General features: G+C 42.0%; 3 pseudogenes; 1 reads left to right on the top strand and 2 right to left on the bottom strand.

Moving 5' to 3' along the window:
* Positions 1–25,255: 25,255 nt before the first annotated feature.
* Positions 25,256–26,183, bottom strand: LOC119924348 (annotated as a pseudogene).
* Positions 26,184–43,156: 16,973 nt separating this feature from the next.
* On the top strand, positions 43,157–43,974 carry LOC119924347 (annotated as a pseudogene).
* A 326-nt stretch (positions 43,975–44,300) lies between these two features.
* Positions 44,301–55,194, bottom strand: LOC119924346 (annotated as a pseudogene).
* Between the last annotated feature and the right edge of the window lie 16,895 nt (positions 55,195–72,089).

Genomic DNA, 72,089 nt, shown 5'->3' with positions numbered 1-72,089 from the left:
TCTCTTAGCTGTAAAATGGGGATAGAATTCCCACTCTCCCTACTTAGATTGTGAGCTGCATTTGGGAGAAGAACTGTTTCCTAACTAATTAACCAGAATTCTGGTATTTAACACATTGTCTGGAACATGGTAAGTCCTTCATAAATAAAAATTATTGTTATCATCTCACTAGAAGTGAAAGAGATGTATATTTAGCAAAGATATAAAATTTACCTTGCAGTGTTCTCATGTACATTAACACATTATTACAATATTCATATACAATACATATACAATATTCATGTACAACAGTCATATTCAATTATATGTATAATGAAATGGCCACTGAAATTTTCTAAATGTTATATACAGTGTTTCCTTTTGCAAATATTTCAGATAAATATTCCTCATTCCCAGGATTGAAAAGGGGAACAATGCCACTGAATTTGTTCTTTTAGGACTGTCCAGTGACAGAAATTTGCAGATATTCTCCTTTGGGATATTCCTCTCCTGTTACTTTTCAATCCTCTTGGGGAATTTCCTCATCCTCATCACTGTCAGATGCAGTTCCCTCATCAAGCAGCCCAGGTACTTCTTCCTCTGCCACTTGTCCCTCATGGACCTCTGCTACACTTCCACGGTGACTCCCAAACTGTACAGAAGATTTGTTGTCTGAGAAGAAAACCATCTCTTTTGGCCACGGCATGATGTAACTCTTCACCATGCACTTATTTGGTGGGGTTGATATCTTCATTCTTGTAGGGATGGCCTACAATCGCTATGTTGCCATCTGCAAACCTTTACCCTATATGGTCATCATGAACAAGCAGCGGTGTGCCACAGTGGTTGCAGTGTGCTGGGGAGGAGAATTTCTCCATTCCATGGTCCAGTGGCTCCTTGTCATTTTTTTGCCCTTCCGAGTCCCTAATCACTATTTTTGCGATGCTCACCCTCTCCAGGAACTGGCTGGTTCAGATACTGACTTGACTGGATTTTTAGTCCTTGCCAATTCAGGGACAATTGTGTTGGTTTCTTTTGCAGTCTTGGTCTTCTCTTACATCACCATTTTAGCCTTTGGAAGGACGTCACAAAACCCTCTTCACCTGTGCTTCCCATATCACCGTGGTGGCATTGCATTTCTTGCCCTCCATCTTCATTTACCTCCAGCCAGCCCAGACCTTCCCCGAGGATAAGGTGTTTGCTCTGTTTTACACCATCATCACCCCCGTGTTCAACCCCCTCATCTACACTCTGAGGAACAGAGAGATAAAAACGGCCATGAGAAAAGCTTGGTGTTGGAAGCTACATTTGGAGTGAAAACCAGGCAGGTGAAATAGATGTCCACATCTCCTGTCTTCCCCTCCTGCATTTGGCTTATTCTATCCACCCAACTATTCTCTGTACAATCAACCCAGGTTTTCTCCTGGCTCAGGAGAAATGAGAATTCTTACTGCTTACCGGACTGTAAACATCCCTTCCACCACCTCAGTGCCTGTATTTAATACAGCCATGCATTATCCTATGATATTTCAAATAAAATATGTTCAAGAAAAGGAATAACTACAGCTTAAGGGATGGAAAAGTATTTACGGTCTTCAGTTGATGTTATAATTGATTGTAAACTTCTAGGGAGAGAGAGTTACATCTTTGATGTGTGCTGTGCAGCGATGACAGATGTGAGTTCTAGCAGATACAGTTTCTATTAAATGCTTATGTGCAAAAGAGTGTTCTCAGTGGGTACTACTCATACAGTTGTCTCAGTCCCTCCTTGCCGGTAGATGAGGCACAGAACGGGGGTTGAAAACTCTTTGCTGAAATGGAGGGGGAAGCATTTATACTTTTAAGTGGGAAGTACTGTGTTTAGTGGAAAGAGCACAAGTCAAATAGTCAAAGGATTTGGGTTGTAATCCCATTTCTGCCACTTGCCTATGTCTGACCTTGGGCAAGTCACTTAACATCCATCCGTGTGCCTTAGTTACCTCATATGTAATATGGAGATTGAGACTCAGAGCCCCATGTGGAATCGAGACTGTGTCCAAAATGATTATCTAAAATCTACCCCAGCACTTAGTTCAGCACCTGGCACACAGTAAGCACTTAACAAAGATGATTAAAATCATCTTTTTCATCACTTAATTCATAATATTGGTGCATAGCACTGATAAGAAACTAATTCATTAGGCTGAGGTCTTTTAAACAAGTTGGGGAGTCCTGGAATATCTCAATGGAAGGGATTTATTTGAGATCATTTTTTTCATTTAAGAAAACAGGACAGTGTTCTCAGTGGTATGTTCTTCTGCTATTGAAACTATGATGTGAGGATTTAGGGCTTGAAAGAAAAAGAAACTCAGAATAGGGAGATGGCTGCCATTAAATAAGATAATATGGAAAACCTACCAGAGTGTTAGATAAATGCTGTGAAAAGTAGCTTTCAGAATGCTGGAGACAATAATAACAATAACCATGAAGTTTGAAAGCATGATGTAGAAGTAAGAGCAGCATTAAGGAGATATCCCCATGAAAATGTTCAGATACCTGTGTTGCAGTTTTATGTTATAATGTGAAGCTACTTTGCCCCTCACTTGGCAGGTGGACAATCAGAAGTGTACTGCCTACCAGCTGATTTTTGCAAGCATGATGGGTGGTACAAGAGTCAGAGTTTTTCTTATTTTTTTCCTTTTTCTAATGGTATTCTTTAAGTGCTTACTGTGTGTCAGGCACTGTACTTAAGCACGGGAACAGATGCAAGCTAAATCAAGTTGGACACAGTCCGTGTTCCACATGGGACTAACAGGCTAAATCCCCATTTTACAGATGATGTAATTAAGGCACAGAGAAGTTGAGTGACCTGCTCAGGGTCACACGCATCCTGTGGCAGAGCCAGGATAAGAATCCAGTTCCTTCTGATTCGAGAAGGAACTAGGCAATGCTGCAAGAGTTAGGGCTATGAATCGAACTAGGGCTCTGGTTGGAATTTGTCCTAGATTTCATGTTGGATTTATATCCCAAGAGAGAATTGGAATATAATGTCAACCCTGGCTTCCCTTAAGGAGCATGAGGTGGCTTATATCCATATAGTAAGCACATAACAAATACCATAATAATAATAAAGATCACTTGCTTGCCGTGTGACCTTGGGCACCTCCCATAACTTCTCTGTGTTTCAGTTTCCTCGTCTGTAAAATGGAGATTCTATACCTGTTCTGCTTCCTTCTTAGACTGTGTGTCCTATGAGGGAAAGGGACTGTTTGAGCTGATTATTTTCTATCTACCCAGGTGCTCAATACAATTTTTGGCACATAGTGAGCACTTAACAAATATCACATTTCTAACTATTACTTCTCTTACACCTCCAGTCACTATAGAGAACCTTTACAAAAGGGACAGGAATGTAGGAGGGTATGAGAGAAGTATTTGATTCCCTCTGAGAACAGGAGGGCTGGAGCAGGGCTTAGTGGATAGAACATGGGCCTGGGAGTCAGAAGGACCTGGGTTCTAATTCCAGCAGTGCTACTTGTCTGCTGTGTGACCCTGGACAAACTGGACAAATCATTTCACTTCTCTGTGCCTGAGTGACCTCATCTATCGAGCCCAATGTTGGGTAGGGACTGTCTCTATATGTTGCCAATTTGTACTTCCCAAGCGCTTAGTACAGTGCTCTGCACATAGTAAGCACTCAATAAATATGATTGATTGATTATGTAGGACAGGGACTGTGTCCAACCAGGTTAAATTCTTTATACCCCAGCTCTTAGACCAGTGTTTGAAACATAGTCAGTGTTTAACAAGTACCATAATGATTATTAGTTTTCCCTTGGGAAAACAGTGCTGGGCGATAGTACCAGAACACTTGAACTCAGGAGGGGATGCTGTTAATCAATCAATAAATTGTGTTTATTGAGCACTTATCATGTGCGGAGCATTCCAAGCACACTGGTACACTACAACAATAAAGAGAGACAATCCCTGCCGACAAGGGCTTCCTTCAATTGTATTTATTGAGTGCTTACTGTATGCAAACCACTATATTAAGCGGTTGGAGCGCTTTTACTTAGCACTTGGGAAAGTGCAATACAACAGAATTGGTAGACACTACCCCTGTCCACAGTGAGCTGACAGTTTACAGGGGGAGATAGACATTAAAATAAATTACAGCTGGGGAAACATTACAGCATAAGGAGATGTAATATAAATGATGGGGGCTGGGGCAAAAACCAAAGTTCTTAAGAGGTACACAGTCAAGTGCAGAGTCATTGCAGAGAGGAGGGTGGGGAAGCTAAATGAAGAGAGAGCTTATACAGGGAAGGCCTCTTGGAGACCTTCTTCACAAATGGCTGGTCCTTCTGTTTTTGACCTGCTCGTCACTCCACGTGCTGGGGTGGGTTGTGCTCTGGAGGGAGACACAAACTCCATGAGTAAATTTCCAGTTGATTCTTTGATTCTAAAAAAAATTTAAAGACCACTTGGAAAGAGTTCTTCCATGATTTAGAACTAGGTAAACCTGAGTTTCAATGCACGTGGATGATGTATAATTTAGTATTTCCAAAGGGTACTTTTTTTACCAGCTTCTCTTTAAACAAGACACCTTAGCTATGTGATTTGTTAGTTTCTTCAACGTTTTCATAACTGCATAATTCTGTAGCTAACTAGTAGAATGAAATAGTTTGAAATTTAAAGGTGAATGAGGATTTATCCTTTATGTTGACCATTAGAATTATTGTATGGTTTCTGTAGCTGGCTCATGAAACAATCTATAGTATTTATTGAGTATTGACTCTATGCAGAGCACAAACGTAAGCCCTTGAGGGAATATAATAAAAATAACGACATGATCCCTGGCCTCAAGGAACTAACAATCTATTGGCAGTGAGAGGTACAGAATAACTTCCAATTGGATAAAAAAGAAATTTGAAAGATGGTTAAATGAATCATTAAGTTATTTAATAATGTCTATGTTGTATGGCTGGCTGTGAGTGCAAATGAACAGACTGGGTAGTTGGGAGGGTATAATCTGGGGAGAAGAAAATAATCAGCAAATGGTTAAATTATAATCAAAAATATAGCTAAAATGATATAATTGATAGCAGTGCCTACGAAGCTGTTCTCAAACTTGTTTTCAACATGATGAAGAAATGTTCCTGGATTTGTTACACCCGCTCCTCTGATAAGGAAGATCTTTAGGGACTTTGGGAACTGGCAGAGTCCCTGGACCTTTAAAATGTATTGCTTTAACATCTGGGTCTTCTAGACAAATGTTTTTCCAAAGATAGCTCTGCCCCAAAAATCTTCTGGGTCGAGGGGGAAAGTTTTGAAGTTGTCTTTGTTGTTTTTTCCCTCTGAGCTCACACATGGGTGCTTGAAGTTGAAAGTCTCAGACAACCCCAAGGAAATAAATTTGACTCTTGGGAAACAAGAGATGCCTCGAGTTTCAGAAACTCCAGAGTTTTGGAAACTGCCTCCATCCAATGTGAAGGTTGGACTTCCACTGAGACTTGAGTTCTGTCCTGATGCAGTTGTGTAAAGCCTTTTGTTTCCCATGACTGGACATAAAGATCCAAGCACACAGAAATGCATCATTGTGGGAAGACTAACACAGGGAAAAAGTTTTTTTCCCCTTTTTTATAAATACAGAGTTTTCTCTTAATTTCTCAGTTCTCATTCTTTGCTTCAAGGACTTTTCCTTTGCAGGTCCCTAGTCATTTTAATATAAAAAGGAAGCCAGATTGCAAGGACCTCGGTTCGATGCTGCTCCCGGAAGAATCCTCTCCTCAGAGCGCCGCCACAGACGCCCGGGACTCCGTTCCCGAGAGGCCCGCCATCACACCGCGTGGCTCTCGCTGCTCCCGGAAGGCTCCCCTCCTCCAGGCACCCTCATAGACTCCCCCTGCTTCCACCCCCCCCCCCCCACTTAGGCGACCTTCCTTAAAGTGCCCCCCATCCCCCCTCTTCCCGGTCCGGTTCTGACTGACTCTTCCCCCCGCACCCCAGGTAAAAGGCCCTTGTTAGCACCATGTTACATTAACGACAACCTCATTCGCACCTCCTCAGCCCTCACATGCTAGTTGGCTGTTCGCTCCTCTCCCCAGGTATCTCTGCTCCCTGACCCCCCTTAACAGGCCCACCCTACTCCAGCACATAATAGTTTCTATGTGCTCTTATCTCTCCGGTGGTTCATTCTCAGTCTCTTTTGCAGGCTCCTCCTCCACCTCCCATCCTCTTACTTTGGGGGTTCTCCAAGGTTCAGTGCTTGGTCCCCTTCTGTTCTCGATCTACATGCACTCCCTTGGTGACCTCATTCTCTCCCACGGCTTCAACTATCATCTCTACGCTGATGACACCCAGATCTATATCTCTGCCCCTACTCTCTCCCCCTCTCTCCAGGCTCGCATCTCCTCCTGCCTTCAGGACATCTCCATCTGGATGTCTGCCCACCACCTAAAACTCAACATGTCCAAGACTGAACTCCTTGTCTTCCCTCCCAAACCCTGCCCTCTCCCTGACTTTCCCATCTCTGTTGACGGCACTACCATCCTTCCCGTCTCACAAGCCCGCAACCTTGGTGTCATCCTCGACTCCGCTCTCTCCTTCACCCCTTACATCCAAGCCGTCACCAAAACCTGCCGGTCTCAGCTCCGCAACATTGCCAAGATCCGCCCTTTCCTCTCCATCCACACCACTACCCTTCTCATTCAAGCTCCCATCCTATCCCGTCTGGACTACTGCATCAGCCTTCTCTCTGATCTCCCAACCTCGGGTCTCTCCCCACTTCAATCCATACTTCATGCTGTTGCCCGGATTGTCTTTGTCCAGAAACGCTCTGGGCATGTTACTCCCCTCCTCAAAAATCTCCAGTGGCTACCAAGCAATCTGCGCATCAGGCAGAAACTCCTCACCCTGGGCTTCAAGGCTGTCCATCACCTCGCCCCCTCCTACCTCACCTCCCTTCTCTCCTTCTCCAGCCCAGCCCGCACCCTCTGCTCCTCTGCCGCTAATCTCCTCACCGTGCCTCGTTCTCGCCTGTCCCACCATCGACCCCCGGCCCACGTCATCCCCCGGGCCTGGAATGCCCTCCCTCTGCCCATCCGCCAAGCTAGCTCTCTTCCTCCCTTCAAGGCCCTACTGAGAGCTCACCTCCTCCAGGAGGCCTTCCCAGACTGAGCCCCTTCCTTCCTCTCCCCATCGTCCCCCTCTCCATCCTCCCATTTTACCTCCTTCCCTTCCCCACAGCACCTGTACATATGTATATATGTGTGTACATATTTATTACTCTATTTAATTATTTATTTATTTTATTTGTGCATATTTATTCTGTTTATTTTATTTTGTTAGTATGTTTGGTTTTGTTCTCTGTCTCCCCCTTTTAGACTGTGAGCCCACTGTTGGGTAGGGACTGTCTCTATATGTTGCCAATTTGTACTTCCCAAGCGCTTAGTACAGTGCTCTGCACATAGTAAGCGCTCAATAAATACGATTGATTGATTAATTGATTGATTTGAGTTGTTTCTCACCCATGGTGACTCCTTGGACATGTCTTCTCCGGAACAACCCATTTTCTTCTGTATTTGTTCTGGTTCATAGTCCATAGCATTTTCTTGGTCAAAAATATGGAATTCCTTATCTATTGCCTTCTTTCCCGTGTTGCTGCTGCCCAGCACAGGTGAATCAACTTTGTCTGATGCTTTTGCTTAGACCTTTCCATTATGGGTAACCCCAATGAGAGAATAGCTCTCTTGCTCTAAACTCTGAGCTTCATCAGCATACACGAACTATACCACCAAGATAAGGTGTAGATTCAAAGGAGAGTGGGATTTATTAGAAAAAGGAAATTAGATTGTTTGAATTGTGAAACATCCTCATGCGACAGATATGCTCTCTGGAGGAATATATTTACTGCTGGACACTATCTCCCAGTGGAAAGATGATAGGACTGGGAGAGAGACTCCTCACTCTCGGCTTCAAGGCTCTCCATCACCTCACCCCCTCCTACCTCACCTCGCATCTTCCCTTCTACAGCCCAGCCCGCACCCTCTGCTCCTCTGCCGTTAACCTCCTCACTGTACCTCGTTCTCACTTTCCCCACCAACGACGCCGGCCCACGTCCTCCCCCTGGCCTGGAATGCCCTCCCCCAGCACATCCGCCAAGCTACCTCTCTTCCCCCCTTCAAAGCCCTACTGAAAGCTCACCTCCTCTAGGAGGCCTTCCCATACTGAGCCCCCTTTTTCCTCTCCTCCTCCCCATCCCCCTGCCCTACCTCCTTCCCCTCCCCACAGCACCTGTATATATGTTTGTACAGATTCATTACTCTATTTGTTTTACTTGTACATATTTACTATTCTATTTATTTTGTTGATGACATGCATCTAGCTTTATTTCTATTTATTCTGATGCCTTGACACCTGTCTGTATTTTTGTTTTGTTGTCTGTCTCCCTCTTCTATACTGTAACTTGTACTTCCCAAGCGCTTAGTACAATGCTCTGCACACAGTAAGCGCTCAATAAATACGATTGAATGAATGAATGAGAGACCTGGATATGGGAAGCAGCATGGCCTAGGGCATAGAGCACAGCTTTGGGAGGCAGAAGGACCTGGGTTCTAATCCCGCCTCCACCACATAGCTGCTGCGTGACCTTGAGCAAGTCACTTCACTTCTCTGTAACTCAGATTTGTACCTCAGATTTGTACCTCTGTACCTCAGATTTGCAAAATGGGGATTAAGAATGAGAACCCCATGTGGGACAGAGTCTATGTTCAACCTCATTAACTTGTATTTACCCCAGAGCTTAGAACAGTGCTTGGCACATGGTAAGTGCTTAAAGAGTACCATAACCATTATTCTTCTTATTCTTATTATTATTAGTTCCTGCTCTGCTCCTGGACTGCTGGGTGATCGTGGACAAGCCACTAAATCTCTTAATAATGATATTAATGCTAATTGGGCAGGAAATGTGTGCATCAACTCTGTTATATTGTACTCTCCAATGTGCTTCGTACAGTGCTCTGCATATAGTAAGTGCTCAATAAGTAGGATTGATTGCTTGTTTCAGAATAGTTATGGTATTTGTTAAGGATTTACTCTGTATTATACACAGGAATAAATTCAGGATTAATTATTTTTGTTATTATTTTATTAAGGTATTTGTTACGTCCTATGCGCTAAGCACTATACTAAATATTAGGATAGATAAAAGATAATCATTGCAGACAAGCGGTGTGACCTAGTCAATAAATCATGGCCCTGGGAGTCAGAACAATGAGGGTTCTAATCCTGGCTCTGCTACTTGTCTGCTGCTGGCCCTTGGGCAAATCACTTTAACATAATACTAATAATATTGTTAGGTGCTTATTATGTGCCAAGCACTGTTATAAACACTAGGGTAGATACAAATAATCAGGTTGTATCATTTCTGGATCACAGTCTTAATCCCCATTTTACAGATGAGGTAACTGAGGCACAGAGAAGTTAAGTGACTCACTCAATGTCACACAGCTGACAAGTGGCAGAGTCGGGATTAGAACCCACCACCTGTGACTCCCAACCCCGGCTTCTTTCCACTAAGCCAGGCTGCTTTAACATGTCAACATGTGGGACACAGACCCTATGTAACCTTATTAGGTTGTACCTATCCCAGTGCTTGGAAAAGTGCCTGGCACATAGTTAGCACTTAACAGATAGTTTTTCAAAATGGGGGAACTGAGTCCAAGTAGGAGGGGGTAGAATTTAATTCCCATTTTACATTTGGGAAACTGAGGCACAAAGACATTAAATGAATTGGTCAAGATCACAGAGCAGGCAGGTGGGAAAGCTGGAATTAGAACTCAAATGCTGTGACTTCCAGGTCTGTGCTCTTTCCATTAGGCCAGGCTGTTTCTCTTGTGCCTCAGTTTTCTCCATTGCAAAATGGAGATAAAACTTTCCCCCACCCTACTTTTTAGATTGTGAGCCCTATATGGAAGGAGGACTGTTTCCTATCCAATTAGCCTGTATTCTGGTACTTAACACAGTGCCTGGCACATGGTGAGCACTTAATGAATAAAAAAAATTATCACCTCACTAGAAATGAAAGGCATGCATATCCAGAAAAGATATAGAGTTTCTTTTGCAGTGTTCTCAAATCCATCGACACAGTATTGTAAGTGGTATTCAATTATAAGTAGAATGAACTGGTCACTGCAATTTTCTAAATGCTATTTATGGTGTTGGATTTTGCAATCATTTCAGGTAAATATTCCTCATTCCCAGGGTGGAAAATAGGAACATCTTCACAGAATTTGTTCTTTTATGTCTGTCAAGTGATAGAAGCAGCAGTGAAGCAGCGTGGCTAGTGAAGCAGCGTAGCTCAGTGGAAAGAGCCCGGGCTTTGGAGTCGGAGGTCATGGGTTCGAATCCCGGCTCTGCCACATGTCTGCTGTGTGACCCTGGGCAAGTCACTACACTTCTCTGAGCCTCAGTTCCCTCATCTGTAAATGGGGATTGACTGTGAGCCCCACGTGGGACAACTTGATCATGTTATATCCCCCAGCGCTTAGAACAGTGCTTTGCACATAGTAAGCGCTTAACAAATGTCATTATTATTATTATAGAAACTTGCAGATATTCTGCTTTGGGCTCTTCCTCTCCTGGTATTTTGCAAACCTCTTAGGGAATCTCGTCATCCTTATCACTGTCAGAAGTAGTTCTCTCATCAAACAGCCCTGGTACTTCTTCCCCTGCCACTTGTCCCTCATGGACTTCTGCTACAGTGACTCCCAAACTGGTCAGAGATTTGCTGAGCAGAAAACCATTTCCTTCCGTGATTGCATGATTCAGCTCTTTACCATTCATTTATTTGGTGGAGTTGAGGTCTTCATCCTTGTGGGGATGGCCTACGATCATTATATTGCCATCTGCAAACCCTTGCTCTATGTGGTTGTCACGAACAAGCAGCAGTGTGCTACAGTGCCTGCTGTGTGCTGGGGAGGAAGATATCTCCATTCCATCGTTCATGGCTCCGTGTCATTTTTTTGCCCTTCTGTGGCCCCTATAAGATCGATCAATATTTCTGCGATGTTTACCCTCTCTTGGAACTGGCCTGCTCAGACACTGACTTGACTAGATTTTTAGTCCTCGCCGATTCAGGGAAAATTGTACTGATCTCATTTGTAGTCTTGGTCTTCTCTTACGTCACCATTTTAGCCAGTCTGAGGACCCACTCTTCAGAAGGACATCACAAAGCCCTCTCCACTTGTGCGTCCCTCATCACCATGGTGATATTGTTTTTCTTGCCCTCCATCTTCATTTACTACCAGCCGGCCCAGTCCTTCCCCGAGGATAAGGTGCTTGCTCTGTTTACACCATCATTGCCCCCATGTTCAACCCTCTCATCTACATGCTGAGGAACAGAGAGATGAAAATGGCCATGAAAAAGGTGTGGTGTTGGAAGCCTCATTTGGAAGGAAAATCAGCCAGGTGAAACAGATGTCTACATCTCCTCTCCATCTATGTATATATGTCAAAAATGATGAAATAAAATAAAATTAAAACCCAAGAGTCCATTTGAGGCATCCTCAACTTTCAATAGGAAAGATATTATAAGGCATATTAAAAAGTGTAATACAATACACCCCCTCCAGATTCTTGTAGCCGTCATCTACCACCCTCCCGGCCCCACCTCTAACTTCTTTAACGATTTTGACCCCTTCCTCACCTTCCTTCGCTCCTTCTCCATGCCCATTCTGATCCTTGGAGACTTCAACATCCACATGGATATCCCTGATGGCTCCTCTGCCGCCTGCCTTCTATCTCTCCTCGCCGCTGCCAACCTCTTGCTCCACCCCACCTCACCCACTCACCAACTTGGTCATACTCTCGACCTCATCATCTCCTATCTCTACACTGTGTCCCCCCTCACCAACTCTGAAATCCCTCTCTCTGATCATAATCTTCTCACCTGCCTTCTCACTCACACTCCTTTCCCCTGTAAATCCATATTACTCCCTCACAGAGATCTCCACTCTCTTGACCCCATCCATCTCTCTGAGAGCCTCACACCCCACTTCGCCTCCTTCTCCTCTCTACCCAGTCTTGATGATAAGATTACTGCTCTCAACTATACCCTTTCTACTCAGCTAGACTCACTCGCTCCCCTTTCCCTTCACTGCTCTCGTACCACTAACCCACAGCCCTGGATCACTGCCACTGTCTGCCTCCTTCGCTCTTATGCTCGAGCTGCCGAACACTGCTGGCGAAAGTCTAAACACCATGCCAACCTCGTTCACCTCAAGTTTATCCTTTCCTGCCTTAACTCAGCCCTCTCCTCTGCCAGACAAAACTATTACTCCTCCCTTATTGACACCCATGTCTATCACCCCTGCCAGCTCTTCCGTACATTCAACTCCCTTCTCAGGCCCCCGGTTCCTCCCCCTCCTCCTTCCCTCACCCCCAACGATCTGGCCTCCTACTTCATTAACAAGATCAAATCCATCAGGTCCGACCTCCCGAAAGTCACTCCCCCCCCCCCCCTTCCCCAAGCCCCCGGCTCTCAACACTCTCGGCTACTCTCCCATCCTTCCCAGCAGTATCCTCAGAGGAACTCTCCTCACTCCTCTCAAGTGCTACTCCAGCCACCTGTGCTTCCGACCCCATTCCATCTCATCTCATGAAATCTCTCGCTCCATCCCTTCTCCCCTCCTTAACTTCCATCTTCAACTGCTCACTCTCCACTGGTTCTTTCCCCTCTGCCTTCAAACATGCCCATGTCTCTCTCATCCTAAAAAAACCCTCTCTTGACCCCACCTCACCTTCTAGTTATCGCCCCATATCCCTCTTACCATTCCTTTCCAAACTCCTTGAACGAGTTGGCTACACACGCTGCCTAGAATTCCTCAACACCAACTCTCTCCTCGACCCCCTCCAGTCTTGCTTCCGTCCCTTACATTCCACGGAAACTGCCCTCTCAAAGGTCACCAATGACCTCCTGCTTGCCAAATCCAACGGCTCCTATTCTATCCTAATCCTCCTCGACCTCTCAGCTGCCTTCGACACTGTGGACCACCCCCTTCTCCTCAACATGCTATCTGACCTTGGCTTCACAGACTCCGTCCTCTCCTGGTTCTCCTCTTATCTCTCCGGTCGTTATTTCTCAGTCTCTTTTGCAGGCTCCTCCTCCCCCTCCCATCCTCTTACTGTGGGGGTTCCCCAAGGTTCAGTGCTTGGTCCCCTTCTGTTCTCGATCTACACTCACTCCCTTGGTGACCGAATTCGCTCCCACGGCTTCAACTATCATCTCTAGGCTGATGACACAAAGATCTACATCTCTGCCCCTGCTCTCTCCCCCTCTCTCCAGGCTCGCATCTCCTCCTGCCTTCAGGACATCTCCATCTGGATGTCTGCCCGCCACCGAAAACTCAACATGTCCAAGACTGAACTCCTTGTCTTCCCTCCCAAACCCTGCCCTCTCCCTGACTTTCCCATCTCTGTTGACGGCACTACCATCCTTCCCGTCTCACAAGCCTACAACCTTGGTGTCATCCTCGACTCTGCTCTCTCATTCACCCCTCACATCCAAGCCGTCACCAAAACCTGCCGGTCTCAGCTCGCAACATTGCCAAGATCCACCCATTGCTCTCCATCCAAACCTCTACCCTGCTCGTTCAAGCTCTCATCCTATCCCGTCTGGACTACTGCATCAGCCTTCTCTCTGATCTTCCATCCTCGTGTCTTTCCCCACTTCAATCCATACTTCATGCTGCTGCCCGGATTGTCTTTGTCCAGAAACGCTCTGGGCATGTTACTCCGCTCCTCAAAAATCTCCCGTGGCTACCAAGCAATCTGCGCATCAGGCAGAAACTCCTCACCCTCGGCTTCAAGGCTCTCCATCACCTCGCCCCCTCCGACCTCACCTCCCTTCTCTCCTTCTACAGCCCAGCCCGAACCCTCCACTCCTCTGCCACTAATCTCCTCACCGTACCTCATTCTCACCTGTCTCGCCATCGACCCCCGGCTCACGTCATCCCCCGGGCCTGGAAGGCCCTCCCTCTGCCCACCCACCAAGCCAGCTCTCTTCCTCCCTTCAAGGCCCTACTGAGAGCTCACCTCCTCCAGGAGGCCTTCCCAGACTGAGCCCCTTCCTTCCTCTCCCCATCGTCCCCCTCTCCATCCTCCCTATCTTACCTCCTTCCCTTCCCCACAGCACCTGTATATATGTATATATGTTTGTACATATTTATTACTCTATTTATTTATTTTGTTTGTGCATATCTATTCTATTTATTTTATTTTTTTAGTATATTTGGTTTTGTTCTCTGTCTCCCCCTTTTAGACTGTGAGACCACTGTTGGGTAGGGACTGTCTCTATATGGTGCCAACTTGTACTTCCCAAGCGCTTAGTATAGTTCTCTGCACACAGTAAGTGCTCAATAAATACGATTGATTGATTGATTGATTGATTGTAATACAGAACCCTGGAATTGTTCGGAAAGTTCTTTTTAGCAGTTCATTCAAATCCTATTTGCTCTTTAGCTCTGCATTTAAAAGATCCATATCTAAATCCTAAAGACTTGACCTCTTCTGAGTTTCCCTATCTCTCCCAACTCATGATTTCAGTGAGTGTCTCATCTTTAAAATCATGAATAAATACCTGTTCTCCTTCCTACATAGACTGCTAAATTCCACTCCATGTGAGCTTGTTGTGGGCAGGGAACCTACCCAATCTGTTGTATTGTACTCTCCTAAGTGCTTACTATAGTGCTTGGCACACATTAAGCACTCAATAAATACCACTGAGGATGATAAGGAACAGATCACCCAGCTCCCCCCATATCCAGCCCAGACTCAGTGTTAGCCAATATTTCCACATATTGGGCAGAGATCTGCAGACATGCCTGAGAACCAGTATGGCCTAGGGGAAACAGCACACACCTAGAAGCCGGTAGAGCTGAATTCTAATCCCACCTCATCTGTTGTGTGACCTTCAGAAAATATTTCCCTGTGCCTAAATTTCCTCATCTGTACAATGGGGTTCAATACCTGTTTTCACTCCATCTTAGACTATGAGCCCGAAGTGGGACAGGGTCTGTGCCTGAAACGATTATCTTATATTTACCACAGTGATGCATGACACAGAGTAAGTGTTGAACAAATACCCCAATTATTATTTGGGTTACTGAATACAAAATCACTTTAATTATGCTTTAATAGTAGTGTTCTATTTTCATAAAGCTACAAAATATTTCCCAACATTCCTATCCTCTCCCATCTCCTTCTAGACTGTAAGCTCCTAGTGGACAAGGAATGTGTCTACCCAACCTATTGTACTGTACTGTCTAAGTATAGTAGATAGAGCATGAGCCTGGGAGTTAGAGTAATGTATGCTCTCATTCTGGCTCTGCCACTTACCTTCTGTGTGACTTTGGTCAAGTCACTTAACTGCTCTGTGCCTCAGGTAACTCATTTGTAAAATAGGGATTATGACTGTAAGATGTAAGACGTGGACTGTGTCCAACCTGATTAGCTTGTATAAGTGCTTAGTACAGTGCTATGCACATAGTAAGCATTCAATAAATACCATTGAATGAATCGACCTCCGTGCTAATGTACCTGGCACATATTAAGCACTTAACAAATACCATTTAAAAAAACAAAAACTGCTTAAATGCTTTGAGGCCTGCTTGCATGAACCCTCCCCTTTCCTGTTTATTGACTTTTTTTGGTTTTAAAATATTTTTCTGGTACAACAGATGTTCTGGGTATGAGCCTGGGAAAGCTAGCTCTTGCTTTACCCGATTAATCCTTTACCATGCATAATTCCACAGTGCGAAGTTCTTTGAAATAATAGCCACTGTGCAATAATTTCCAAGCAGCCACACCAAATACAGTTATTCAGGAATTGTCCAGGATGCAATAAAGCTTTTTTGCATTTCAGTAAAGTCTCTTGTAAATTTCCAAGAAGATTTGAAATAGCACCTATGCTAGGTCAATGCCCACCAGAATATCCTCGGGCCTGTGTGCTGCCGGTGCTGTTGGTGAACACTCGCAAGTCACAGGTATGTCTGAGTGAACCCTGGGTCAAGAACATATGTATGGTTTGCCTGAGTTATTGACCTCATTCTTCCTCATAAAACCAGAGTTACTATCAAGGAAATAGTAGTAACAGTGAGAATGGATAGCTACAAGAATAAGATATGTCCAACCGGAAGCATGCCACTTGCAAAGACCTGAAGATGATACTTCCGTTCCCAGGAAGAAGTCTGCGCCTGTCAACTGTCTATTTCCTGGGTGATAATTCTCCAGTAGTGTTGCTTTTCACTTTGCATCATCTTGCTCTTCTCCCTTCTCCTGACCCTTTTCAGAGCAGTGCTTGGCACATAGTAAGCACTTAACAAATACCATCATTATCATTATTATTCTGTCCTATCCCATCCCAACCCTACTTTTTTTTACATTATTCTGGCCAACAAAATTTCCCATGGGAAGGTTCCCCAGTTCCCCAAGCCCGGGCAGTATGGATTAAGTGACTAAAGCATGGGGATGGACAGAATGGGTTTAGCGAATTGGAGTGTTCCATCCTCCTAAATGTGCTCCCAACTCAGGCTTAAATGCTCACCCACACCCACCCTCACCAAATTGAGCCCCCTTCCCATCCCTGCTCTCCCTGCTGGCATAGAATGTAGAGAGAGGGTTCGTTCAAAGTCTTCATGAGACAGTATGGTCTATGGAGAGCTATCCTTCATGCCACCATGCCCATCTTCAATCGTACCCCCCCTACAATCAATCAATCAGTCATATTTATTGAGTGCTTGCTGCATGCAGAGCACTATACTCAGTGACTGAGAAAGTGCAATATAATAGAGCTGGTAGGCATTCATTAGGCAAGGTGTTTGAGTACTTTATAGCCAATAGTAAGGAATTTCTGTTGGATGCCAAGGTGGATGGGCAATGACTGGAGGTTCTTGAGGAGTGGGGAAATATGGACTGAAACCTTTGGCAGAAAAACGATCCTAGAACTCCCTAGGGTCTGAAAGCCTGCCCATGAGGAAGTCTTTTTTTTTTATGTGCCAGGCACTGTACTGAGCTGTGGGGTAGAAGCAGGCTAATCAGGTTGGACACAGCCCATATCGCACATGGGGCTCACAGCCTTAATCCCCATTTTGCAAATGAGGTAACTGAGGCTCAGAGAAGTTGAGTGACTTGCCCAAGATCAGGCAACAGACAAGTGGCAGAGCTGGGATTAAAACCCAAGTCCTTCTGACTCCCAGGCCCATGCTCCATCTACTAGGCAAGGATGCTTCTTTTCAATTTTTTAAAAGGGTAAACGATGCTATAGAGTGAGAGGGGACTGTGTGGGGAGAGAAACCTGGATGAGTAGAAAAAGTAGCTTTACCTAACAATTATCGATTCTGACATACTGCTGTCTATTACCAACACGGGGAGTTCTGAAGAAGGAAAGAATCTGTGGCTGGGAGTGGAGGCGACACCTACTGGTGATCTCCGGTGTGACACCAACTTAGACAAAGTTGTGAGTCCATTTCCCGTGTTTGATCTGTCATCATCAACGTCTTCAACATCAATGGTATTTATTGAGCGCTTACTATGGGTAGCACACCGTATTAAGCACTTGTGAGAGTACAATACAATGGAGGTGCTAGATGCATTTCCTGGGCAAAATGAGTTCATAATCTAAAGAGGGAGACAAACATTCCTGTAAATAATTTATAATATAGAATTCATAGATATGTACATAACTGCTGCGTGGTTGAGCATCCTTTCTTCTCTACCGAATCCTGATGATAAGATTACTGCTCTCAACTCAACCCTCTCTACTCAGCTCGACTAGCTTGCTCCCCTTTCCATTCGCCACACTTGTGCCACTAACCCACAGCACTGGATCACTGCCACGGCCTGCCTCCTTCGCTTTTATGCTCGAGCTGCTGAACGCTGCTGGCGAAAGTCTAAACACCAAGGCAACCTCGTTCAATTCATGTTTATCCTTTCCTGCCTTAGTTCTGCCCTCTCCTCTGCCAGACAAAACTATTTCTCCTCCCTTATTGACGCCCATGCCCATCATCCCCATCAGCTCTTCCATACATTTAACTCCCTTCTCGGGCCCCATGTTCCTCCCCCTTCTCCTTCCCTCATCCCCAACAATCTGGCCTCCTACTTCATTAGTAAAATTAACTCCATCAGGTCTGAGCTTCCCAAAGTCATTCCTCCCCCTTGTCCAACCCCCCTGCTCTCAACCCTCTCTACTACTCTCCCATCATTCCCAGCAGTATCCTCAGATGAGATCTCCTCCCTCCTCTCAAGTGCTACTCTGGCCACCTGTGCTTTTGACCCCACTCCCTCTTACCTTATGAAATCTCTCGCCCCGTCCCTCCTCTCCTCCTTAACTTCCATCTTCAATGGCTCACTCCCCACTGGTTCCTTGCCCTCTGCCTTCAAATATGTCCACGTCTCCCCCATCCTAAAATACCTTCTCTTGACCCCACCTCCCCTTCTAGTTATCACCGTATCTCCCTCCTACACCTTTCCAAACTCCTTGAACGAGTCGTCTACATGCGCTGCCTCGAATTCCTCAATGCCAACTCTCTCCTCGACCCCCTCCAATCTGGCTTCTGTCCCCTACATTCCACAGAAACTGCCCTCTCAAAGGTCACCAATGACCTCTTGCCTACCAAATCCAACGGCTCCTACTCTATCCTAATCCTCCTCGACCTCTCATCTGTCTTCGACACTGTGGACCACCCCTTTCTCCTCAACATGTTATCCAACCTGGCTTCACAGATTCTGTCCTCTCCTGGTTCTCCTTTTATCTCTCCGGCTGTTCATTCTCAGTCTCCTTTGCGGGCTCCTCCTCCCCCTCCCATCCCCTTACTCTAGGAGTTCCTCAAGGGTCTGTTCTTGGTCACCTTCTGTTCTCTATCTACACTCACTCCCTTGGTGAACTCATTCACTTCCATGGCTTCAACTATCATCTCTACGCTGATGACACCCTGTCTCCCCCTTTTAGACTGTGAGCCCACTGTTGGGTAGGGACTGTCTCTATATGTTGCCAACTTGTACTTCCCAAGCGCTTAATACAGTGCTCTGCACACAGTAAGTGCTCAATAAATTCGATTGATTGATTGATTGACACCCAAATCTACATCTCTGCCCCTGCTCTCTCTCCCTCCCTTCAGGCTCGGGTCTCCTCCTGCCTTCAGGACATCTCCATCTGGATGTCTGCCCGCCATCTAAAACTCAATATGTCCAAGACTGAACTCCTTATCTTCCCTCCCAATCCCTGCCCTCTCCCTGACTTTCCCATCATTGTAGATGGCACTACCATCCTTCCTGTCTCACAAGCCCGCACCCTTGGTGTCATCCTTGACTCTGCTCTCTCGTTCAACCCTCACATTCAATCCCTCACAAAAAACTGCCGGTCTCACCTCTGCAACATCGCCAAGATTCGTCTTTTCCTCTCCATCCAAACCACTACCCTGCTGGTTCAATCTCTCATCCTATCCTGACTGGATTACTGCATCAGCCTCCTCTCTGATCTCCCATCCTCCTGTCTCTCCCCACTTCAGTCTGCACTTCACGCTGCTACTCGGATCATCTTTGTGCAGAAACCCTCTGGGCATGTTTCTGCCCTCCTCAAAAATCTTCAGTGGCTACCAGTCAACCTACACATCAGGCAAAAACTCCTCACTCTCAGCTTCAAGGCTCTCCATCTCCTCGCCGCCTCCTACCTCACCTCCCTTCTTTCCTTCTTCAGCCCAGCATGCACACTTTGCTCCTCTGCCGCTAACCTCCTCACTGTGCCTCGTTTTCACCTGTCCCGCCGTTGACCCACGGCCCATGTCCTCCCGCTGGCCGGAATGCCCTCCCTCTGCACATCCACCAAGCTAGCTCTCTTCTTCCCTTCAAAGCCCTACTGAGAGTTCTCCTCCTCCAAGAGGTCTTCCCAGACTGAGCCCCCTCCTTCCTCTCCCCCTCCGCATCCCCCCCTGCCCTACCTCCTTCCCCTCCCCACAGCACCTTTATGTATGTTTGTACAGATTTATTACTCTATTTATTTTACTTGTACATATTTTCTGTTCTATTCATTTTATTTTATTAATATGTTTTGTTTTGTTGTCTGTCTCGCCCTTCTAGACTGTGAGCCCGTTCTTGGGTAGGGACCGTCTCTATATGTTGCCAACTTGTACTTCCCAAACGCTTAGTACAGTGCTGTGCACACAGTAAGCGCTCAATAAATATGATTGAATGAATGAATGAATGAACAGTAAGCACTCAATAAATACGATTGAATGAATGAATGAATGAATGAATGAGTAGTGAACATCAAATGTCCAGAGGTCACCCATCCAAATACATAGATGGTGCAGAAGGGAGAGGGGGAAAAAAGGGCTTAATCAAGGAAGGATTATTGGAGGAGATGTGACCTTACTGAGTCTTTGAAGGTAGGGAGAATGGTGATCTGATGTATGTGGAAGGGAAGGAAGTTTCAGGTTATGGGGAAGACGTGGGTAAGAGATAGACAGCAAAGTAGGTGAGATCGGGGCACAGTGAGTAAGTAATGCTAGAGGAAGGGAGTATGTAGGCTGGGCTGTAGTAGGAGGAGACCAATGAGGTAAGGTTGGAGTGGGCAAAGTGATTGACTTCTCCAATCCAAGTAGTACTTCTCCAAGTAGAATCGGATTCTACTTTAAAAAAACAATGAGCATGAGTTCTGGAGGTGAGATGTTTGGTGGAAACCATACCTCAGTTGCAGATTTCATCCTCTTGGGCCTGACTGATACATGGATGAAGATCGCATGTTTCAGGACATTTTGGAGGATCTATCTTGTAACGTTAGTGGGGAATCTTGGAATGATCTTGTTAATTTGGATTGACCCTCGACTTCACTCTCCCATGTACTTTTTTATCAGTCATCTGTTTCTAGTGGACCTTGGTTATTTCTACGCTGTCACTCCATACATGCTATCATCATCATCATCAATCATATTTATTGAGCACTTACTATGTGCAGAGCACTGTACTAAGCTCTCGGGAAGTACAAATTGGCAACATATAGAGACAGTCCCTACCCAACAGTGGGCTCACAGTCTGAAAGGGGAAGACAGAGAACAAAACCAAACATACTAACAAAATAAAATGAATAGAATAGATATGTACAAGTAAACTAAATAAATAAATAAATAGAGTAATAAATATGTACAAACATATATACATATATATCAGACTTCTTAAGGAAGGGTAAGTCATTTCTTTCAGTGGCTGTGCTACCCAGATGTATTTTTTGTCATCTTCGCAAGCACAGAATGCTACATTTTGGCAGCAATGGCTTATGACCATTAAGTCGTGATCTGTAACCCACTGATCTATGCGGTTACCCTGTCACCCAAAATCTGTGCCCAGCTCGTGATTGGATATTACCTCATGGGTTTTGTGAATGCATTCCATTCTGATGTTCCGTCTATCTTTCTGTGCCTCCAATGTCGTCAACCACTTTTTCTGTGACCTCCCTCTCCTGCTGGAACAGCCCTGCTCCAAACTCCACATCAACTAGACTGTACTACTCCTGTTTGCAATTTTCCTGGGTATGTTCACATCCCTAAAAATCCTCCTTTCTTATATATCATCCTGGCTGCCATTTTGATGATTGGCTCTGCCAAAGGGATGCACAAAGCTTTTTCTACATGAACTTCCCACCTGGCAGCTGTGACCATTTTCCACAGGACCAAAGTCTTCATGTGTGAGTGGCCGAACTCCAGCTACTCCCTGGACTCGGAAAAACTGACCTCAGCCTGAGAAAAAAGGAGGTGAAGAATGCTGTAAGCAGGTTTATATAGCAGGGAAGGTGTCCTTGAGTGAAGAACCTTTTTGATTGGAGGGGTACATAGTAGCACTTTGTATGGAGAAGTTACATTGAGAAGATAGAACCAATGGAATTTCATGACTGATTGAATGTGTGGGTTGAATGAGAGAGATGAAGTGTACTTCCCAAGCACTTAGTACAGTGCTCTGCACACAGTAAGCACTCAATAAATACGATTGAAAGAATGAATGAACGAACAGTGCCAAGGTTGGGGGCTTGGAAGACAGGAAGGATGATGGTGTTGTTTCTAAACTACAGTGACGGGAAAGTCATGGGAAGGATAGGGCTTGGGTAGAAAAAGGTAAAGTTCTGTTTTGTCCCTTCTATGGACTGAATGTCAGGGCCCACGGATTTTGAGATCATGGGGCCCTAAGTAACCTGGAAACACTCCCTGGCCTAGAACTTTCCTGCCCATAGCCATGCACCTTTTAGACACTCTACCCCAAGGCCAGGGTCACTGATGACCTTTGAGAGGGTAGTTTCTATGGAGTGAAGCACCACTTATCTCTCTCATTCCACCTAGATATTCAGACTGTCACCAAATCCTGTTGGTTCTACTTTCACCACCTTGCTAAAATCCGTTAATCAAAGCACTTATCATATCCCACCTTAACTATTGCATAGACTTATCACTGACCTCCCTGCTTCCTGTCTCTCCCTGCTCCAGTCCTTTCTTCACTCTGCTGCCCAGAACCTTCTTTTCTAAAAGACGTCTCCCCACTCAAGAGCATCCAGTGTTTGCCCATCCATGTCCACAGCAAAGAGAAACTCTACCATTAGCTTGAAGCCATTAAATCAGTTCTCCCTCACCTACTTTACCCAGCAGATAGAGCATAAACCTGCGAGTCAGAAGGTCAGGTGTTCTAATCCCTTGGGCAAGTCCCTTCATTTCTCTGGGCCTCTGTTATTTCATCTGTAAAATGGGGAGCAAGACTGCAAGCCCCATGGATAGGGACTGTGTCTAACCTGATTTGCTTGTATCCAGCCCATCGCTTAGTATAGTACCTGGGACATAGTAAGTTAACAAATACAATTATTATTATTATTATCATTATTATTATTATTACTATTATTATTATTATTTCTTACAACCCAGGCTGCCCATTTCCCTCCTCTGACACCAACCTACTCTCTGTATCTTAATTTTACCTGCCTTGGGGCCGGACTCTTACCTATATCCTCCCTCTGACCTGGAACTCCCTCCCATTTCACATTCACGGAGCACCATTCTCCCAATCTTCAAATTCCTACTAAAGTAAAATCTCCTACAAGAAACCCTCCCTAACTAACCCTTAATTTTCCCAACCTATTTACCATCCCCTCTGCATCACTCATGCACTTGGGTCTTTATCCCTTAAACACTTAGATATTTACTCCACTTCCAGCTCCACAGCACTTAAATACATATCCTTATACACTGCCATTTCCTCTATCTATTCATTTTAATGTCTATCTCCCCTTCTAAATTGTAAACTCCTTGTGGGCAGGGATTGTGACTACCCAGTCCATCGCATTGTAGTTTTCCAAGCACTTAGTACAGTGCTCTGCACAGTTAGAGCTCAATAAATAATATTGGATGGTTAATTGATTGGCGGTGGCTATGTAAATCTGGGGATTGGAAGGTAATAATAATAATGATAATTGTGGTATTTGTTAAGTGCTTAGTATGTGCCAAGCACGGTTCTAAGTGCTAGGGTAGAGATAAGGTTAACAGGTTGGACACAGTCCATGTCCCTCATGGGACTCATAATCTTGATTCCCATTTTACAGACAAGGTAACTGAGGCATAGAGAAGTTAAGCGACTTGCCCAAGATCACACAGCAGACTTGTGGCAAAGTTAGAAGCCATAACCTCCAACTCCCAGGCCCGTGTTCTTTCCATTAAGTCATGCTCGTTCTCTGTAAAACCCCAATCACCTGGAGAATCTTGGGGCAAAAAGGGAGAAGGAAGATAATCACTGCTTCCATTCCAGGAAGTTTCATTGCTTCCATTCTGTGACTGGAGAAGAAAACATGGCTTATTGTCCTATACACGTATGTTTACATGCATCTATGTGCATATGCATGTGTTCACTTGCACATGAACATGTGCACTTGTGAGATTCATATATACACGTTCTCATGTATGTACTTACATACAAGTGAATATATCTATATATGAATCTTTTCCACATACAGTGTATATGCATATATACGCAAATACAGTGTATATGCGTATATATGCATTCTTCTTTGTGCTGAAAAGTTTGAAATAGGACTATGTCATATCATAAGATACATACATACATACACATAGATCTTTGTCTGTGTATAGATTCATATTTGTAAACATGGAAGAATTTGATTTCTTTTAAATAATTAACTATGAGCCCAATTTGTCCCTCCAAAACCAAGAGAATTAGAACTGTGCAATTCTTCCAGGCTTTGACCAAACTGGATTTTGGTTCCATTTTCAACTACAGTTATTGGAGACAGAGAGGCAAGATGGTAGAAGGTGCTTTAATGCCCCTCACACAAGCCCTGGTGGAGAAGATTCATATTTTGAACAAGAGAGCCAGACAAAGAAAATCCTTCATAAGTGTGGGGACTTTGATGGCACAGGTATCCACCCCACCAAGATCCTGAACTCTAGGGAGAAAGAGAGGCAGAGGGCCAGAGATGAGGTAATGGCAGAATGGGAGAGAGGAGATTTGGGGGTTCTGGTACACACAAGTGATTTGGAGACTCAGATCCAACCCAAAGATTGGAGGAATCAGTGGGATTCCCCCAGAACACCCCAGGAGGTTACCCCAGGGCTGCAGACCTGGATCCTGAAAGCCCCTCCCATCTTTAAAATCTGACCAGCTTTGAAAGCCTTACTGCATTATAAGAATAGCAGGATTGACAGGGTGGATTCCTTAGGCCAAACAGCAACCCGAATCTGACCTTGAAGACTGGATTTCTGCCTTGAGGTATAAGGGAAAGTCAGGGAAGGAGGATAAAGTAGGAGAAATGGATGGAAAATCAGTGACGAGAGTAGTACCTAGATTTTAAAACAAAATATGGCTGCTAGTTATGGCCTGATGATTAACAGAAACTTCAAAGAGAGTCTGCTTATTGCCAAGAAAGGAAAAGCTTCAGATAGCTTTAATTCTAACTTAGGTTCACTACCCTTTCCCTCCTGCTCCAACCCCCTGATCATTATTCCTCATTCAGGGGGTTTAAACAATCTTTTTCACCTCCATCTATTAGAACATAAAAATAAACCTAGCAATATTTCCAAAAATGTTCCTTTAGAGCTTTGTTGTAAGTTTCAAAATACAGTGTGGAATTGATCACATATGTTTACTCATTCACATTTAAGGCTAAACAATGCCTTCTGAACTCTTCAGTTCTACCTCACAATAGATCTAACTTATTCTGCAAAAAGACATTTTCTATGGCAAACCATTAAAATGTCTACAGTTCTGGGGAACACAGTTTTCTTCTCAATATTTTCTTCAGTGCACCTTTCATTTCACTGCTTCTCAAACTGTAGATGAGAGGATTTAGCAGGGGGGTGAGCAGAGAATATGCCAGAAAGAGCAATTCCTTGCTCTCTGCAGTGTAACTGGCCTTTGGTTGCAAGTAGGTGAGATTAGCTGGGCCATAGAACAGGGTCACAGAAGTCAGATGAGAAGCACAGGTGAAGAAGGCTTTTTGTCTTCCTGCTGTCGAAGACAGTTTCAGAATAGTGTAGAGGATGCAAATGTAGGACAGAAGTATCATCAGGAAAGGAAGCATAACCACTGAAATGGTGCCTATATAGGCATAGATTTCATAAAGGAAGGTGTCTGCACACACCAGTTCCGGTACCGGGGGAGTTTCACAGAAGAGGTGGTTAATTTTTTTGCGGCCACAAAATGGAAAGCTAAATACCCAAGGGTATTATGGCAATAACTGATCCAGAAATTAGAGAACCCGATGCTAGCTTGGTGACAACTGCTTTAGTCACCAACTGCAGGGGATTACAGATGGCCACGTAGCGATCATAGGCCATTTCACATAGCAGAAAGCATTCTGTAACCCCTAGGAACAGAATGAAATACATTTGCACCACACAACCAACAAACGAAATGGTTTTGTGATCCGTTGAAAGAATCCCAAGCATTTTAGGGACAATCATTCCACTGAAGCAAGTTTCTAAGATGGACAAGATCCTCAGGAATAAGTACATAGGAACATGAAGACTCTGTTCCAGGGTGATGATGAAGACAATGACCATGTTTCCTACCAGAATAATGAAGTAAATGATTAAAAGCACCACAAACAGAAGAAACTGCAGTTTGGGAAAGTTGGAAAAACCCAGGAGAATGAAGTCAGTCACAGTGCTCTGGTTTCCCCTCATCATTTCAAGCATGAAAACAGGAAGGCAAATGGCATTTAATGCTCTTTAGCATGAGGTTAACTTATTCTGAAATCTGGCATCCTGTTCAGCTTTCATTCCCAGTCATCTGTGAGAGATCAGAAATCAGCCTTCCCATCTCTTCTGGGATCTCCATTTGGCATTTGTTACATTCACTGAGCAAAGCAACAGGATGATTTGCAAATCACCAGGATGGGAAATTTCCCTCAAAGCTGAAGAATGGATGATGGATATTCCTAGACCAAAAGGACAGAAGCAAATTCGTCATTAGATAGAGAGTTTAATTCTACACAGTCATAGATACCATGGGCTCTGTATATATAAGCATAAAAAAGCTTTGCTATTCATGTATAAATCAATCAACCCATCCATCATATTTATTGAGCACTTACTACATGCTTGGAAGAGTATTTGAAGTACTTGGGAGACTACAATATGACAATGTAACTGAAACATCCCCTGTCCACTCTGAATTTACCGTCAAGAGGGGGAGCAATGTCAGAAATGGGATTTGAACCCCTGTCTCTCTTCAGAGAGAAGCCCCAACAAGGGGAAGTGACAACTTGAGTCTGCCTACTCAGACCACTAGGCCAGGGCTCTTGCTCTTCCTCTAGGAATGCAGACACATAGATAGTTTCTGTTGACAAGGTTTGCTTCTGGCAGGTATTCTATATGATAAAGTTTAGCTTTAGACTTTTGACCACCCTGAAGAGAGGAATAACTGTCTCCTTCTCTAGGATCACATGACAGCCAGTGATGATGTGCAATATGACTTATTGACATCATTAGGAACGATGTATTGTAGTCCTCCCTAACCTATTTTTCTCCCACCTGAACATATCCAACCGACCAATCATTCCATAATATTCTCCCAAGCACTTAGTACACAGTAAGCACTCAATAAACATGATTGATTGATAGATTGATAATGTTCATTGAGTTCTTTCTCTGTGCAGAACACTACACAGAATTCTTGAGAAAGGACACTAGAGTTAGTAGACATGATCCCTGCCCTCAAGGAATTTACAGTTAGTGGGAAAGGCAGACAATAAAATAAATTACAGATAAGGAGAAAGTAAAAAAGTAGAAAGATATAAAACTCATTGCCTGGAACTGTCACCTCTGGAGATATATCACTAATTCAGATCTTGCAATTGCAATTCTTCAGAAGTTCCCCCAAAAATTCATGATGATAAAAATCTCCAGAGTTTTGAGAGGTCCCTCCATCTCAAAAGCAAATATCACCCCCGTGATGATGTACTCTGAGTGGTAATGTCTCTTACAGTCTGAAGCCTGTCCTATATATATGTGTGCCTGCATATATGAGTGTGTGTTGATTGGGGAGGTCTCTGCAGTGCTCTGTGGAATTCTCCTTTATTGTCTATTATCAGGCATGTGTGTTTAGGAGCTCCAGAATAACTCGTATTTGGGGATTGTGGGATTCATTCTCATACCTTTATTTTCCTGCCATTCTCCCTGCCCCTGATGTCATTTATGACTCTTCTGATTCATACCTCTCACATGCAGTTTATCTTCAAATCCTGTTGGTTTTTCCTCCACAGTTTTCTAGATCCATCCCTTCCTCTCTTTATTATTTTTATTATTCCTCAGTCTCTTATTCCCACCATCCTGATCCTTATCTCCCCTCTTCACCCCTCTTCATCTTTCTAAGTTTGAAGTGACTCAAAAGTAGAATTTATTAAGCACTTACTGTCTGAAAAGCCCTGAACTAAGCAATTACAAAACATACATGGAGAGGCATTAGACATGGTCCATTAATCTTGTCTTATGCCGTCGAGTCATCTCCCACCTGTAGCGACACCATGGACACATCTCTCCCAGAATGCCCCACCTCCATCTGGAGTCGTTCTGGTAGTGGATCCAAAGAGAGTTCTTGCAAAAAATAAAGAAGTGGTTTACACAGAGTCAACTTGAGTCTCCACCCTTTACTAGAGCCCATGCTGCTGGTGCTTAGCACAGTTGAGTTTTGGCTTGTAGCAGATTGCCTTCCACTCGCTAGCCACTGACCAAGTTAGGAATGGAATAGGCATGCTTCTGCTTGACTCTTTCTCACATAGTCGAGAGTGGTAGAGTCCTGGAAACTCTCCAGGTGATATCCTGAGAGAGGGGTCCATTAATACAACAATATAAATAAATAAATTGTGGATATGTAAATAAGTGCTGTGGGACTGATGGGGTTAGTACAGGGTGAAAATCCCAGTGCAAGGGTAATGTGGAAAAGAGTGGAAGATGAGGAAATGAGGGCCTAGTTTGGGAAGGCCTCCTGGAGGAGATTTGCCTTCAATAAGGCTTTGAAAGTGAGAGAACAATCGTCTGTTGGGTACAAAGAGGGAAGGAGTCCAGGCCAGAGGTAGAATGTGGATGAGACGTTGGCAGTGAAGTCGGTGAAAATAGTCTCCGGTTGTGGCAATGGGAACTGTATGATTATTTACTTATTTATTATGTCAAGGCCTGTCTTTCCCTCTAGACAGTAAGCTCCTTGTGTGCAAATAGTGTGCTTACCAACTCTGTTTCATTGTATTCTCCCAAGTGCTTAGTACTTAGTGCTTAGTGCTGCATGGAGTAAGTGCTCAATATATATCATCGATTTATTGATTGCTGAGTGCCCTTATTGAAGCATCTCAATGTTTAGGAATGCACCAACATTTACCCTTTCCAGCACTGATTTTCTCTTTATAACCCATTATAGATCATTCATCCGTTCATTTATACAACCCCGTCTTGAATCTGCTAATATTGTCCACCTGTACAACTTTCTGAAACCATAAATTCTGAATGTTTATCATCCACTATGTGTAGAAGAGCTAAGCCTTCAGAGCTGGTTAACCTAAAGCACATTTTCAAAACATGCCTCCTTATATACTTCACACTTCTTACTTCACACTTCTAGCATAATAATTATAGTTTGCAAAGAGGTGAAGACCTGAAGTTCATATTGCACTTGATTGAAAGTTGGAAGACCAGGGGCTATCAATCAATCAGTCATATTTATTGAGTGCTTACTGTGTGCCCAGCACTGTACTAAGCACTTGGGAGAGCACAATGTAACAGAGTTTGTAGAAAAATTCCTTGTCCACAGCCTGGTGTAGTGGAAAGAGCATGGACCTGAGAGTCAGAAGGTCATGGGTTCTAATGCCAGGTCCACCACTTGTCTGCCATTTGACCGTGGACAAATCACTTTACCTCTCTGCACCTCAGTTACCTCATCCATAGAATGAGGATGAAGATTGTGAGCCCCATGTGAGATAGGGACTATGTCCAACCCGATTTATTTGTATCCACCCCAGCGCCTAGTACAGTGCCTTAGCACATAGTAAATGCCTCAAAATGCCATTATTATTATTATTATTTTTTCCTTTTCTAAATGATCTTAGTAGAATGACAAATTTCCTGGGTCTCATTTTGCCTATGTAATCAAAGGGAATAAAACTCCCCAGCTGATTGACATAGTGGTCATTTCTAAGTAATGATCTATGTCAAGAGCATTATCTTCTGATGAAGGAAAGTAGCAAGCCCTACTGGATGAAGCATGGGCCTGGAAACCAGATGACCTGGGTTCTAAACCTTGCTGTGCAACTTGCTCACTTTGTGACCATATGTAAGTCACTTAATTTCTCTGTGTCTCAATTTCCCCAAATTGCAAAATGGAGATTCAAAACTTGTTTTCCTTCCTACTTAGACTGTGAGCCCCAGGTGGGCCAGAGACTGTATCCATCCTGATTAACTTGTAACTACTCCAGTGCTTAGAACAGTGCTTGACACATAGTAATCACTTAACAAATACCCTCCCCCAAAATACAGAATCTCAGGTAAACAATCCAAATGGACATCTTTCTTTACAAATACTTGTATTTTTCAAAACAATTAAATACACTGAGTTCCTTAAGAAGTTGAGGAAATAAATTATTTTCCATATACAAATATTATTGATACATCTCAATGTGACTAAAATAGCTTCATAAATAATATAAAAACAGAATGCCTTGGATAAGCCTTTAAGGCTAGAACACCTAGCTCTCCTGTTCCCACTCTAATTCCTGCTCCTCACCTTGTAAGGGGGATTTGGCTCAATTTCACAAATATGTTATCATGAATTCCCTCACCTGAAAGCTGCAGTGGGAATTGGCTTTATGTGGAAATCATAATTGAATGGTATTAGTTCCTTACCATTACACTACAATTTCATTGCAAGCAAAAGCTAGGTACATGAAATTGGTACTAGGAAAAAGAAGATTCAAACATAACAAACCAGAAAAGCATGAAAACCTTCCAAAACCAATGCTGACTGAAAGCAAGTTTTCTTTACTTTTTCAAGGCATTTCTCCAAAATTATACTTGTCAAGTTTTTGTAATGAGAAAAATCATTTTTCATTTTCAAGGCAGAGCTTAATAATATTTCTTTCCAGTGGTAATTTTTGGAAGAAAAGAGATAAACTTCTCTCCTTTCGCTCCTTCCCTTTTCCCTCTTGTCTATTTCCTCAGTAAAGCAAGGTTTGTCAGGGAGGGGTTGCTTTTCTAATGGAGGAAGCATTCTTGTGTGGTCCCTGGGTAATTTTCTAACCACTACAAAATGCATGCAGACCCCCTGTCGTTGTTATTATTATCATTATTCTATCATACTAATGGTAATGGTAATAATGATACTAACTGTGGTATTTGTTACATGCTTACTATATGCCAAGTAGGTGCAAGATATCATGGGTAAATACATTCAATCTCATTTCATTCGATCATATTTATTGAGTGCTTATTGTGGACAGAGCACTGTACTAAGCTCTTGGAGGGTACAATTGGGCAACAGGTCCCACCTGAGGCCCAAGTAGGAGGAAGAACAGATAGTGAATCTCCATTTTACAAATGAAGGAACTGAGGCACAGGAAAAGTTAAGTGAATTACCCAAGATCACACAGCAGAGAGGTAGTAGAATTGGGATTAGAACTCAGATCCTTTGACTCCGAGGCCAGGGCTCTTTCTACTGGACCCCGCTGCTTCTCAGGATATGCTGCTTCTCTGCCCTCCTTGTGCTCTCCAAGTCTGTAAAGCCCACTCTGTGCTTCCAAATCTGGAAGGTTTAAAAGTGAGAAAAATGTCCAAACCAAAGTGCCAAAATTGTGAGAAGACTTAGTATGAAGCATGCAATCACATCGTATCTATGTTGTCGGTCACATAATCTTCATTCTAGTGGGACTCGTACATCATCAAACCACACTCTCCTTCAATATAAGTGAAGATAGCAGAGTTCATAGCAAATCCAAATCATCAAGTCCCCTCTGCAGTGATGTTGTACTGTGACTGAAAAATTGGGTTCTTAGATTCGAAACAGCCCAGAATTGAATTAAGAATATGAAGACTATATTTTAGCCATAACTATGTAAAAGCATCAAAAGATGGTAAAGTAATGAGGGGGGTAAAATCTGACAGATGAACATTTCAACACAGATAAGTTTCCTGTCAGTTTGAAATGTGAACTAAGAAGAGCGAGAAAAAACATAGCATTAACATTTATCCACAAAAGAGATGATGAATTAAACTAGATTGTTTTCATAAAGATATAACAAGAATAGTGTGCTTACTATAAGATGATTACTTTATCTATTCTTCAGTACATGGAAAAATGTTTATGATTACATTGCAATAAACATCTTTACCTCCAAGCCGAAAAACAGCAGTGTTACTAATGAGGAACAAGTATAATGGATCTTTTGATTCCATTATATTAACTGTCCTCAGTTACTGTCCTCAGTAACTGTCCTCAGTTACTGTTGAGACTGTTGACCCTTGAGTATCTTCTGACACAATGCAAGAGAATATAGGAACAATAACATCAACTGTTGCTAAAATTATGCTCTTATTCAACCAGATAACTAAATAAATTGACTCCAATATATTGCCCCAAATTTGCCATTCTTTTATTTAATTGTTCCCACCAAGCCAAGATTTATACATGCTCACCAAATCTAATAAACAATGACCATGACGATTGAGATGTCACCCCAAATATAAGGAATATAAACACTCTTTACAGATATCTTTTAATGGAATGTAAACCCACTTCCATCATCCTCTTTTGCCCATTAGATACAGTTGGAATAATTGACTATATAAAATAGAGGTAAAGGAAGTAAGAATATATGTGTAACATAGTAGTTTTAAATATACTCACTGCAGTACCATTGAGTCAATAATAAATTATGGTTGAGGACAAATATTCGATTAGTAGGTTATGTATGGCACAGAAGAGCAGCATTAAAATATCTGTCAAGACATCCTGGGCTCAGTTTCATATTAGCTATTAGGACCTTGCTGAATTTAGGACATTTTCCAGGCTGCCCAGTAAAAGATCAGATTTGTTCATCCAGTTGTATGTCAGGAATTTCATTCTCCTATAACCCTCTTAAATAAATTATGAGCACCCTTCACAACATACACCACATAATCCCAGAATCAATATAATGATAAATATTTCATTTCTACACACTAAATCTCTCCAGTATATTCAACATGATACAGCTCAGGATCAACCTATGCTTTCCACCCGAATAACCACCACCTTGGTTCAAGATCTTATCCTCTCCAATTAGATTACTCTACCAGCCTCTTTGATTACCTCCCTTCTTCCAAATTCTTCCCACTTCAAGTTAAAATTCACTCCATAGCCCGCATCAACTCCTAAAATACCGTCCCACTAACAACACTCTCCAATTCAAATACTACCATGGCTACCTGTTGACTAGCTGTAAAGTTCAGCTTGAGATCTCCCTTTATATTTACCTGCACTCATCACACACTAGGCCTCAGCATACAGCTTATGCTTGGCCCAAGTCAGTTAGTCAGTCAGTTGATTGTATTTATTGTGCAGTTACTATGTGCAGAGCACTGTACCAAGCATTTGCGCAGTCACATTTCCTGCCCACAATGAGTTTGCAGTCTAAAGGGGGAGACAGACATTACTATTAATAAATAAAATTACAAGTGAGTCTTCTCCTTGTCCCTGCAGTATGGCATAATGGAATGAGCATGGGCCTGGAAGTCAGAGGACCTGGGTTCTAATTCTGGTTCTGCCAGTTGTCTGCTGTGTGACCTTGAGCAAGTCACTTAACTGCTCTGTTTCTCAGTTTCCTCAACTGTAAAATGGGGATTAAATCCTCCTCCCTCCAATTTAGACTGTGAGTCCTATGTGGGACAGGAACTGTTTCCAACCTGATTGACTTCTATCTACCCCAGAACTTAAAACAGTGCATAACAAATACAATAATAATAATAATAATAATTGTGGTATTTGTTAAGCACAAATACAACAGAGCACAATTTGTTAAGCTATGTGTCAGACACTGTACTAAGCACTGCAGTGGATTAAAGCAAATCGTGTTGCATGCAGTCCCTGTCCCAAGTGGGGCTCACATTCTTGGTCCCCATTTTAAAGATGAGGGAACTGAGGCACAGAGAAGTGAAGTGACTTGCCTAAGGTCACCCAGCAGACAAGTGGTGGAGTGGGGATTAGAACCATGACCTTGTGACTCCCAGGCCTGTGCTCTATCCATTATGCTATGATAATAGCATTAGGAAGGCACTGAGCCTGCATTTCCTATGACTAGGTGGTATACTTTCACTGTTTTGGCTCAAATAAAGCAAGTATAATGATTGCACAATAGAATAAAGAGTCATACTCAGTTCTTCCAAAATGTATACTTACACTAAGCATTTTGGATGAACACTGTTAGGAAATTAAGGAATGTTTTTACGACACTCATCTATTTTCATAGAACGCAATCTGATGTTGGAAGAAAGTTGTTCTGCATTGGTTAAGCGATGCATATGAGAAGTAGCATGGCCTAGTGGACAGAGTGCAGGCCTGGGAGTCAGAAGGACCTGTGTTCTAATCCCACTCCACCACTTATCCACTGTGTGACCTTGGACAAGTCACTTCATTTCTCTATGCCTAAATTACCTCATCTGTGAAATGGGGATTAAGACTTTGAGCCACCCCTAGTACAGGGATGTCCAAACCAATTAGCTGGTATTTTTTACCCCAGCACTTAGTAAAGTGCCTGGCAACTGGTAAGTGTTTAACAAATGCCACAGTGCAGGTTAGTATACAACTTCTGACTAGTGGGAAAAAAATATGGCATTTCTTAAGTATTCTTACTATATGCCTGGCACTGTACTAAGCTCTGGAGTAGATTCAAGATAACTGTGTTGGGCGCAGTCCCTGTCCCACATAGGGCTCACTGGATTAATCCTCATTTTACAGATGAGGTAACTGAGACCCAAAAAATTAAGTGACTTGCCCAAGGTCACACCGCAGAAAAGTGGCAGAATGGGATTAGAACCCATGACCTTCTGGCTCCCAGGCCAGTGCTCCATCCAGTAGGCCAAACCTAGGAGTCAGGAACCTTGGACTCTAAACCCAGTTCCACTTCCTACCTTCTGTGTGAACTTGAGCAAGTCACTTGAATTATCTGTGCCTAATCTATAAGATCAATCAATCAACTCATGTTATCTATTGAGCACTTATTGTGTGCAGAGTACTGTACTAAGCATTTGGGATAATATAATGAATGGGGGTGAAATACCTGTTCTCCCTCCCATTAGTGCCAGCTGGTACAGATACAGAGGCTGATCTGTTTTCATTTTATCTATCCCAGCACTTAGTACAGTGCTTGGCACATAGTGCTTAACGAATATCACTTTTTTCAATAATAATAATAATTATTATTATTATCATTTAGACATTATGGGATTAATGTAATATGAGCAGCAGTAAGCACCTGCAAATACTTTTACTGGCATTTTAGCAAAGTTAACAAAACCACTAGTATTTATTGAGAATCTACTGTGTGTGCTGATCTCAGCTCTTGGGAGATAACTGTAGTAATATAAATAAATTGCAAGAGTGTCAGAGTTCTATTGGTGCAAATGAAGAATTATCTTAATCTTCAGTCAATCAATGGAATTTTTGAGCATTTACTGCATTCAGAGTAGTGTGCTAAGTGCTTGAATACAACACAATAGAGTTGGTAGGCATGTTTTATGCCTACACACAGGACTTCTGCATTCACATTTGCATAAGATTCATCCTCTCTTTCATTCTTTTCCCCTACCACTCTATTCATCAAACTGTCACTAGACAAGGAAATTCAGATTATCCAATCTCAGCTGGGTAAGTAATCACGTGAAGGAATCAGGTTCATTTTAATGTGAAAGTCCTTGTTCAACAATTAGTCTACATTCATTCATTCAATCATATTTGTTGAGCACCTACTGCATGCAAAGCCCTGTACTAAATGCTTGGCAGAGTACAATATAACAACCAATAGACATATTCCCTGCCCACAATGAGCTACAGTCTAGAGGGTGACTATACATACAACTATACATACTTACATATACCATATATATGTATATACCTATGCATTCTATCCAGTTAGTCTTACCAAACTATGATTTGGATCAATAACTGAAAATATTAACCTTTCTAGATCAAATTTAAAAAACAATTCAATATACTGTATTTGGGGTGAAAAGTTGAATCCCTTGAGAAATCATTACTTGACCAGTAGAATAGTAAGGATAATGTGGTATAAAATAGTTCAGTATGTAAATAGGGGGATTTGTCAATATTCAACTTGATTTTGCTAAGGAGTTGTTGTTGTTGTCTTATGCTGTCCTGTCATGTCCAACCCATAACGATGCCATAGACACATCTCTCCCAGAATGCCTCACTTCCATCTGCAATCGTTCAGGTAGAGTATACAGAGAGTTTTCTCAGTAAAAATATGGAAGTGGTTTAACATTGCCTCCTTCCACGCAGTAAATGAGTCTCTGCCCTTGACTCTCTCCCATGCTGCTGCTGCCCAGCACAGGGGAGTTTTGACTTGTAGCAGATTGCCTTCCACTCGTTAGCCACTGTCCCAGCTAGCAATGGAATGGGTATGCCCCTGTTTGACTCTCCCTCCTGTAGTAGTGACTGATGAGTACTGAAAACTCTCCAGATATGACCCTGAGAGGGGTGCTAAGAAGTAAGTGTTCAATAAATACCACTGATTGATTGATTTGAAAGGGTACTTATATTAATAGTATAAATGAATCTTACGTTGCATTAATAAAAAAGAGATGAATTAGAGCAATATTATTTATAAGGAATAAACCTCTCAAAATTAATTTTCTGCAAACTGTCTTAAAATAGACATGAGAGTTTTTGTATGGGCTAAGACTCTTACCATGGCAAAATGATCTTATACTTCATAAGAGAATACACTTACAATTATATCTAGTGCAGTCACCTTTACGCACTTGAGAGAGTGGATGCAAGGAGTTAAAAGAGTGGCTCGATACAAATCTAAAGGACTTGTTGATTCAATTATATTTGCCGTCTTCATGTTTACCGAGTCAATCATTGGAATAATAACTAATCTTGTAATTATGCACAAACAACACCCAGACTAAACCTGCGATTTGCTCCAAGAAGCTCTCAGGGAATTGTTTAAAATTGATAACTCATTTACTTTCTTTTTGTTTTCTTTCCTAATTTTGTTTCCCAAGAAATGTCATTAATTGCTCAGATACACTTATTACATTAAATGATGTAGTGGATGACACATTAAATAATAATAATAATAATAATAATAATAATAATAATACTTGTTAAGCACTTCGTATGTGGTAAGCACTGTTTTAAGCACAAGGCTAAATACAAGGTAGTCAGAATGGACACAGACCCTATGCCACACAGGGCTCGTACTACTAATCCCCATTTTAAAGATGAGGTAACTGAGGCCCAGAGAAGTGAAGTGCCTTGCCCAGGTCACACAGTAGACACGTGGCAGAGCCAGGATTAGAACCCATGATCTTCTGACGCCTCAGTCCATGCTCTATACACTAAGGCAAGCGGCTAGATCATCTTAAGAAATATTTTCCAGCATTTGTCTAGGCTAAATTGGAAGCAGGGAATACAAGAGCTGAAAATTCATCTTTTTTCAGTACTCTGCATTGATGAAACCTGCAAGTATTTTGTCTTGGTCACTGATCTTTAAATACAACATGGAGAAGCTGGAAAGGATACAGAGAAAAATGATTAAAAAAAAGGAAGGACAGAGTAAATAAAGCCTTTAAGAATTACCGTGGCTTACTTGCAAGCACAAGGACCTGGGATTCAGGGGACCTGAGTTCTAAGTGACTCTACCACTTGTGCACCATGCGAACTTGGGCCAATCACTTAACTGCTCTGTGCCTCAATCACCTCATCTGTAAAATGGGAATTAAGACTGTGAGCCCTATGTGGGACCTGGACTGCTTCCAAATTGTTTAGCTTATATTTACTCCAGAGCTTAATAGAGTGACTGGCACTCTAGTAAACATTTAGCAACTACCAATAAAATAAAAAATACATTGGAATTCTTTATCCTAAATGGGAAAATGTTTAAAGGGTGATTTACATATTTATTTATGTACGAAAGGTTTTTATGGGGAACACGCTAATGACTACTTCTCCATGATCATAGAGTAGAGAAGAAATGGAAATAGACTTGAATTAACCTAAGAGAGTGTTCAGGAAGATAGAAAGGATTTCTTGATGGCAAGGATGGTTCTACAACAGTCAGGATATTGTGTTACATTGAGGGATATCCACCTTAACATATTTTTAAGTAAACATGGGTAACCATCCGACAAATGACTTAGACCTTTTTCACTCTAATCATTTTGTTGAAAGTACATTCTGCCACAATGCCCATCTCACAGTGATGATTGAAAAGTGTAATCCGAGCAAAACTAATAGATCAAATTGCAAACCCAAATCACTTAGAGGAACATAGAAAGCTCCATCCAAAAACTAATGACCTTGGACAAGTCACTTCACTTCTCTGTAGTTCAGTTACCTCATGTGTAAAATGAGGATTGAGACTATGAGCCTCAAATGAGACAGGGACTGTGTCCAACCCAGTTTGCTTGTATGTACCCCAGAGCTTAGTATAGATCCTGGCACACAGTAAGTGCTTAACAAATACCACAACTATTAGCAACAACAGTGAGGAGATTCAGATGTTCATCTTGTCCCTGTTTTGGAGCTTTTCCCGACCAAAGTAGTCATTAATATGCATGACATCATCTAGTAAACACCGTACTCTGTTAATGCTGATTTCCAATATTGGAGGGTTTTTGCTGAAATAACCTGAATGCAGAGCAGATTTAAGACCACTCCTCCACCCACAACATTCAGAATGAATAAGCAAGAGAAGAAGTCTGGCCAGGATCCAAATGGGAGCTCTACAGAAAACCCGGAGAATGGGATTGAAAGTGAAAAACTTGATCAGGGAAGAAGAGAAAGGGAAGAGAGTAAGGCTGTATCCTGAGATAGTGCTAAATTATCCTTTTCAGGATTGAATTCCAAGAGTCACCACACTCCCAAGTGGCAGAGTGCAAAACCATGCATTGCTGCACTAACTGTGGGTGTGCAAGTTTGAGAAAACTCATGCTGCATAGGGCCTTCACAAGAACTAGATTGAAGGGAAAGGGTAGTAGAGAGAGGAAGAAGAATTGAGGGAAAGGACAGAAAGAATTAGGCTGAAAATCATGTAGAAAAACGCACTACTAAGAACCATGCTGGTTTCCTTCTCTTCTGAACAGATAACATGGCCTAGTTGAAAGAGCATGGGCCTGGGAGTCAGAGGACCTGGATTCTAATTCCAATTCTGCCACTTGTCTGCTGTGTATCACTTAACAGCTTCATCTGGAATTTGGGAGTTAAGACTGCTAGCCCTATGTGGGACAGAGACTCTGTCCAACCCAATTATCTTGTACCTACTCCAGCACTTAGTACAGTCCCTGGAAAATAGTAAGTGCTTAACAAATGCCAAAGAAAAGAAAAATGGCAAAGCAGGCCCAGGAGAAAAACCACATAGTCATGAGAATTACTATAACTTATTTTTTTATACTGGAACAGTCAAACACTGTTCTGAGGCCTGGAGTAGATACAAGATGAGAGACAGTTACTGTCCCACGTGGGGCTTACAGTAGCAGCATGATCTAGTGGATGGAGCATGGGCCTTGGAGTCAGAAGGTAATGGATTTCAATCCCAAAACTGCCACATGTCTGTTATGGGACTTGGGCAATTCACTTGACTTCTCTAGACCTCAGTTCCCTTATCTGTAAAATGGGGACTAAGACTGTGAACCCTATTTGGGATGGGGACTGTGTCCAACCCAATTACCTTGTAACTACCCCAGCACTTAAAAGAGTGCTTTGCACATAGTAGGCACTTGGCAAGTACCATAATTATCATTATTAAGGAGTGGGGAGAAGAGTTACTGAATTCCCATTTTGCAGTTTTTAGTTCAGGAAACTGAGGCACAGAGAAGTTCAGTGACTTTCCCTGGGTGACATAGAAGGCGAGCACTAGAACCACTTCAAGAACTTCAATATTAACTTTAGTTTCATTCATTGTCAGCCCATCTTTGAAGGCAGTCCAAGGTGAGTGACAAAATAACGGGAAACTATTACATTAGTGCTTTGAGTGATGGATGGCTTTGAGTCACTTCAGTAAGATTCTAGGTAGATCCAGGACTCTGGGAAAAAAATGAAAAATATCAACATTCTACTGTGAATGAGGTGCAGTAAAGCCTAATTGATGCTAATCATGCACTCTGTGGTAGATCCGCAAGTCAGTGTCTAAAACTGAATTTGGTAAAAGGCCACAAGAGAGCTGGCTTGTTCTTCTCTGGAGTGTACCACTGTGATCAATAATATTAGATAGCTTCAGAGATCCAGTCTCCAGGGTCCCAAAGTGAAACATGAAAATGCCTGTATTTTCCAGAAGAGCAGTATACCAAATCAGAGAACTTGCTGAATGCTTTCCTCTCCCCTGCCAGATAGAACCGATTCAGATTTTTGTGTTCCAAGCAATGGGAATGTGACTTTCCCATGATGAGACTGTCCTTTAATTCTTGTTTCCATGTAGATGGAGTGGTACCTTTGAACCTGGGACCACTGGATTTCTCCTGCTTCTTGTGCCTGCACTCACCCTGGCTCCTCCTTCCTTCTGGTAGTTGGGGAAACAAAGTGGAGTGATTATGTAGATGTCATTGTCTCCCTGGAGAAGCTGTGAGGTCTGGTGGTTAGAGCAAGGGCCTGGGAGTCAGAAGGACCTGGGTTCTAATCTACCATGTGTCCACTTGTGACCTTGGACAAGTCACTTAACTTCCCTGTGCCTCAGTTACCTCATCTGTAAAATGGAGGTTTACACTGTGAGCCCCATGCTGTGGACTGTGAACTGTGGACTGTGTCCAGCATGATTTGGTTCTATTCATTCAATCATATTTACTGTGTGCTTACTGTGTGTACAGCACTGTATTAAGTGCTTGGAAAGTACAATACAACAATAAAGAGTGACAATCCCTGCTCTCAGTGGGTTTATAGTATGTGGGGATGGGGCCTTGGGGAGGGAGAGATATTCATCAAAACAAATAAACAGAATATATATATATACATATATACATATATATATATATATATATATATTTATGTATGTATACACACACACATATATATGTGTGTATATGTATGTATATATACATATATACATACATAAGTGCTGTTGGGTGGGGAGAGGAGCGAAGACCAAAGGGAGTGAATCAACGTGACATGGAAGGGAGGGGTGGTGGAGGAAAAGGGGGCTTAGTCGGGGAAGGCCTCTTGGAGGAGATGCACCTTCAGTAGGACTTAAAATCGGGGAGGGAAGAATAATTATTTGATGGATTTGAGGATGGAGGGTGTTCCATGCCAGAGGTATGACGTGGACCAGGGGTCGGCAGTGAAACAGGTGAGATCAAGGCACACTGAAAAGGTTAGCACCAAAAAAGTGCAGTGTGGGGGCTTGGATGTAGAAGGACAGAAAGGAGGTGAGGTAAGAAGGAGCAAGGTGATGGAGAGCTTTGAAGCCAATAGTGAGGAGTTTTTGTTTAATATGGAGGTTGATAGGCAACCACTGGAGATCTTTGAGGAGGGGGGTGACATGCCCTGGACGTTTCTGTAGAAAGATAATCCGGACAGCAGAGAGGGGAGAGGCAGGAGGTTGGGAGGTCAGAAAGGAAGCTGATGCAGCAATCCAGTCAGGATAGGATAAGTGATTATACTAACATGGTAGCGTTATTTACCCCAGCACTCCTAAACTGGGCACATAGTAAGTGCTTAATAAATAGCATTAAAAAATGTGATGACTGAAAAGAAAGCCTCCATATTGACGGAGTCAGGTACCATTTTTTTTTCTTCTGAACTATGTTTTATCCAGAGTTCACTGTTGAACTACGGTGCCTCAAAGACAAATGTTAAAGAGAATTAATGACTAACCAAAAGTAGGTCCCAAATTTCAGTGTCACCTCATCCAGCATTTCCAGTAGGCCTGAAAGGTTTTTTTATGGCATTTGTTAAGTGTTCACTATTTGTCAAGCACTGTTGCAAGTGCTGGGGTAAATACAAGTTTATCACATTGGAAACAGACCCTGACACAGTGGAGCTCGCAGTCTAAATTGGAGGGAGAAGGATTTAATCCCCATTTTCCAGATGATGTAAGAGAGGAATAGAGAAGTTAAGTGACTTGCCCAAGGTTGTATATTGTCTTCACCATTTTAAATGAGTCTCTGAAAGCACCTTGCATTCAGCCTACTAATTCTACTGGTGAAGTTGAAATAATAATTATGGTATTTGTTGTGCACTTACTATGTGCAAAGCACTGTCCTAAATGTTGGGGGGATAAAAGGTAATGAGGTTGTCCCACATGGGGCTCACAGTTTTAACCCCCATTTTGCAGATGAGGTGACTGAGGCACAGAGAAGTTAAGTGACTTGCCCAAAGTCACATAGCTGACAAGTGGCAGGGCCGGGATTAGAACCCATGACCTCTGGCTCCCAAGCCCATGCTCTTTCCACTGAGCCACGCTGATTCTCTTAAAGTAGAAGGTTGAAAGTAGAAGGGGCTTTCTAAAATTTTAGACATTAGAGTAAATCCTTAAGAGATAGTTCCCTAAGGGATCAAGCCCCTGGGAATATACTCAGGATTGAGGAAAACATAAATCTGATGAGCTTTCTCAGAAGTCAGGTTTTCTGAAATACTTACCTCCAATCTCTGTTTTAGTTTGGTTGAAACATCCTGTAATCTTCCTTATTGTTGGGTTTATTTTCCCCATCTGTTCAGGGAACAAATATCTGTATTGCAAAAGGATGGAAGAAGATTCTTCCTTGAAACACCACGTCCTCTAGTTTTCTTTTCCATTAGTTTCAGGTGCCTTCAAAACCATGGGTTTCTTGCTTCTATTCAGGGCATCAAAACCCCTTATAATCGTATTTTGATGATAAGAAGCATCATGGCATAGTGGATAGAGAAGAGGCCTGGGAGTCAGAAGGTCATTTGTTCTAATCCCGGCTCTGCCACTTCATTCATTCATTCAGTTGTATTTATTCAGCTCTTACTGTGTGCAGAGCGCTATACTAAGTGCTTGGGAAGTACAAGTCGGCAACATATAGAGACAGTCCCTACCCCAAAACGGGTTCACAATCTAGAAGGGGGAAACAGACAACAAAACAAAACATGCAGACAGGTGTCAAAATCGACAGAACAAATCTGCTATGCAACCTTGGGCAAGTCACTTCACTACTCTGTGCCTAATTTCCTTATCTGGAAAATGGGGATTGAGACTGTGAGGCTCACATGGGGCAAGGACTCTGTCCAGCTTGATTTCCTTGTATCCACCCCCCTCTTTAGTAAAGTGCCTGGCACTCAGTAAGTGCTAACAAATGCCACCATTATTATTCTATGCCTCAAGGTCAATATGTCAAATATCATTTTCGTGTTCTATTCTTAGGAAAGGATAAGAAGTAAATCTTGGGTCATCCATCCCTGAATCAATGACTTGGTTCAACCACCTTTAAGTGGCACCAGGGAAATGGAGAAGGAAAATTGCACTATGGTGACTGAATTCATTCTCCTAGGATTCTCACATCACCCTGAACTGAAGCTTTTCCTCTTCGTGGTATTCGTTGTCATGTATGGTATCACAGTGGTGTGGAATCTGGGGTTAATTGTTCTGATCAAGATCAGCTCCCAAATTCGTACACCCATGTACTTTTTCCTCAGTCATCTGTCCTTTGTGGATTTCTGCTATTCCACCACTATCATTCATACATTCAATCGTATATATTGAGCGCTGACTGTTTGCAGAGCACTGTACTAAGCGCTTGGGAAGTGCAAGTTGGCAACACATACAGACGGTCCCTACCCAACAGTGGCCTCACAGTCAAGAAGTCTATCATCTATCATGACCAAGATGTTGACCAACATCTTAACATAGGACCACTCCATTTCCTACCCAGGATGTTTGGTACAGTTTTATTTGTTCTGCTCTTGAGTGGTAACTGAAGTCATCTTGATGGCATTGATGGCTTAAGATTGCTTTGTGGCCATATGTTACCCATTGCTATATATGGTCATCATGTCCCCAAACCTCTTTATCCAGCTGGTGACTGGGTCATACCCTTGTGGCATGGTATGTTCCATGATTCACACATGCTTAGCCCTTAAGGTATCTTCCTTCCATTCTAAAAATGTAAACTATTTTATCTGTGACCTACCCACCTCCTATAATTGCACTGCTCTGAAGTAAACCTAAACAAGCTGTTACTGCTCAGGGTGGATGGCTTTAATGAGATCAGTACCATTTTGATCATTCTTATCTCTTATGGTTCAACCTCATCACCATCCTGATAATCCATTTGGCTGAAGGTAGATGTGGAGTCTTCTCCACCTGTGCCTCTCACCTCCAATCTTCAATCTCTTCTCCTGCTGCCCAATGATTTGGTAATGGGAGAGGTCACCATTTTGTTAGCACTCTAGTTCCCTTCCCAGTACAAATCTGGCCCAATTTTAAGAGGATCCATGCCATGGTTAAGCAATTAATACAGTGCTCTGCACACAAGAAGTGCTCAATAAATGAAATTGAATGAATGAATGGTTCAAGAGGATTATATGCAGGGTCTTCAGAGACCTCTGGGACCAGGTTCCTAGGGGTGATATCAATATTAACAAGCTCGTTAAGCTGCAAAGAAAGCATTCAGTGATTTCATATGGTTGCATAGCCCCCTAAGACTTCATTAGTTTAGTTCAGGTTTCTCCTTGATTCCTTTATTCTGTTTCATTCTCTACTTTTTTTCTTATCTGGAAACAGACACTGCTGGTTACAGGAATTAGATTTCTCCTTTCCTCCATGAAATATGAAACTGAAAAATATCCCGTATTGTTCCTACTTGTATAGAGAGGGGAAGGACTGCTCTCTCCCCTTTAATCCTCCCTTCTGCATTGTCTAATGAATTATTTGGTTTCCAATAGAGGCAAACTCCTAGACATTTGTCCTACCAGAAAATCCTCTTCTCTCAGCTCCACGGTGAATCCACACCTTGACCGACCCAAAATATTCAGTGAGAAACCTCACCTCCACTTTCAAACCACCCAATGTCCCTCCATACTTATACAAACTTCCAAATACACACCCCTGCCTATGAACACATAATAAAAAAGAAAAAAAGAGCATTAAATTAAAAATGTAGTGCACAATGAGAATAGTATTTATTTAGGAACAAGATCCAGGACAAGTCAACATTAAAAGGATAGCAGAATCTTTATACACAAAGATGCAGGGAACACTGTGACATGGCAAAAGAAATTAAACTGGAAAACCAGAAGCGAGCATGAGGAACTGAAAATGGGCAGGGAGGGAAGTTTGGAAAAAAGAGATTGGGAAATAGAGAGAAAAATGTTGAAGCAGGAAGGAAAAAAACGAAAGGAAAGGGTAAAATAGGGATTTAGATGAAATATAGTATCTGTAGTTTGGTGGTGCGAGTGAAGCTAGAATGTCCCTGGACCAGAGCAGACATGATCTTCACAGCACATCTAATTTAGAAGTTCAGGGAGTAGTGACAATAATTCTATTCCATTTTCATCAACTTCAAAAGTGCATTTTATATCAATAATGGGTTTCAGTAATTACTGTCAATTTTAAGATTGCTCAGTGATGGAATGGATGGTGCTTTAAGAGCTGAAGATGTATTATCTCATTAATGCCTTGCTACCATAGGGATAGTTGATCCAGGCCTGTTGAACTTATCCTACTCAACCATTTGGGGATGCAACAGTCAATCCACCATTCGTGTTTACTGGACAGCTCCTGTGTGCACACCACTATAGTAAAGCCCTTGGGAGTGTGACCCAGCCAACACACCATTTTGAAAGATAATCTGGGCTGTCAAGTAAGATATGGTCTGGAAAACAAAGAAACTGGAGGAGAGAGATCAGCAAAGAGGTTGGTGTAATAGTCAAGCCAGGTTATGAAAGGTGATGGGTGAGCATGATAGTTGTGTGACTGGAAATAATATTACTAATAATAATGATTGTGGTGTTTGTTAAGCGATTTCTATGTGTCAAGCATTGTGCTAAGCACTGGGGTCAGTACAATCCGTTTATCTATCCCACATGGGACTCAGTGTCTAGGAGGGAGATTATAGATGAGGTTATTGAAGTACAGGAAAGGTAAATGATTTGACCGAGGTCACACAGCAGGCACATGGAAGAGCTAAGATTAGATTCCAGGTCCTCTGCCTTCCAGGCCCTTGCTCTTTCCACTGGATCATGCTGCTTCCCAAGGAAAGGAAAGGATGGATTCTGAAGATGTTATAGGGGGAAACTGAGAAAATTTGATAACGAACTGAGCATGGAGGTTGAAAAAGAGGGAAAAGATAAGAATAAAGCTAAGGTTGTTGGTGATAGGGAAGGATCATAGAAGTGTAAGCTATTATTGAGTATAATATTCAGAATGACTTAGCAAAAGCCTAAAGTGGTTCTTTTCCACCTTCTTACAAAAACCAGAATAGCTCCTGTTGCTTTTGCAAACTAAATACTTCAGTCAGTAAACTCGAAAACAAATGATAGCTGACTTTCAATATAATTCTAATAGTTATCCAAATACTCTTATAACTACAAATGTTTTTCGGCTATTACACAGTAGTAATAACAATAATGGGATTTATTAAGCACTTAATACGTTTCAACCACTGGTATAAAAAGTAATCTGATTCCATTTTACAGATTAGTAAACTGAGGCACAAACAATTTATGTGACTTGCTCAAGGTCATGCAGTAGGCAAGTAGCAGAACCGGCACTAAAGTCTGGGTCTCCTTAGTCCCAATCTTGACCTCTTTCCTCTAAGTCTTGCTGCCTCTCTATATAGATATGTTATGTGTTTTTTCATGTTTGGTTTGAACCATGTGAATATGCTTTCTCCAGCTTTGGGTAGCAAGGAAGGAGAAACATAAATAAATTAAATAAACTAAATGCTATTTCTCATAAGTCACTTTCCCACTCATGCCATGTTCTCCTAGACAGGTTAGCTGGTCTTTGGCTATACCAGCTTTTGCCAGTTGTCACCAAGGGCTCTGCATTTTCAGGGAGATATCTTGTCTATCTATGCCTCTCACTGATGCTTAGTTATCAATCAATCATATTTATTAAGTGCTTACTGTGTGCAGAGTGTGTACTAAGTTCTTGGGAGAGTGCACTTTAGCAGAGTTGGTAAACAGGTATGCACGTTCACTGCCCAAAAGGAGTTTACAGTCTAGAGGAGTCGTTTATGCTGAAGATCTTCAGGCTACTTCCTGAGCTCCAAGCTTGAGCAGCTATACCAATTCCTCCATTCCTCCATCAGCTGCCTTCTGTTTTATAATGCTGACAAATGTACTTGGGCTACTACACAAGCAGGAGAGTGGGAGGTGGAGGAGAGTCACAGAGCAGGGACTGGAACTTAATGCCTGCACCTCCACTCTCCGTCTCCAACATTGTTCTTGTCAGGGAACCATTTTAGGAAAGCCTATAGCTCAATTCCAAGTCTTACGTCACTTGGGAGCTCCTCTCCCCTTCCTCTCCACTGTCCTCACACAGAGAGGGACAGACAGAGACAGACAGAGGCAGGGACAGAGGCAGACACGGAGACAGAGATAGATGGACACAGAGTCAGAGACAGAGATATAGTTGGACACAGATTCAGACAGAGACAAACAGTCACAGAAACAGATGGACACAGATAGAGACAGGTAGACACACAGGCAGACTGACACAGACAGAGAAATATATGGCAGGGGCAATACTAAATGTGTCCAACTGACAGCCATTCACAAAGTCATTGCCTCGCCTAAGAGTCAACCCACAAACTTGTAATTTTCTCTTTGGTGAATGATATTTTTCTAACAGAACATGAAGAAATGAAAAAGCTCCTTAGGCACCAATTTATTTTCTCTGAAAATTTTGTGTAGATATGGCCTAAATAAGGGGACTGAAATTAATTACTTTATTGACTCTAAACGAGTAACAATAATAATAATAATGATAAACATTTGCAAAGTAATTGTTTGTACTTGTGGGATTGTATCTGCCTGATTATCTTGTATCTTTCCCAGGGCTTAGTACAATTCTTGGTACAAAGTAAGAACTTTACAAATGTTTATCCAACTCAATTGTTTGTACTTGTGGGATTGTATCTGCCTGATTATCTTGTATCTTTCCCAGGGCTTAGTACAATTCTTGGTACAAAGTAAGAGAGTTGGACCAAAAACACTACATCCTCTCAAAGTCAGAATTAGCACTGACAGAGAATAACCAAAAGCAATATTTAGTCTCTATGAACATGTTTTCTGGCAGTGTGTTCTTCTCAAGGTCCTTTTCACCTCACTGTTGCATAGGCTGTAGATCACGGGGTTCAACACGAGAGTCAAGAGAATGTACTAGAGGGAGAGTGACTACAATGAGGAGGGAGGAGCCGGTACAAAAGGCCTTTTTTCTCCCCTCAGTGGATGGCATCTTCAAGATGATGGAGATGATGTATATGTAGGAGAGCAGAATGAGAAGGAATGGGGCAACATTCACCAAAATGGTGCCCATCAGGGTATAGAGTTCAAACACAGAAGTGTCTGCACACACCAGCTCGAACACTGGAGGGGTGACAGAGGCAATAATCGATGCCATTTGGCCCACAGAAGTGAAAAGTAAATATCCAGGTGGTTTGAACAATTGCCACAAGGAGCCCCAGAAGCCTCGAACCTACTGTCAGTTGGATTAACACCCATCGTTTCATTAGTACTGGATAGCACAGGGGATTACAGAAAGCTAGATAATGGTCATAAGCCACTGCAGCTAGGAGAGAAAATTCACTAACCCCAAATGTTATAAAGAAAAACATTTGGACAGAGTAGCCTGCAAAGGAAATGCTCTTACCTTCAGTCAAGAGAACAGCCAGAATTTTAGGGACTGTGACTGAAACTGGACTTGAAACAAATTTCAAGAAAGGACAAACTTTGAAGGAAAAAATGCATGGGACTTTGAAGTGTGTGATCTACTGTGATGATCAGGATAATAAAATTTCCCATCAGAATCATCAGGTAAATGATGAAGAATGACACAAACAATAAAAACTGCAGCTCAGGAAGGTTAGAAAATCCCAACAGAAAGAACTCAGTCACTAAGGTCTGATTTGTACTTGTCATTTCTGTGCAACACATGCTGATAATTTTTTTTCTTTCAATGTAAGATCAAGAAATTACCACTTTTAAACCAAACCTAGGTTCTCTTTGGTCACTTTATGGCATTCATTTTTGGTTTCATTTCAACTTTATCATTTGACTAGTAGACAAATGGTATACAGCACGTATAGCAGACCTAGGATAAGGTCGCAACCTGCAACCTTGGTGTCATCCTCGACCCCGATATCTCATTAACCCCACACAACCAAGCCGTCATCAAAACCTGCCGGTCTCAGCTCCACAACATCGCTAAGATCTGCCCTTTCCTTTCCATCCAAACCACTACCTTGCTGGTTCAAACTCTCATCCTATCCCGACTGGATTACTGTATCAACCTCCTCTCTGATTCCCCATCCTCCTGTCTCTCCCCACTTCAGTCTATACTTCACTCTGCTGCCCAGATTATCTTTGTACAGAAATGCTCTGGGCATGTTACTCTCCTCCTCAAAAATCTCCAGTGGCTGCCTGTCAACCTACCAATCAAGTAAAAACTCCTCACTCTCGGCTTCAAGGCTGTCCATCACCTCACCCCGTCCTACCTCACCTCCCTTCTCTCCTTCTACAGCCCAGCCCGCACCCTCTGCTCCTATGCTGCTAATCCCCTCACTGTGCCTCGTTCTCACCTGTCCCGCCATCGACCCTCCACATATCCGCCAAGCTAGCTCTCTTCCTCCCTTCAAAGCCCTACTGAGAGCTCACCTCCTCCAGGAAGCCTTCCCAGACTGGGCCCCCTTTTTCCTCTCCTCCTCCCCATCCCCCCCGCCCTACCTCCTTCCCCTCCCCACAGCACTTGCATATATTTGTACAGATGTATTACTCTATTTATTTTACTTGTACGTATTTACTATTCTATTTATTTTCTTTATGATGCATATATAGCTGTAATTCTATTTCTTCTGACGATTTTGACAACTGTCTACGTGTTTCGTTTTATTGTCTGTCTCCCCCTTCTAGACTGTGAGCCCGTTGTTGTGTAAGGGACTGTCTCTATATGTTCCTACTTGTACTTTCCAAGTGCTTAGTACAGTGCTCTGCACACAGTAAGCGCTCAATAAATACTATTAAATGATTGAATGATAAGTGAATGCATAAAATATAAGTATAAGTATTTGGTGAATGTAGAAAAAAACAAAACAATCCAGGCTTGAAAAGCACAGGTGGATCTATATTAGATCCAGTTCAAGTCTCCATCAGATTCTGAGAATCCAATACTGTGGTACCTATCCTCTTCCCATTTTGCCAGGATTATTTGCTCCTGTAGCTCTATGAATACCAGGACAGCAGCAGCTGTGGAAGGTGGTGTTGGCAGAGCTGGGGGAGGTATTTGAGGACTATTGCAACTTTGATTTATGGGTGTTCCCTCATTGGCATAAAGAACTCCTGGTGAGTTGACTCCGGGAAAGTCTCAGTTAACCCAGTTGTTGGAGCTGCCCTGGTGCTATATAACCTACTCTGGACTCCTGTTAGGTTTTATGACTTAAAAAAATTAATGAGCCAATTTATCATGTGGTGTCCACCATTCTCTGAGCAAAGCATTTTGGGAATATCTATTTCTGTTTCCTTTTTTTCATATGAATGATCTGGCTACTCTCAGAATGTTAGTACTATCCCTGGTGGGATAAATATATGGTACCTGGTTAATCCTGGCAGGAAATCCAGAATAGATAGAAATAGATAGAATGAGTAGAAAGTGGGGTTTTCTGTGGCTCAAGTGAATGTCCACTGGAAAAATAGAGAAACTTGAGTGAATACAACATTATCATCATGAAAATAGATCATACAAAATCTAAGATCATATTCCTGAATGATGACATTTGTAGTATTTGATGAATATGGTATTTCTTTTGCACTTACTATTGTCAAGCACTGTTCTAAGTACTAGAGTAGATACAAGTTAATCACATCAGGCCTAGTCCCTGTCCCTCATAGGGCACAACAATGTACATATAATATAAAAATATATAAGTACCTGAATTCTAAACAACAAAATGGACTTTCTTTACATCAGAAATCCACTATCATTCTGTCATCTTCAAGAACAAAACCGTACCTGCTGTATCAACGAAGAAATCAAACAATTATGGATAGTTATTTCCAATTTCAAGCACATCCAAGAATTAATATTTTCCTAGAATTTCAAATAATGCCAAGCAAGCAAATCTTATCTTACTACCTGAGGAATCAGGCACCCGTTGACCTCAGTTAGTGTTTTATGCAAACAGTCCTGTTCTATTAGGGAATATATTCATACAGGTATAAAGCCTTCCTAGAACTTGGGGACCAAAGGCTTAATCAGCACTCATATTGTATGACTGAATTACACTGATTTCATTTGGGTAAGTCAGCTAATAGAAATAATATCAAATTTCAATTTTATATAGGCATTCTCTTGAACTTGATAAAAATGGTAATTCTTTGAAGCTGAAAACATCATTTTAGGATCCCAGATAGTTCAACACTAGCACAATCAATCTAATCTATTGAACACTTACTGCATACACAGCACTGTACTACTAAACACTTGGGAGCATATATACAACAGAGTTGATAGACACAACAATTCCCTGCCCACAATAAATTTACAGTGTAGGGGGATAGCTAGACAGTTAAATGAATAGATAAAATTCAGTTATGTACAAAAATACTGTGGGGCTGAGAAAGGGGTGAATAAAGTATTCAGATCCAAGTACAAATGAGAGAGCCCTTGTGGAATTCATTATGTCTTGCAATAGAAATAGCTGAAATACATGAGAGATTCAGTGTTAAGCCTTAAGGGCTTCCCAGAGTGGGACATTAAGCAGTGGGAAAAACTCATTTCATCATGAACTCCTGCTGCTGGGAGGGATATTGAGTATTTGTTGATTTGCTCTCGTTACCTTCTGACAGGATAAGACTAAAACTATCTTAGACAAATAGTGATTTGTCCTGTTTCTTGACCTACGGAAGGAGATACCTCCTCCTCCCTCAACAATCTTTTCCCTGCTTCTTCTCTTAGGAAACTTGCCCTTCCATCTTACCTAAATCCCCCCTACAGCAAGTAAGCCTGCTTGAAAAATTTAGGTGTTTTCCTGTATTTTCAGTTCATCACTTTTTCCAGTTTCATATATAATTATGGTATTTGATAAGTGCTTACTATGTGCTGAACACTGCTACCTGAGATCCCTTTTTCTATCTTAACCAACTGCCCTGGCCTCCACACTTTCCAAGTTGATAATCAGTTACTCTGAAATCATTTTGGCCATGATGTTAGGAAGTAGTGTTTCCAGACACCAAAGCAGGTAGAATCTCACCAACCTTTCCTATTGAGATAACCTACCCTGAATTTCCCTTCTCCTCCTTCATTCTCCACTCTCCCCTTTGTTTGTAGTCACCTTCAAGACTCAAAACCCAAAGCAGTGAGCAGTCAACATCTCTGCTTTTCTGGCATCCTTTGGTAAACGGAAATGTTTGCGTCCTTTCTCTGCTGCATTTAAAACAAGGAAGTTAAATATCCGTTTTTCTAACTCCATTTCTTCCAGCTTCTTACATCACTATAAGAAAAAGAAGACAGCGTTGTGCACCTACCTCTGCTCATTCATCTCGTTCTGGGGTCCATGAGGTGATGCAGCAGAATTATATGTAGAATGATCAGTGACTTCTGGGACCAGGTTTCTGGGATGTTTTCTAACAGTAGGCTAGGTGCCATAGCTCATTAAGCTACTTTCCCTGTAAAGAATTAACACAGAGGTTTCACATGCTTCTATGTCCCATAGGACATATAGCAATAACTACCCTAAATGTCTAAAATAATGATGGTATTTGTTAAGTGCTTTCTATGGTGAGAAGCAGCACGGCATAGTATATAGCACATTAGGTCTGGGAGTCAGAAGGTCATGGGTTCTAATCCCGGCTCTGACGTTTGTCTGATGTGTGACTTTGGGTAAGTCACTTCACTTCTCTGTGTCTTAGTTACTTCATCTGTAAAATGGGGATTAAGACTGTGAGCCCCATGTGGGACAGGGACTGTGTTCAAAAATCAGGCCTGGTCATTGGATTTTAGGACATGACAGCATCTGTTTAAATGCAAATGATGGTAGGGGTGCTAGTAGCAAGGGTGGATCAAGAGCAGAGGAACTTAATAATAATAATAATAATAATAATGGCATTTTTTAAGTGCTAACTATGTGCAAAGCACTGTTCTAAGCGCTGGGGAGGTTACAAGGTGATCAGGTTGTCCCACATGGGGCTCACAGTCTTCATCCCCATTTTACAGACGAGGGAACTGAGGACCACAGGCATTAAGTGACTTGCCCAAAGTCACACAGCTGACAGTTGGCAGAGCTGGGATTTGAACCCCTGACCTCTGACTCCAAAGCCCGTGCTCTTTCCACTGAGCCACGCTGCTTCTCCAACTTGTCTGATGGATGAATAATCAACCCAATCTTCATATCCCAGGAACTCCTAAAGCATACTTTTCTGATCCTTTCTCCATACTTTTTAAATAAATCAATAGAACATTGAGACATTTCATAATTTTTAAATGCTCCAAAATTTTGGCCTCATGTTCTGTGTACATTAGCCCTCAATACATACTATTAATTGATTGAGAAAATGTCCAATTTTGCAGGTGTCCTTGTCTCAGCATTTCATCTCTTGCTAGCCTTCTACCTTCTGAGTTTGTACAGGTGTTGGCCATCATAACTCTGAGAACAGATTTACTCTTCCATGGGATCTTAGAGAAGCAGCATGGCTCAGTGGAAAGAGCACGGGCTTCTGAGTCAGAGGTTGTGGGTTCTAATCCCGGATCTGCCACTTGTCAGCTGTGTGACGTTGGGCAGGTCACTTAACTTCTCTGTGCCTCTGTTCCCTCATCTTTAAAATGGGTATTAAGACCTTGAGTCCCACGTGCGACAACCTGGTTACCTTGAACCACCCTTGTGCTTAGAACAATGCCTACATAGTAAGTGCTTAAAAATATTATTATTATTATTATTATCATTATTGTTTCAAGCCCTCAGCAAATAATGAAGATGGTAATATGCTAGGTGAATAAGCAAAGCCAGTGACTCTTAGATTCCTTAACAAAAAAAGTCACCTTTAAAAATCAGAGCTTCCCAAACCCTGGGAAAATATCTTTTTTACCAAGAATTCTCTTCAGGGCACCTTTCACCTCTTCATTCTTCAGACTGTAGATCAGGGGATTTAGCATGGGAGTGAAGACTGTATAGGAGAGAGAAAGAAGAAGCAGCATGGCTCAGTGGAAAGAGCACAGGCTTTGTAGTCACAGGTCATGGGTTCAAATCTCAGCTCCGTCAACTGTCAGCTGTGTGACTTTGAGCAAGTCACTTCACTTCTCTGTGCCTCGGTTACCTCATCTGTAAAATGGGGATTAAGACTGTGAGTCCCCCCGTGGGACAACCTGATCATCTTGTAACCTCCCCAGAGCTTAGAACAGTGCTTTGCACATAGTAAGCGCTTAACAAATACTATTATTATTATTATTAGAAAGCAGCTTCTTTCTCTCAGGAGTGTAGGAGGATTTGACTCGGAAATAGGTCAAACTCGCAGCCCCAAGGAACAGTGAGACCACAATGAGGTAGGATGAGCAGTTGGAGAAGGCTTTGCGATGGCCCTTGTCAGAGGACATCTTCAGGTTGGTGACGAGGTTGTGGACATAAGATACAATGATCACTCCAAAGGGGAACATCAGAAAAGTTATGGTCGCTGTGACACCATACACCTCAAACGCGAAGGTGTCTGTGCACACTAGTTCTAAGAGAGGAGGGCTATCACAGAAAAAATGGTCAATTAGATTAGGCCCGCAGAAGGGCAATGTAAACATCACGCATTCATTTATTCAATCGTATTTATTGAGCCCTTACCGTGTGCAGAGCAGTGTACTAAGCGCTTGGGAAGTACAAGTCGACAACAGCATTGTAGTCTTTACTGTTGCCACGGGAATCCCTGATAGCCAGAAAGCCAGGGCCAGCTGGAGACAGAGCTTCTGGTTCATAATGAGAGAATAGCAGAATGGGTCACAGATGGCTGCATGTCTGTCATAAGCCATCGTTGTCAGGATCCAACATTCTGAGGGTCCAGAAAAGAAGGAGAAATACATCTGGGCTGCACAGCCACCAAAGGAAATACTTTGATTCTTGGACAAGAAATTGATGATCATTTTGGGGATGATGACAGTAGTGTAGCCTATATCCATTAGGGACAGACTCCTGAGGAAAAAGTACATGGGGGTTTGAAGGGCAGAGTCCACTGAGGAAACCAACACTAAAAGCAAGTTTCCTATCAAGGCTATTAGGCATATCACAAGGAAAATCAAAAACAGGTAGACCTGAAATGAAGATTTGAGAAACCCAAAAGAATGAATTCAGTTACATTTGACTGATTGCCTTCCTTCATTCGTGTTCGTTTTTTTTTTAAAGCGTAAGTACAGAAATATCTGGGCCCCAAGTGTGTCTTATCTTTCAGGAAACAAAATCAGTAGCAATGTTTTCAGAGTCCAGGTCTTGCCTACAAGTATTTGTCACCATGAGGTTAGGTACTTTGTTTAGTCCTGGATCAAACAGGTGACTGTGGAATAAGTTCTCTTTGGTTAGGAGCAAGTTCAGGAGATTGGAGAAGTGGTGAAGTTAGCCAATACTACAAATTCTGCAAAGGAATGATAAGAAAGTGTTTCATTTTATCATCACTTGCTAATAATTTTTATCTTTATTGAACCCTCATTTTTCCCACCACATTATATCCTATCAACTTCATAGGACAGGACAAAGCATGCCAGAGGATTAAATAATCACAGCTACCCTGCAGGGAACAAAGCAACCCGACACATGACTCACACAAAGAAATATCTTTATATCCCCATCACACAAAAGCACACACAAACTCATTTTTACACATGCACACAGGATGGGTAGTCATGTACCTAACAATGACAGGGTGAAAGTTTCACAAGAAAAACAAACAAAACAAAACAATGTGTGTTTTAGTGACATAGAAGATCCCCAAATTGGTTCCCTGTTCCCTGGCCCCTCCTCTTTTGCCAGACTTCCTGTGGCCAGACAATAGACCATAAAGTAGATTTATGGACCATCAAATAGATTTGGAAGAAATATTTATGCATATATACCCCTTTCTCATCATTTCTTTGCCCCAGAGAGAGCCCATATCACCCAGTGACTATATCATTTTAATAACTTTATTCTTGGTTCCCTACTGTCTCTCTGTCCCTAATCCAATGTTACAATCTAAGAGCAGCAAGACATTTATTTTCAACACATTGGATGGTGGCACTCCATTTCTTGGAAGCCTGCAGGGACATTACCATTAATATCAAATTAAATCTTTCGACTGTGGACTTCACAGCTTTCTGCCAACTGCCTCCCTTCTAAGTCATTCTCTCCACTCAACTCAAGCAAACCACTTCACTGTCCCAATGCTTTCCATTTTATTTTCCCATGAGCAACATTTTTCCCCAAACCAGATTTCTGACACTTCTTCAAGCTCTTCAGATTCCAACCCCTGCATGAGCTCTTACTACAGTACCCCTTTCCACACTGTTCACTCAACTACCTTCATATTTGGTTGCATTCTTTTTGAACAGTTGTTAGTTTAAAATGTTATTTTAAACACCTGGCTCACCTTATCTAGCATTATAAGATGTTCATGCTTTTATTCTGTACTTATCTTCCTTACTAGTTTGAAAGCTCCTGGAAAGCAAGAGCCACATTTTATCCTTGTCTCTTTATTCCACATACAGTGCTTACAACAGTGCATTGCACAAAGATAGTATTCACCAAGCACTGCTGCTAATTAATCAATCGTATTGCACTAAGCACTTGGGGGAGTACAATATAACAGATTTGGTAGGCATGTCACCTACACACAAGATGCTTACAGTCTAGAGGAGCTTACTAGTATTGTCCCATCCATCTTCCCAACATCACTGTGAGATTCAAAAGAGCTTAAGTAGAAGTGTGTTCCTCTTTTAAGTGGGAGAGAGGAAAAAGGGGAAATGAGAGATCTAGGATTAGAAGCCAAATCTGCCATTTCCTAGATGGTTGTTCCTTCTGCACTATTCATTCAATCTATTTATTGAGTGTTTACTGTGTGCAGAGTGCTTCGGAAGTACAGGTCAGCAACATATAAAGATGGTGCCTACCCAGCGATGGGCTCACAGTCTAGAAGGGGGAGACAGACAACAAAACAAAACATGTACTAACATGCACTATGTACTAACACGTGATAAATGCTTTATGGAGAAATTTACCTGCCTCTTGAAGGTGGATTGTTCTTTCCTGGTTGATTAGATAGGCTCATGTTCTGGATGATAGGGCCTTATGAAGTATTGGGGTGACCTCTGAGACATGATCCCCAGGCCATTGCTTACAACAAAGGAAGCAATGGAATAATATGGACAGCTCTTTTAGGATGTCATGCCCATGAGGTGCTTGTATTTTTTACACTTAAAAAGTATTTTGAAATCACTGAATTTTTAATTGTGCACACTGGGGTTGGAGTGTAAACTGTGTTTGCCTGAACCTTTAGGGATTTTGATTTTTCAAAAGCTTTTCCTCTAGATTCTGCTTATCTGAAAGGAAAATTTCATCTACATTTTTGCCTGAATTTAAGCCGGGTATATAACTCTTGGAATTCTTCATTGCATTCACATTAGAAATGCCATATACATTATCAATCTGAATCTTTGGTGGGATTTTTTTAAACGGTATATTCATCTTTATCTTCAATTTGGTGACTGGGTGAAAAATAAAAACCTGCTGAGAATTTGTTCGGGATGGTGGAAGATTTATTTCTGATTATTATATTGTATATTAGCTGTTTGCTCAGTAATGAATTCTTCTTCAGTTAATTAAGGACAGATTGACTTTTCTGTAGATTTTAAAATCCTTGTGTAAGGGATCATGTCTCTCAATTCTATTGAATTGTACTTTCCCAAATGTTTAGTACAGTGTTCTGCACACAATACTTGCACAGCAGAAACCACTGATTGTTTTATGGCATTCAAATTTTACAGAAAAAACAGATAGAGAAATCAACAGTAATACTCAGATTACAGTGCCTGCAGGAGTAAGCTCTGTAGCTAAATATTTGTCATCACAAAAATTTCAGTGTGTTTTCCTAATAGACAGTGTTGATTCTCTAGGCATGAAAAAATAACTTCTATCAAGAGACAAAAGTTAAACAGTGCTCCACACCAGCCCTGAAATTAGTGTTTTCTGTTCACCTGAACCAAAGAAAACTCCTCTCTAGGCCAGTGAAAGTAATTCCTAACATTCTGTTTGAGAATCTCACAAATCCGTCCCATCAGGTTGAATTCTGAGAGATGAAGACGTTAGTATATCTAAATACGGAATAACTAGTTGTAATCCTTAATGCCAACATCAATTACTGGTGTCTACAAAAATTGAACAGACTCAAACATGGATCGTGCTTCTCCCATAATACTTTCAGGTTTCATTAAAGTAAAGATTAGTGTACTTTAGATTAAATAGTGGCACAGTTAGTTCAAAATAATTGACAATTCGAAACTGAGGAGAGGCAGCCCAGCAATGGAGAATGGGGAGTTCCTACATCAGATTTCTGAGGTTGTAACATGGGATTAAAGTTAAAGGGGTTGGACATGTTGCAGTTGATTTAAAAACCTGCTACACCCAGTTCACCTTGAATTATTGAGTATTCATTAGATATTTTGTCCCCTATTAAAATTATTTGGTTATAAAGGTATTTTCTGATTTTTTATGGTATCGGTTAAGCACTTCCTGTGTGTGAAGTACTGTATTAAGTGCTGGAAAAAATATAAGGCAGTCAGGTTCAAGGCAGTCCAAGATTGATTTGCTATCAATGTCACTCATTTTCCAAACAATTTTTTGCTTGTTAATCAGCCAAGTCTGTTTTCAGTCTCTAGAACAAATAGCTTGTGGCTTCTTTCTTAAATTTATAAGCTCTCTGAATCTTTGGTCTCTAGTCTCACTTTGGTGCCCTTCCTTTTAAGCCTACTTTTTAATATTTTGCTAACTGACCAATTGTCAGTGTTATGTTCCATTATACATAAGTTGCTTCTGGATGTTTCACTTTTTTAGTAATTAGTTTTAATTTTAGTGGATGTTAAATATCAACTAACATTTTTTGGCTTAGAATACCAGGATGCAGGGCTACCTTGTAATGGATTTTCTTAGTAAATCCTTAGTAGCTCCTCCTTAGAGAAATCTCAAAACTGCATGGATCACCTAATATCTCCCAGGACAGAGAACAACCAAATGATGATGAGTTCTCTCCAATGGAAGGCCACAAACTAATGTTGACCATTGAACATCACCCAGGGCTTTTACCTGCCTGAGGACACTGAGATTTCTCCACCAGGAGGCCACAAATTGGAGTGGACCATTGAGCATAGTTTGGGACAGAGATCTGCCCAAGAATACTGAGATCTCTCTGCCCAGTGGACACAAACCTGTGCGGACCATCATCCATGCATAGCCCAGGAAAGAAACCTGCCTGAGGGCACTGAGATCTCTCCGCCGAACAGCCATATTTCAATTTACCATTTGATAACCTCACACAAAACATGATAGGAACAACCTGGTCTAATAAACTGCATTGAGAAACAGTGTGACCTAGGGCTCAGGAGCCTGGGAGTCAGTCAGATCTGTGTTCGGCATTTCACTTCTCTGTGCCTCATTTTCCTCATCAGTGAAATGGCAATTAAGACTGTTAACCCCATGTAGAACATGTACTGTGTGCAACTTGTTTAGCCTGTGTGCACTCCAGTGCTTAGTATGGTGCTCAGCTCATAGTAAGCACTTAAAAAAATACCATTTTAAAATTTCTGGTAAAATGAACTGAATAAAAACCTGATTTCTAGGTGTTATTATTTAAAGGGATGGATTTTTCCTTCCTTTGGGAATGAGACAAGTACATGGTTTTGGTTACGTTGAGTGCTGACAATTATTAGATGGCACATCACTCATGATTTTGCTTTACAAATCAGGCCCAATAATTGGTATTTAAGATATGTCGGTGTCTGTTTAATTGTAAATGAGGAACTCTTCCTAAAAAGAAGAGCAAAGTGGTATGGGTAAGAGGAGCAGATCAAGAGCATAAGAACTTATCTGGTGGATGAATAATCAACCTAACCTTCAACTCGCAGGAACTCTTGCAGCATACTTTTCTGATCCCCTATCCACACTTTTAAAATAAATCCATAGAACATTAAGACATATCATTAATTCTTTAATGATCAAAACTTTGTCCTAATTCTCTGCACACCTGAAACACTTGATAAATACCATTATTTGATTGAGGAAATGCCCTATTTTATGCATTTCCAAGTCTCAGTGACTCATCTCTTACTAGTCTTTACCGTCTAGGTTTGAACTGCTGTTGTTGGCCATTTCAATTCTGAGAACAAGTCTTTCCAAGAGTCCAAAATATCCCCTGTACACAGTGAGTCCTCAGCAAATAATAAAGATGGGATTGCAACTAATAACGGTGCCTAAGCAGAGCCATTGATTTCTTGATACCTCAACAAAAAAGTCACTTTCCCAAATCAGAGCCTCCCAGATCCTGGGAAAATATTTTTTAACCTAGAATTCTCTTCAGGGCACCTTTCACCTCTTGATTCCTCAGACTCTAGATCAGGGGAGTGAAGACTGAGTGGGAGAGAGAAAACAGCTTCTTGCTCTCAGGAGAGAAGGAGGAATTGACTCAGAAATAGGTCAAACCCGCAGCCCCAAAGAACATCGATACCACAATGAGGTGGGATAAGCAGGTGGAGAAGGCTTTGTGACAGCCTTTGGCTGAGGACATCTTCAGGATGGTGATACGGATATGGTTGTAAGATACAACGATCACTGCAAAGTGGAGCATTAAGATGATCACAGTTGCAGTAACACTTTATACCTCAATTGTGAATGTGTCTGTGAACATCAGGTCTAAGAGAGGAGGGCTATCACAGAAGAAATGGTTAATTACATTAGGCCCGCATAAGGGCAATGTAAACATGATTGTAGTCTGTACTGTTGCCATGGGAATCCCTGATAGCCAGAAAGCTAGGGCCAGCTGCAGACACAGTCTCTGGTTCATAATGAGTGAAAAGTGGAAGAGGTCACAGATGGCGGTCTGTCTGCCATAAGCAATCATTGTTAGAATCCAAAACTCCGAGGGCCCGAAAAAAAGGCAAAATACATCTGGGCTGCACAGCCACCAAATGAAATACTTTTATCTTTGGACAGAAAATTGGTGAGCATTTTAGGGATGACAACAGTGGTGTAACCAATATCCATAAGGGACAGACTCCTGAGGAAAAGTACATGGGGGTTTGAAGGATGGAGTCCACCATGGAGACCAACACTAATATGGTTTTCCTATCAAGGTTATTAGGTATAGTACAAGGAAAATTATCAACAGGTAGACCTGAAATTCAGGGAAATTGGAGAAATCCAAAAGAATGAATTCAGTTACAAGTGACTAATTACCTTCCCTCATTCACATGGGTTTTTGTTTTTGTTTTTTATGGCAATCAGTGTAAGTACAGATGGGCCCGAAATGTTTTTTATCTGTTCAGGAAAATAAAAATCAGTAGCAACGCTTAGAGAGTCCAAGTCTTCCCTCTGAACAATTCTCAGCATGAACGTGGATAATTTCGTCCTTGATAAAGGTGGTGATTTTGGAATGTATGGTGTCTAGATTCTCTTTGGCTAGAAGCAAGTTCAGGGAACTGCGGTAGTGGTGAAGTTAGCCAATAATAAAAATTCTGCAAAGGAATGATCAGAACGTGTTTCATTTTATCAACACTTGTTACTAATGTTAATCATTACTGAACCCACATTTTCTCCACCGCACTACATCCTATCACCCTCATTAATTAAATAATTTAATTTAATTTAATAATCACCACTTGTTTGTAGTAAACAAAGCACACATGACTACGTGTATAACTCCCACATAGCTCCTCAACTCCTCACCTCACCACCCCCTGACACACACACCCATCTACATCACACACATAAACCCACCTATATTCAAACACATACACACATGCACATAGGCCGAGTGTTCATGTCCCTAACAATGACAGAGTTAAAGTTTTTCACCACAAAAAAGTGCTTCTTAGCAACATAGGAAATCCCCATATTGATTCCCTGTTTCATTGCCCCTTTTCTCTCCCAGCCTTCCTGACCACACTGTTACAAATCTACCCCCTCTTCCTTATCCCTTACTGAAGGCACATCTCCTCCAAGAAGCCTTCCCCTGACTAAATTCTCCTCTCCTCTTCTCCCACTCCTTTCTACATCACCGCTTCTTACATGCTTTGTTTTGTTGTCTGTCTCCCGCTTCTAGATTGTAAGCCCATTGTTGGGAAAGGACCATCTCTATATGTTGCCCACATGTACTTCCCAAGCACTTAGTATAGTGTTCTGCACACAGTAAGCGCTCAATAAATACGATTGAATGGATGAATGAATCCTCCTTCCCATCTCCCCAGCACATATGTATATATCTGACATTTATTTATTCATTTACTTATGTATATTAATATCTATCTCCCCCTCTAGACCGTGAGCTTATTGTGGGCAGGGACTTTGTCTGTATGTTGTTGTACTCTCTCAAGTGCTTAGTACAGGGCTTTAACCACAGTAAGCACTCAATAAATACAATTGAAATGAATTGAACTGAATTATCACCTTTTCTCTCTCATGTTCCATCCTTAGGAAAGTACAGCTATGATTTTATCTCTATGAAATGGGTTCCAAATGGAAAAAAAATGTTACTCTTCTCCTTCTCAGAAACTTGGAAATCCTTCCATACTCTTCCTTTCTTCTTTTGGAAGTGACAAGAAGGACAGATGCTGTCAAAAGTAACACAGGGGTGGGAGAACAGGAATAGTTAGGGAATCAGGGAACCAAGAAAACACCTAAATTTCCTAGAATCTTACTCTTTCCTTAAAAAGGTTTACTGTTTTCTCTATTTCATTTTGTTTTTTCAATGTAGGATTTCATTTTTGAATAGATTTAGCAAAATGAAAGGGAAGAAAACAAAAGCCTAAATCTACCCTAAGACTCCATTCCATGGTAACTTCGGGGTATGTGACAACCAGTTCTGTTTTCTAGGAGCAGTTTGCCTGTTTTTAGGTATTTGAAGTATTAGACCAATTTCCACTAGTCCCTATAGTCAGTGGGCAGCACTTAGATAAACTAAAAGATCAGGGTAGTTTTATCTGAGCCACCGAAATGAAAGAGTTCCAAAAGTATCAGAAAAATTTCTGTTCACTTAGCATGAGGAATAATTCATTTTACTGTCCATAAGAAAGATTTGGGAAGAATACTTCCTCACATCTACTCCTTTCTCGTCATTCCTTTGGCCCAGAAAGAGCCCTTAACAGCCAGTAAATGGATCATTTAAACAACTTTATTCTTAGTTCCCTATTGACCTCCTGTCCCGAGTCCAGTCAGATATACAAAACAGCAAGTCACTTCTCTTCAACTCACTGAATGATGGCACCCCATTTCTTGGAAGTTTGCAGGGACACATTACCATTAATATCAAATAAAGTCTTTTGAGTAATAGTAATAAGAATAATGGTATTGATTAAGTGCTTATTATGTGCCAGGCACTGTACTAAGACCTGGGGTGGACTCAGTAAATGGGGTTGGACGCAGTCCCTGTCCCACGTGGGGCTCACAGTCTCAATCCACATTTTACAGATGAGGTAACTGAGGTACTCAGGATTGAAGTGATTTGCCCAAGATCACACAGCAGATAAGTGCGGGAGCTGGGATGAGAACCCATGACCTTCTGACTCCCACGCCCGGGCTCTACCCACTATACCGTGCTTCTTCCCTGGAAAATTTGTGGGTGTTAGTAAAGCATTCACCTTCCATTCACCTTCGGGTTTCCTAAACCACTTTATAGCTCTCTGCCAACTGCTTTCCTCCTGTTACTCTTTTCACTCAAGAAAACTTGTTCACTGTCCCAATGCTTTCCACTTTATTTGCCTATCAAGCAACATTTTAAGTCACAAACCAGATTCTACCACTTCTTTAAACCCTTCAAATTCCAACCTCTGCATGAGCTCTTCCCTCAGTTATAATAATTATTATTATTATGACATTTGTTAAATGCTACTATGTGTCAGGCACTATACTAAGCACTGGGGTGGAAACAAGCAAATCAGGATAGATGTAGTTCCTTGTCCTTTGTGGGGCTCACAGTTTCAATCCCCATTTGTACAGATGAGGTAACTAAGTTTCACAGAAGTGAAGTGACATGCCTAAGGTCACACAGCCGAGATGTGGCAGAGCTGGGATTGGAACCCATGACCTTCTGACTCCTAGACCCATGCTCTATCTACCCCTCCCACACTCTTCATTCATCTACCTTCAGATTTGGTTATACTTTCTTGCATTTCTGTTCGTTGTATATTTTAAATACCTTGCTCATCTTATCTAGTTTTGTAAGATGTCCATACTTTCCTACTGGATCTATCTGCTTTAATAGTTTGAAAGCTCCTGGAAAGCAAGAACCACATTTTATCCTTGCTTTACAATTCCACATACAGTGCTTATAAGTAACAGGGCATTTCACAAAGATGTCATTTACCAAACACTGCTGTTAATCAATCATACTTATTGAGTGCTTACTGTGTGCAGAAAACTGTACTTAGCACTTGGAAGAGTACAGTAGAAGAGATTAGGTAGGCATGTCACCTGCTCACAATGTGCTTACAGTCTAGAGGAGCTTACTAGTATTGCCTCAACCTTCCCAACATCACTGTGAGATTCAAAAGAGCTAAAGAAGTAGCATGTTCCTTTTAACAATATGAAAGGGGAAAAAGGGAAAGTGAGAGATCCAGGATTAGAAGCCAGATCTGCCATTTCCTGGCTGGGTGTCCTTCCTGTATTTAACAATACATGTTGTATTTAACAATACATGGTGAACACTTTATTGAAAAATTTACCTGCCTTTTTTTCCCAAGGTGACCCCGGGGTACCCACCATCACAAGGTCAAATGCTATCTTGTCACTGCACGAGCCAGCAGGCAGAACTCAGAAGCGAGGGTGGGATACACCCACAACTAAAACTGCTAGACTGACAGCCCAAACTAAGAATACAGAAGGCGTCCCTTGCCCCCGTGCAAATCACATTAGTTATGGAGGAAGGGGGAAGGGTGGAGATTGGATAAACTGAGTTTAGAAGCTGGAATGGCCTAGGAGTGCTGGTGATAAATCCCTGTGTCCTCTGACCTTTTGTGCAGTGGATCGAGACTTGCAACAGCCGGCTGCAGATCTCTTCTGCCCAGAGTGTGAGATGCCTGCTCTGCCTGTACCAAGTGAGGAGCCATGGGATGGGTGAGTTTCCTGTCCCGCTGAGTACTCGTGGGGCTGGAAGCCAGGCGCTTCACCACAGGTGTGTAACGCATAAATGGATTCCTCCCAAGTGGGAAGTGCTCGTGGGTGGGAGCTAGCCATTTCACCACTAGTATGGAACACATAAGTGGATTCCTTCCGAGCGGGAAGTACACATTGGTGGGAGCTAGCCACCTCACCACGTGTGGGTAAAACATAAGTGGATTCCTGCCAAGTGGGTGGGAGCTAGTCGCCTCACCACATGCAAACCAACCATAACAATAACTCCTGGGTTTTTGCCACATGCAAGTAACACATAAAAATATTCCTCCCATTAGGGAAGCTCTAACATCATTAAATAATCATATTCTTCCCAAAAAAAGAGGTTCAATTTGCTGTGCCTAAAATAATCAAATAATTCAGGTCACCTCGCAGAATAAACTCAGGCTTTCTGTCCCCGATATCTGTCTGTCTGTCTGTCTCTCTCTCTCTCTCTCTCTCTCACTCTCTCTCTGCCCAGTTGTTCCAATTCCTGAATGAATTCGTCCCTGAGCTATAGGTGACACTCTTGAAGAACGATTGCTTTGCCCTGGTTGATTTGATGGGCTCAGGTTCTGCATGATAAGGCCTCTTTGAAGTTTTGCAGTGACCCTTGAAAAGCCATTAGCCATTGCTTACAACAAAGGAAGCAATGAGATAATATGGAAAGGTGATGCTTGTATATTTTACCCTTAAAAGATACTGTGAAATCATTGAATTTTTAATTGTACACACTGGAGATAAAGTGTAAAATGTGTTCGCCTGAACTTTTATTCATTCATTCATTCATTCATTCAATCATATTTATTGAGCGCTTACTGTGTGCAGAGCACTGTACTAAGCGCTTGGGAAGTAAAAGTTGGCAACATATAGAGACGGTCCCTACCCAACAGTGGGCTCACAGACTAGAAGGGGGAAACAGAGAACAAAACAAAACATATTAACAAAATAAAATAAATATGCACAAATAAAATAGAGTAATAAATACATACAAACATATATACATATATACAGGTGCTGTGGGGAGGGGAAGGAGGTAAGGCGGGAGGGATGGAGAGGGGGAGGAGGGGGAGAGGAAGGAGGTGGCTCAGTCTGGGAAGGCCTCCTGGAGGAGGTGAGCTCTCAGGAGGGCCTTGAAGGGAGGAAGAGAGCTAGCTTGGCGAATGTGCGGGGGGAGGGCATTCCAGGCCAGGGGGATGACGTGGGCCAGGGTTCGACAGCGGGACAGGCAAGGATGAGGCATGGTGAGGAGATTTTAGGGGTTTTGATATTTCAAAAGCCTTGCCTCCAGAGTCCATGAATGAATGAATGAATGTCTGTTTATCTGAAAGGAAATAATCACAAATTTTGCCTTAATTTAAGCCGGGTAGATAACTGTTGGTATTTTTCATTGTATTCACATTAGAAATACCACATAGATTCTTAAACTGAATCCTTGGTGGGATTTTTTATTATGTTATTATTTTCGATTCTGTTTTCAACTGTTTGGTGACTGGGTGATTAAAAAATTGCTCAGAATTTGTTAGGCATGCGTGGCTCAGTGGAAAGAGCCCGGGCTTGGGAATCAGAGGTCGTGGGTTCTAATCCCGACTCTGCCATTTGTCAGCTGTGTGACTTTGGACAAGTCACTTAACTTCTCTGTGCCTCAGTTACCTCATCTGTAAAATGGGAATTAAGATTGTGAGCCCCACGTGGGACAACCTGATCACCTTGTATCCCCCCAGCGCTTAGAAGAGTGCTTTGCATGTAGTAAGTGCTTAACAAATACCATTATTATTATCATTATTATTTTAGCTGTTCATTCAACGCTAACCTTTTCTTTAGTTGACTGAGGACAGATGGAGTTTCCTATAGATTGCAAGATCCTCGTGGGCAGGTATAATGTTTCCCAGTTGCATTGAATTGTACTTTCCTAAGTATTTAGTACAGTGATCTGCACATAGTACTCAAAAACATAACACCTACTGATTTTGCTATTTTAAAAGCAAGACAGTTACAGAAATCAATAACAATCTTCAGCCTGGAATACCAGGCTTCAGGACTATGTTTTAACTCATGGGGTTTCCTAGTAAATCCTTAGTAACTCCTTCTTCGAGAAATCTCAAACCACCACGGATGATCTAATATCTCCCAGGACTGAGACCAGCCCAGTGATGATGAGATCTCTCCACCAAGAGGTGACAAACCCGTGTGGACCATTGAACATTCACCAGGACTGAGACCTGCCTGAGGACACTGAGATCTCTCTGCTGGGAGACCACAAACTGGTGCAGACCATCGACCATTGGTCAGCACACAGATCTGCCTGAGGACACTGAGATCTCTCTGCCCATTGACCACAAACTGGGGTGGACTATCAACTATCTCCCTGCCTGAGGATATATTGAGATCTCTCCGCTGAGCAGCCACATTTCAATATAGCATTTGATTACCCCACCTAAAACATGATAGACACAAACAACCTAGTCTAATAAACTCAATTGAGAAGTAATGTGATCTCGTGGATAGCCCAGGACCTGGGAGTCAGAAGAATTTGGGTTCTAATCCCAGCTCTCCCAATTGTTGTCAGTGTGAACTTGAGCAAGGCACTTCACTTCTCTGTGCCTCAGTTACTTCATCTGTGAAATGAGTAATAAGACATAGCCCCATGTGGAACATGGACTGCATCCCCTTTGATTAGCTTGTATGTACTAAGTTAGTACAGTGCCTAGCTCTCAGTAAAGACTTAACAAATACCATTTCAAAAAGTCTGATAAAAGAAACCGAATAAACAGTCTATTTCTGGGCGTTAATATTCAAAGGGATTGATTTTTTTCTTCTTTTGGAACACGACATGTTCTTGCCTTGAGCTTTGTTGAGTGCTGAAAATTATTAGATGTCACTTCACTTGTGGCTTTGCTTCAAAAATCAGGCCTGGTAATTGGATTTTAAGACATGGATTATCTGTTTAAATGCAGAGTGGATACAGCACAGGTCTTGGAGCCAGAAGGTCATGGGTTCAAATTCCAGATCATCACTTGTCTGCTGTGTTATGCTGGGCAGGTTACTTCTCTGTGTCTCAGATAACTCATCTGTAAAATGGGGATTGAGACTGTGAGCCCCATGTGGGACAGGGATTGTGTCCAACCCGATTTGCTTATATCCACCCCAGCGCTTAGTACAGTGCATGGCACATAGTAAGCGCTTAACAAATACCATTAATATTCCAGTGCTTAGAGCAGTGCTTGGCACATAGTAAGCACTTAGCAAACACCATCATTATTATTGAATGAGGGAGCTTTCCCTATAAGAACTGCATAGTTCTCCTGGTAAGAGGAGGAGATCAAGAACAGAGGAATTTGTCTGATAGATGACTAATCAACCTAACCTTCCACTCCCAGGAACTCCTAAAGCATACTTTTCTGATTCATTCTCCATACTTTTTAAATAAAACAATAGAACATTAAAACATATCATTAATTATTTAATGGTACAAAATTTTGTCCTCATGCCCTGCACACCTGAAACCCTCAATAAATACCACTGATTGAGAAAATGTCCAATTCTATGGGTGCTCAGGTCTTAGTGTCTCATATCTAGCTAGCTTTCTAGTTTCTGAGTTCCTACTGGTGTTGGTCACTTTAATTCTGAAAACAAATTTACTCTTCCATGATTTTTCAAAGAGCCCAGAATATTCCCTGTAGTGAGCCCTCAGCAAATAGTAGAGATGGGAATGTGCCAGGTAATGCTGCATAAACATTACCTTATGCCTCTTGATACCTCAAAAAATAATGATGATGATTGTATTTGTTAAGTGCTTACTATGTGCCAAGCACTTTTCTAAGCACTGGGGTAGATACAAGGTAGTCACGTTGTAACATGATTATTTAAAAAATATGGAGAATGGATCAGAAAAGTATGCTTTAGGAGTTCCTGGGAGCTGAAGGTTAGGTTGATTAGTCAACTGAGGCACAGAGAAGTGAAGTGACCAGCCCATGGTCACACAGCAGACAGGTAGCCAAGTCGGGATTAGAACCCACGACCTCTGACTCCCAAGCCCAGGTTCTTTCCACTGTGCCACAATGCTTCTCACCATCTCAAAAGTGTCACCATCTCAAATCAGAGCCTCCCAGGTTTTGGGAAAGTATTTTTTACCTAGAATTCTCCTCAGCTCTCCTTTCACCTCTTGATTCCTCAGTCAGGGGACTAAGCATGGGAGTTAAGACTCTATAGGACAGAGAAAGCAGCTTCTTGCTCTCAGAGGAGTAGGAGGTTTTGACTCGAAAACAGTTCAAATTCGTAGCCCCGAAGAACAGCGAGACCACAATGAGGTGGGATGAGCAGGTGGAGAAGACTTTGTGAAGGCCCTAGGCGAAAGACATCTTCAGGTTGGTGACAAGGATGTGGACGTAAGATACAATGATCACTCCATAGGGGAACATCAGGAAGATAACAGTTGCTGTTAAACTATATACCACAAAAACGAAGGTGACTGTGCACACGAGCTCTAAGAGAGGAGGCCCACCACAGAAGAAATGTTTAACTACATTAGGCCCACAGAAGGGCAGTGTAAATATCATTGTAATGTGTACTGTTGCCACGAGAATCCCTGATATCCAGGGCCAACTGAAGACACAGACTCCGGTTCATAATGAGAGAATAGTGGAGAGAGTCACAGATGGCTGCATGTCTGTTATAAACCATCGTTGTCAGGATCCAACATTCTGAGAGTCCGAAAAAAAAGGAGAAATACATATGGGCTGCACAACCACCAAAGGAAATACTTTGATTCTTGGACAGGAAATTGGTGAGCATTTTGGGAATGATGACAGTGGTGTAGCCGATATCCATAAAGGACAGACTCCTGAGGAAAAACTACATGGGGATTTGAAGGGTGGGATCCAACTGAGGAGACCAACACTAAGTGGGACTTTCCTATCAAGGCTATTTGGTATATCACAAGGAAAATCATAAACAGGTAGACCTGAAATTCATAGAGATCCGAGAAACCCAAAAGAATGAATTCAGTCACATCTGACTGATTGCCTTCCTTCATTTTGTAATTTTTTTTTTGCAATGTAGGTACAGAAATATCTGGGCCCAAAATGTGTCATTTCAGTTCAGGATAAAAATCTGTAGTGACGTTTTCAGAGTCCAGGTCTTTTCTACAAACACTGCCCGCATGTACTTTGGGTAGCTTGTTTGGTCAAGGATGAAGGAAGTGATCACAATGTGAAATATATGGTGTCTAGCTTCTCTATGGCTAAAATCAATTTCAGGAAACTGGGGAAGTGGTGTTGTTAGTCAATGAAGCAAATTATGCAAAGTAATGATAAGAAAGTGTTTCATTTTTTCATCACTTGCTACTAATGTTTAGCATTAATGAACTCACATTTTTCCCACCACATCTTATCACCTTCATAGGACTGGACAATAATAATAATGGTATTTGTTAAGCACTTACTATCACAGCTTGTCGGCTGGGACCAAAATGCCCCAATGCATGACTCACACAGAAATCTCCTCAAGTCCCCATTATACATACACACACACACACACATGCCTACACCACACATAAAAACTTACCTATACACAAACACACTTAGGCACATACACATAGTCTGGGTGCTCATGTGCCTAAAAATGACAGGATTAAAATTTAACACACAAAATAATCTAAATATGTGCTTCTTAGCAACATGGAGAATCCTCAGATCGGTTCCCTCTCTTGTTTCCCTGCCCAACCTCTTCTCCCAGGTTTCCTTTGATCACACTGTTACAAATCCAACCCCTCATCCCTTTTCTCTCTCGAAGCTCATTCTTAGGGAAGTAATGCTATGATTTAAGTTTTGTGACATGAGTTACAAAAAGAGAAACTATTGGTTTTTCCCTTCCCAGAAGCTAGAAATGCTTCCCTACACTTCCTTTCTTATTTTGAAAATGGTAAGAAGGATGCATGCTATCAAGAGGGTCACAGGGGTGGAAGAGGTGGAATAGTTTGAAAAGCAGAGAACTAAGAAAACCATCTGAACTCCTGAAGTCTTTTCCTTTCCCTAACAAAGGTTTATTGTTGTCTGTAATATTTTGGGGGTTTTTTTAATGTAGGATTCAATTCGTGAATAGCTTTAATAAAATGCAAGGGAAAAAGAAAACAAAATTCCAAATCTATCTCAAGACTCCATATCATGATAACTGTGTTTTGGTTGTGGACCATTTTTGTTTTCTAGGAGTAGTTGACCTGGTTGTATATATTTGAAATATTAGACCAATTTCCACTAGTCCAGAGGCCAATTTAGTGGCAGTCTAACAAAACCAAAAGAACTGTGTAGTTTTATCTAACCCCCTAAAAGGGAAGTATTATCCAACTATATTCGAATGTTTTCTGTTCACTTGACAGTTCATTAATGCTTCATGCAGCCTCTGGCTCTTGCCCAAACTCTTCCTATTTGGGAGATGCAAACCTCAGCAGAGAAAAAGTACAGTGGCTTCCAGGACATGAGAGAAATCATGCATATTCATGGGAATACTACTACTACTACTACTAATAATAAAGATAATAATAACTGTGACATTCTACGTACCAAGTACCATACTAAACGCTTGGGAACATACCAGAAAATCAGGTCGAATACAGTCCCTGTCCCTCCCAGGAGAACCAGGAGAGGAAAGTGTCAGTGAAGCTGAGATAGGATAATGTTTCCAAGAGAAGGGGGTAGTTGACAGTAGGAGGGAGATCAGGAATTGAACTCATATTTTTAAGAGTAAAGTGAGGCACAGAGACGTTCATTGGCTTCCCCAAGGTCAGCCAGCATGCAAGCCAGGATTATAACCCAGGGCCTCCAGCTTCCAGGCCCGTGCTCTTGCTTCTAGGCTACATTGCTTCTC

The sequence above is a fragment of the Tachyglossus aculeatus genome, unplaced genomic scaffold (assembly GCF_015852505.1).
Source record: "Tachyglossus aculeatus isolate mTacAcu1 unplaced genomic scaffold, mTacAcu1.pri scaffold_97_arrow_ctg1, whole genome shotgun sequence".
In the NCBI taxonomy this organism is placed as follows: domain Eukaryota; kingdom Metazoa; phylum Chordata; class Mammalia; order Monotremata; family Tachyglossidae; genus Tachyglossus; species Tachyglossus aculeatus.
The sequence above is the reverse complement of the archived record's forward strand: the minus strand, read 5'-3'. Positions and strand labels throughout refer to the sequence as shown.